Source organism: Cyclospora cayetanensis, unplaced genomic scaffold (assembly GCF_002999335.1).
Source record: "Cyclospora cayetanensis isolate NF1_C8 unplaced genomic scaffold, CcayRef3 CcayRef3_contig_118, whole genome shotgun sequence".
In the NCBI taxonomy this organism is placed as follows: Eukaryota; Apicomplexa; class Conoidasida; order Eucoccidiorida; family Eimeriidae; genus Cyclospora; species Cyclospora cayetanensis.
Window position 1 is genome coordinate 1 of NW_020312057.1, and position 54,781 is coordinate 54,781.

The following is a 54,781-nucleotide window of genomic DNA, read 5'->3' on the forward strand; positions in this document are numbered from 1 at the left end:
TTCTGATGTAGTCTTGTTCTCTTCATGCTTGCCACTGACAGTCATTCTGTGTACGCTCCAGTTCACTCCCTTACGTTTGATCTCAGCGGCTCTGTACACCTCTCTCTCTCTCTCTCTCTCTCTCTCTCTCTCTCTCTCTCTCTCTCTCTCTCTCTCTCTCTCTCTCTCTCTCTCTCTCTCTCTCTCTCTCTCTCTCTCTCTGCGCAAACAGCTCTAGAGTAAGACTTCAGGCATTATGCCCATACAAGAAGGCAAAAAAGGAACTGCAAAGCTTTCTAAAGAGCTGTATGGAGAAAGGTCATATATGCCTATGCCATTGCTCGTGCAGGTTTCAATTCCCCTCGCCCCTTAACTTCCCCGAAAACCTGGTTTCCTGAGCACACATGTGGTGATGCATTATTTCATGATCTTTCTCTTTTGGAGTAGCGCTCCCAGGCGCAGCTATTGAATAGCAAGCTAATGTGGTGATCATCAAGCAAATAACACACGGCAGCACTTACCGCCACCGATAGCATCCATCTATAAGCTTCGTCGGACCACACACAGGCAGGACGGGGGGGAAGAATTAACTATGGGCTAACCAATGGTGACCCTTGAGACTCGAGACAGGTTATGGATCGGACACGCAAAAACATGAGTCTTTAAAGCTACTAGTAGAGGGTTCAGTCTAGGGTCAGGCTTACCCGTTGGGCCTATTGTACAACAAGTCGGTGTTGTGTAGTTGTTACACACGCACACACACTCCCACCGTGTTTTTGATTTGACGTAGCCATCCAGCAGGGAGGTCCTCCAGCTCGTGTTGCCAGCCGCGTTTCGTAAGGCAGAAATCCTTAGCACTGAAGCAGATGGTGAGCAGCGCGAGTTCACATGAAGCCCCATAACCATATAAGGTATCAATTACCTGAATGTCTTTATGACGCACTCCTCTTTGAAAAGAGTTGAGCTTCAGTAGCAAATCAATCAAGTTACCGTGGACGACGAAAACGGACGAGGCCAGTTCCGTGGAGCTGCCCTTTAATGTAGGGTGGACAAATGTAATGCATCAGTTCCCTTGGGTTGATAACATAATAGCAAGCAGGCTTCGAGTCAGTGTTTTAGGAGCACCAACGTTGAAAATTGACTTCGTAGGCCACCTGCGAAAAGTGCGTCTGCCGGGAATCGAACCCGGGTCACCTCGATGGCAACGAGGTATTCTACCACTAGACCACAAACGCTCGCCTTACTGGTCCACTTTGATACTTGACTATCACCATTTAAGGGATTCTTCTTCGAGGAACTTGAATGCAGAACATTGCCTGGCTGCTCCATTGGAACTCAGCAATGAGCAATAGAAGTCTCTCTCTGTCTACTGGCCAGTGCTATCCCCCCGGCTGGTGTTCAATGGCAACCTTTTGTTAGAGGCCAGACGTTCTAACCATCTGGGCTACAGGATGTACACAGCTTGCTCCAAGCTCATCCGGAACATATGCATGATGTTTCCATAATTGCATCACTTTTGTTATTGAAAGCATAGCAAGGAGCATGAATCGCTCGAAGGTTAGAAGCTTTGTGCCTCATAACGCCACTTGAAATTTTCAGGCATTTTCCGCATTATTTTTCCTTTAGTGTGTGGAGGATTCTTTGAGGGAGTAAAGAATTACTGTTAGCGGACGAGCAGGCAAGTAACTGGTGTTGTTCCTTGGTTTGCTATGGAACTGCTGATGCCCATCGGTCTGGTAACATTTAGGAATGCATCCTTTATAAGTTCTGTAAAATGTTAACATCGCGCAGTGTAATAGTATAGCTGTTATGCCACGGTAGACAACCTGAACCTGCTAGGCAAGATAGCCCATTGCCAAGTGCGGGAACCCTTCGTAGCATTTCAGGAGGAGTTGTTTCTGTATCTACAGCGACGTCATGCCCGTACGACATGAGATACCTATATTATGTTACTGGCCTTGAAACTGAGATCTATGGAAATGAAAGAAAGAGAATCCTCGTAACGATGCGGCTCGAATGCCTCAAAGCTGGTTGAAAAGAAGCAAAGTCGCGGAGTTGCGATTGACTGCGTTATGTGCAGAGTGCCTCGTTATTTAAATATGGAGGACTCCTGCTCAGAGGAAGTGTACTACTGACATCATGAGTCATTGCTTCAGTGCCCACTAATAGCAATAACCTTTGTGTTTGTGTAATCGTCGAGGGCAAAGACAGAGCCCTCCCTTCCAAAGCCGGATGATTTGCACCCCCCAAAAGGCACTTCACATGAGGATATCATCCCCGTGTTGACCCCGACCATGCCACACTTTAAGCGTCTAGCAAAGCGATGCGCCCGCGCGACATTCTGTGTGTAGAAGTACGCAGCCAACCCTGCCTCCGTGTCATTGCACAGAGCTGCCACCTCATCTTCTGAATCAAAGGCATACAGACAGACGACCGGCGCGAACAGCTCCTCGTGTCTCACTCTTGCGTGTGGCGCGACGTTGCAGCAGTCCATAACCGTTATCTCAAAGAAATGGCCATATTGAAGATCCCCCAGGTTCTTTGCGCGCCCTCCCCCAAGCAAAAGGCGGGCTCCATTGTCGACAGCGTCGTAGATAATGCTCTCCACCCTTTCCACTGCATCATTACTGATCAAAGGCCCCACAGATACCCCATGCTTCCTGCCGCTGCCGACCTCTTGCTCCGAAAAGAGCTTTGTTACGTGTTTCGCAAACTGCCCAAAGATGCTGCGGTGTACATACACCCGGTTGGCACTAACACACGCTTGCCCCGCGCACCTTAGCTTAGCGGCCAGGAGGCCCAATACTGCATCCTTGATGTTTGCATCTTCAAAGACAACAAAAGGGGCGTTGCCTCCTAACTCCAAAAGGATCCGTTTCACAGTCCCTGCACACTGCCTGTACAGCTGTCGGCCCACGATTGTTGAGCCGGTGAAGGAGAGCAGATCGACGGAACTGCTCGCAGCTATTTCCTGCCCAAAAATGATGCCGCCTTTTCTGCATGACGGAACCACATTGAACAGACCAGCAGGGAGGCCGGCCTCCCTAGCACTTGCAGCCAGTGCCAGTCCCGAGAGGGGAGCTGCTTCAGACGGCCTGGCAGTGCAGGCATTGCCTGCTGCCAGCGCCGCTGCTGCCTTCCTTGCGAGCATCGCTAAGGGGAAGTTGAATGGGGTGATGAGCGCACAGACTCCTATGGGCTCTTTCACAGTGTACTGCAGCTTGCTGCCATCCGCTGAGGGAATCGTCAAGCCGTTGAGCCGCCGGGCCTCCTCTGCACACCAGCGGATGTAAGAAGCAGCATACATTACCTCCTGACGACTCTCTGGTATCGGCTTTCCCGTTTCCGCAGTGATGAGGGCGGCCAGCAATTCTTTCTGCTCCTCTATAACTGCATTCCAGCGCAGTAACAAGTTGCTCCGCGCAAGGACTGATGCAGATCCCCAAGAAGGTTGAGCCTGAGCCGCATACGCTATCGAAGCACGCACCCACGGAGCTCCCAGGTTGGGTGTGCGGCCGATAGGCTGTCCTGTGCTTGGGTCAGTCACGATGAGGTAAGGCTCCTGGCTGCCGCAAGGGTCGCTGTTGTAGGTGCTACTGCTGTTGTCGGTGTCAGTGCCGTTTGGCTCTACTTCCGGTAGCTGCTCATAGGGATCCCGCACGAAAAGTGGCCCTATAGCCGCCGGAGTTACCTCCGGGGGACTCGTACTCGGAGATATCCCAGTCGTAGGGAGAAAGCGTCTGCTTGTATAGCAAGAAGGTAGAATGGTGGGGGGTGCGACTAGGCCACTGGCTGCAACAGGCAAGTGCCTTTTCATAAGTGGAAGGGTAGGGCAATGAGGTGAGAGCACCTCATAGCTCTTAAGAGGCCTTATTAAGGCAAGCAGGGTTCCGCGTGCCATTGGGACCCTACAGCAGGTGCTCACGAGTACAAGGTGTAACCCCTAAGAACATTTCTGAATGGCTGTCAATAACAGCACTTCAAATGTGCAGCAAATTCGAACGAAGCAGAGAACGGAAAGGCAGAGTGTAACTGGGTCGAACTAAGAGATGCAATCGGGCATGCGTAGAAGCTACCGACACATTGAACGCTTACAGATTTGTCTTCGTTGAAATCTGCGATTAGCCGTCGTTTTAAGCGTCAACTTGGTGCATATGCATTCTATTTAGTCTTCAAAGCGAGGTGGCTACAGTGTCAGGTTCCTCTACGCTAAGATGGTGCCCAGGAAGCTAGAGTAATAGGGAAAAAGGCGCTGGTGGAGGGGCAGGGGCACTGCCACATACTGTGGCAGATCTGGCTGTCCGGTTGAAGTCAAGGGTCTTCCGCGTGATAATACGGCAACGATTTTTTGCTTAAAAGTGTGGCAGGGGACTGATTAAAACACCAGAGACCCAGAGTACCCAGAGACCTGGACGGGGAGAACCGTCGCAACAGCATTGTCGGGTCGCCGTAAGAACACCCGAATCCTGAGAACCACTACATCTCTTCGAATAAGAGTAAACTTGCGCTCCTAGAAGTTAACCAGGCATCGTGGTAAAGGGGTTAGGGGACGCGGGGGGGGATAGAGCTGGGACGGTATCTCCTAATTGCAAGAGGCAGACCCGCAGAGGGATGCAGAGAGGCACACCCCTCCTGTAGCCCAGGTTGTTGCAAGTAGTCATCAGTCTCAGAAGATCGCGCTCTAAAGCCCCGTTTCAGAGATTTATGCACACCTCAAAAGATTCACTCCGTGAAAAACAAACTCATCTAGACACTCAATCAAATCCAAACAAAACTAGGCCAGTATTAGTTGCACTTTACTGGTGGCCTCACTGTAAGAATCCATCTGACTAAAACATAGTCGGGCAGAAGAGAACAAGCTGTCAATTGCGAGGTTCGGAAGTGCATTACAACATTCAACGTAGCGAGCTAAGCTGTATTTACATACCTTTTACTGCACCAGTTATGTCCAACCAGCATTTAGCATATAATCCACTAATCGCTGTGTGTGCTTGTGTAGCTTATTTGTTGCAGAGCACTGATAGACAGTCGAAGAAGACTCAAATGCTGCGTGCGTTTTTGCGCTAGCTGCCATGAATGCACGGTGTGCTCAGAGCGTGCCCTTACGCCACCCTAACTCTCTTTCTCCCCTCTTGATTGAAGCTCTGAGGTTCTTGACTATGCAAAAGAGATTTCCAATAAGCTACACGCAAACACTTCCTATTAAAATTTTCATCCGGTTTGGGGGTAAGTGTCTCCATACGGAGCCAGATGCGGCACCTCACAATGCATCAACAGCCAGTCATACACAGCATATCGCTCACGCGCACTCAATATTGCGCCTTCTAGTTCCGAACAAACGATTGTCAGTAGTAAATAAGATGTACTATGAGGCATACCAATAGTCTTTTGTTTACTGATTCTTTGTTAAACATACTTAGTGTAGTAGAAAAAGTGAAAGTAAAGCTTAGCCCGCCATATTTTCCCCTTAGTTCACAACGCGTACCCTCGCGCACCCTACCCGCGCTCCGAGATTGTCTGCAGGCATGACAACGAAAGAGTTTTCTCCCTATCGCCAATCCTCAGGCAGGCAGAAACGCGCCGACTGTCCAACTGGAAAGTACAAAGTAGGTATCAGAGCTAAACAAAATCGACGTGAAAAAAGACATGCACTAGGCAGCAGCACCTGCAGCGCTGCTGGATGCAACCCCAGGCACGCTGTCAACTGGCGCTACGGCAACAATGCCTTCGGTATTGCTCATGCTGTCGCTCACACTATACTAACTGCTGAAGGAGTGAGGGTCATGAAAATGTCTCCACGCAGAAGGCAAAGGGGTGCAACAATGATACAAGCGGCATGCGGCCCTACGGTAGCTGCAGCAGAGACAACATTACACGGAAGAGATAATGCATCGGTTCAAGTGGCTAGTGCCCTCTGTCAACAAATGCACAACGAGTGAACCGGCAGGCTGCACTTCTGCACCGTCTCCTTGAATGACAGAATGGCTTTAAATTCAGTACCGTGTAGCGCTAGCAATTCGTGACCATCTTTGTGTACTTGAAGCAGCACGGAATTGACCCATAGTGGGTCCCGAATTGCGCTCCTCTCTTCTATAGCCTAAGCACTGCGCCTTAGCCTGCATGGGGGCTATTTTGTTTCTCTTGCGCGACTTCGCTCGCTCGCCAAGCAGCCTGCTTCCGGTGAAACTGTTTCCATTCAAGCTTTGTTTCGCTTTTTGCGTAAGCTTGAAGTTTTGGGTTGTGTAACCCAGTCTCTCACAAGGGAAGCAGGTGCCTTGTTGAGGGGCTTTTGGGGCGGTTCAGGATTGTGAGTTTCTTCTTACTTCGCCTCTCTCGTTCAATTTAGACTGCAAGGTAGGGCCGCTTGAGACAGCCCTAACGATTCGACCCTTCCTTCAAAGCGAAGACGCATGAATTGCGGTCGGCGACTCCTAAAAGCCTCAAGTAGTCGATATTCGCGGACTTTTTCCAGTCGGCGGTTGAAACATCGAGTCGCTACACATCCTACAACCGCCTGACGTGACACTCCAGGCGGACCTAGGGAAACCACTTCTAGAGCAACTTTTTTTCCGTTGTGATTTTGGTGAGCTGAAATTATGTTCTTGATATATCAATCTACTGATACATTTTACTGCCTTGATTTACTTACTCTCTCAAAGCTTGCTGCTGAGCTGAATTCGGTATAAGCCTATCAGTCAGGATTTACAAAACGGCTGGAACTGTGGTAGTACCTGCAGGCCAAAGACTTTCCCTTTATGATAGGGCCTATTTAAAAGTTCTTCTTTCTCACATTAACATGCCCCAAGTAGAACCTGTTTCCCGATTGCTGGGAGATGCGGAACGAGGTACATTTCCAGCCAGCTGATGAACTCTTCGAGTACTTGCCCACCCCGATAGCCGTCGGATTTTCTGGTCTGTATAGCCTCATCTGTGCGTGTGATTTTACCAGCTGTGAAGCTACTGTGCTTGCATCGGTGTGCAGGCCGGCCCTGCTGCCCCAGCAGGCAACGGTGGAAGCGTCAACAGTTGTCGCGACACGGCTTCTTCTCTGGACTCTAGTCTTAGAATGTAAATTTTATTGGCTCACCAAATGAATTGGAGAAGCCAAATGAAATGTTGTGGGGTTTCTTATCCCACTGCATTCACAGCCAGTGGATGAGCGGGATCAGATGCATCACGCCATGCGGTGCTACTAACTGCAATGCTCTATCTGAGATATCCGTATGGGGATACTTAACTTTAGATTTTAGTCACACTTAATAAAAGGTTATTAGGTCCTCTACACGGATTCCGCCTCTCCTTGCTCGCACCTCTCAGAGTCCCTGACGTGCAAGGAGAAGGACGCTAGGGCACGCGTTGCTGCATGTTTGAGCACTCGGAGCATTTACTGCTAGTTGCACATAGCATTTAGCGTGCACACACATGGCATTGCGCCTCCTTTTTCGAGACAGCAGTGCTCTGCAATAAGTGAGGTATGCAAATGGGCAAATGGATTGCTCATTACCTTCCTAATTCGCCATCACACATGACTAGCATACGGAAAGTGCAGCTAAACCCGCTCCGTCCTCCAGGGGCAGCAGTTGACGCACCTCAGGGAGGATTCTGCAATCGGTGCGAATTTCCGAATTGGTTCCTGCTGATTACGGTAGAAGAGGACATCTGAAAATGAGCCCATCGTGAGCCGCGCCCTCAAGAAATGGTTTCTCTTTCGGCTCGAGAAGAGCAGGCTTCTGCTGGCTTCTTACAGGTCAAAGCAGTGTCTTCTAACGGAACCCTTCCATTTAAATCGAGTCTGCAGGTGTGTTCAGATGAGGCAATTTTTACGCTTCATTCGCGAAGTCGGCGAGAATGCTTGACGCAAACATCGTGCAAAGCTTGGAAACGTACCGTATGACTTGGGGCTTTCGGCTCGAAGATTGCGAGGGCCAAAGCTCTGAGTAAAAGCACTTCAAGTTTCGGCATGCCAGCGTCCGGAACAATTGACAGGAAGATTATTTAAGGAATGCGCCCAAATCCGTCATGGCTTAGTATTTATATTTCTTGCTACTGAGATGCCTATTCGCACGAATATTGCTCTTAGAATAGCCACAAACGCTTTCACGTTCCCGATTCGATGATGCGTCCGACCTTGTGCAAACAGTCATTAACTTCTGTTTGGCTCTACCTCCTGTTACAAATCCAAGCAGTTGCAAGAGCGCGCTTGTAGGCTGGCCGCTACCACGTTAGTTCCCACGTTGTACGAGTTGCAGCATGCAAAAGCTGGTCAGGCGTCTTTAATGCCGCCTGCCAAGTCATGACAGTCAGAAAGCATACGGAAGTGCTCAAACCCCATGCTCTTTTGGGTGTAAGGCCCTTAACCATAATACTGGTTAAGCAGTGAAGTCAGTGATATCCACTACCAAGACAGAGTCAGCAGGCTTTGGCGCCGCTGAAGAAAAATCACCAATAGGATTACGGCCTTTCAGGGCATCAGCCAAAGGGCAAAAAGAGGTCGGTTCTCACCTGCCACTAGCTCTAGTTGAGAAGAGAATTTTCCCGTAGAGATATAAGGTTTTTGCTTAAGCGAATAAGTGATGTGACATCCTACGCAAGTTGCGAAGCGGTGGTACGGCATATTCTTCATGGGTGAGCACGCAAGGAGCGCAGTCAACGTTTCAAGTGGTTCAAGTCGGTCACCCTTTGAAGCGAAGCACTTCATGAGCAGTGATTCTGAATAGATATATCACCATGCAGTGCATTCAGCTTGAGAGGTCTATCAGGAAGTGGCTTTGCCGTGGTACGTGAGTGTTGCTCAGACATGGACGATCAGGGTAATAACACCCTGTAAAAACAAATAGAAGCTCTTAGTACACGGGATTTCCTACCAAAAGCCTTTCGTGGCCGCATTGCAGCCTCCCTTGCCTGGAAGAGCCAGCGTCCAGTGCACTGATGGACAGCGAGTTTTTTTCAAGCTACGGGGGGCCCCACCCCAAACACGGAGGTGGGCAGCTCGCAGGCTATCGAACCATGGATCCACGCTCTAAACCGTGGCGTTTTCCGGAGAGGAATCCATCCCCCGTACCCCTTCCCCGCGAATCTGCTCCTAGTAAAGCACTCTCGTAAACCCGGCTGCAGTACAAAAGGTCTGTGGCGTAATGAGGTGAAGTCCACAAGACGCCGACGCTTCCAGCACCCCAAAATGAAACAAGACATGGCAGCCGCCAGTCCGGAAAAGTGTGTAAAAGTGGGAACTTTAGCAGCACCCTTGCCCGCTGTACAACGAACTAAAGGCATCCAAAGGAAAAAAAGCCGCACGCTGCAAAGCAGGAGCTGCAGCAACAGCTGCTCACGCAGTTTCTGCAAACGAATTGCATTTGCTGTTTCTATCGTGTCAGCTGAGAGGTGTCTGCCGCTGCACCCTTTGGTTCTGCAGCTCATAAAAAAGGCCGCCACGGCCGCTACAGAAGGCGCATGGCGCTCTTAAAATCGCTGCTATGAGTGAATGGCAGGGTGTGTTGCTCTGTGCCAGCTAAAGACATGCCGTAACACCTGTAGCATCTAGGAAGCTACAGGCACCTTCGCAAGCTGTGCATACAGCTCAGAGCGGATAGCCGAACTTAAAACGCTATCACTGGCCCTTACTGCCAGTCGGCCTCGTCCCTGCTGCCTGCCGACACCCAACTCCAGCCTGCAAAAGCAGAGCAATAGCAGCAATGCCACGTGAAACGCACTGCGCACGGGAGTGCAGAGCCGCTTCACTTCGACGCGAAATAACGGCACAAAACAATGCTACACGACCCTCCGGCGCCGTCTAGGCAGGCAACGCACCGAGCGAGGACGATCAGCTGCTGGTCGCAGCTGCTGGGGCACTGTTGCTGCTGCACTGGTTCCTGCTGTTGGATTCTCTGAGCCGAAGCTCGCGGCAAGCTCCCTGCCACGGAGACTGCCTGCGCCTGGCCCTCCCCCGCCGTCGTGCACAGAGACAAGGCCCCACCCTGAACAACGGGGAAAAGAATGTCGCCAGGTGAATCGGAATTTCGCCATGTGGTAATTGATTTCAAGCCAGCAACACGTTCTGACTGCTGCGCCAACTTCGTGCCTGTCTGTACGTGTTTGTGTATGAATGTATGTGTAGTGCGTGTATATGTATATGTACATATTTATATATATATATATATTCTATGTATGTGTGTCCTATGTATGTATGTTATGTATGTATGTATGTTATGTATGTATGTATGTATGTATGTGTGTGTGTGTGTGTGTGTGTGTGTGTGTGTTTGGGTGGCTATCAGTTGCCAAGTGCATCTTTAGTGGCGGAGTCAACAGCACGACGCCATCACCAAATGTCGCAGCAGGGGGCCGCTCACGAGCTGCAGACGCCGCACGAGTGCAAGCATTGAGCCTTGGAGTACGGGGTGTATGCTGAGCACGCAAGCCGCTGTACAGAGGCAGGCACAAAACAGAGCAAGGTGCGACCAGGCAAATATATATATATATATATAGATATATTTACATGCGAATGGTGGTGGTGAGGCCAACGTAGATGTTATTTAGCATGGTAAGCAAATAGGGGAAGCACTGCGGGCTCAAAAGGGGCGTTGCTCCTTTGAATGGGGTACGGGTTCAGCCGGGAGGGGCAGAAAGCCTTCAGTGCTTCTTGCTGTTTTTATTCGCACTCTCGTTCAGCGCAAATTCCTGCAGATTCCAGGTGTCAAAGAAGTCGTCTGCTGGCATGGGGTAGCCCTCAACGAAGCGTGAGAGGGAGACAGGGAGGGCCACCTCTCGGTACCAAGGCGTTGCATCTGGCATTCTGCACAGTCGCACAAGAACGCCATCCTTGAAAGCAGCGCGCACTGCACACGGGAGGGGCGAGAAAATGAGTGTCATTCCCCGAACGCCTGCTGCGGCCTTTACGACGAATTATCATTCGCATGCATGCACAACCTGCCGATGCTGCAAGCAAGGGCAGCGCTTTAGATGCGTTCTTCGTCTCATGCGTTCAGCCTACGGTGCAGACAGACCAGCACGGCACTTGGGGCCCTAAAGCCGCATGCATGCGCCTCGACTCACAGAAAGGAGATGCGCATCATAGGGCAGTAGTCAAAGGGTTCGACGCACTGCAGCAACAAGTGCTGCATCCGCAAATGCAGTCACAGCACACACGGCTGTACGCTGACGAAAGGCGGCATCTGCGTTCACCAGTGAGCTAGGCAGCCCTCCCCCCTTTGTTCCTCGCAAGCTGCACTTTAACCAGTAGACACGCACATAAGCCACCTGCTCCCTTCCCTTCAAGTGCTGCAACTGCTGCGGTTGGTCCTCAGGGCGCAGCAGCAGCCCCCCTTCGCGTGGCAGCAGCAGTTCGCACGAGAACTGTTGCAGCATGCTGCTCCGCTTGTTCCCGAAGTAGAGGCTCATGCGACCCGAGAGGCCTTTTACTGTGCATTGAACACCAATCTGCAGGTGCAACACCGCATGCGGCGCAGCGCAGTTTCTGCAGGAGAAAGCAGCAGCAGGGGAAGCTCTTGAGACTGCCAGCACCAGCACCTGCTGCTGCCGCTTTACCTGCAGCGTCTCGTCTTCTAGCAAGACGCCACTATCCATGAGCAAGAGCGGCAAGAACCCTGTGTCCATGCATCTAGCGGCAGCGACGTGCGGCTTAACGTGTAGGGGGTCGGTTCCTGCTGCTGGTGCAGCAGCCGCCATCAACGTTGATTCTGCTGAGTCTACCGCCAAACCGCTTTGCTGCAGCAGCAGAGCACCCAGCGACAGAACCGCATCGAGTGTACGTACGGCCGCGAAAGCGGCCTCAACAATTCAGCACGGCGCTGTCACTGAAAAGGCAGGCACCCGTCTGAGCGTTCGGCAGCCGCAGCAAAAACGCAAGCCTACAGCTAAATGCCAGAGGGGAGCGTCTCCCGCAGGAAGCGGCTCATCGAGCGTGTCTGTCACAGACTCGATGCAAGCATTGCTGCTCAGCGCCGCATCGGCTGGCTGGTGTTGCTGCTGCTGCTGATGCCGCTGCAGCAGTTTGCAGCTGCTACTACGGCCTCCTCGCTGCAACTCCCCACCCAAGACTACAGGGAGGGAGCTGGCAGTGCTACAGCGACCAGGAGACAAGGCCCTGTCTCCTGAGGCTGCACCCGTCTGTCTCTGCAGTTTCGCGCTGCTTTTGCTGTCTCGTAAATCCGCAAATCCAGCTGCCGCTGCTGCCTGCACTGCGGCAGGCGTGGTAAACAGGAGGCGCTGCAGGCCGTGGAGCTCCTGCTGCAGACGCCGCTGCTCTACTGAGCTGTTAAGAATCGTCTCCTCGTGAAGCGCGATGGTCCTCTCGGCAACTGCAGCAGCAGACACGCAGCATGCGGGAAGCTGCAGCATAGGACGAAAGACGGCACAGAAGCAGCCGTACAGCCCGCCGCACTTCTCCCTGTCTCCTCAGGTTGCGAAGTGCGCACCACAGGAAGAGCAGCAGCAGCCACAAGCAGCGCCGCTCCACGTAAAGGCCTTACTGTCTAGATCGTCGGCGAGTTTCGAAGCTCGTTCGCTCTCCTTCAGCCACATTTCCTTCGCCCGTTCTGCTGTCTGAGCGCGCTGCTGCAGTAACAGCTGAGAATGCTCGAGAGCTTCCTCTGCCGCCTTATGAGCTGCCTTTGCTGCCTTGAGCTCCTCCTGCAGCTGGTTGACGTGGTGCTGCTGCGTCTCCAGTTGCTGCCGCAACACTTCCTGCTGCTGCTCGCTCGCAGCAAGACACGCCAAAGTCTCTGTCGCGTCAGCCTGCGCTGCAGCGAGCTGCTGCTGCAGCTGCCGCCGCTGGTGCCGCAACAACGTAACCTGGTCCGTGAGCCTTGCAGTCGCCTTGTGCTGCTCGTCCTCACTGCTGAGGCTCTCAGTACTGCCCTTCTGCACGGAGGCAGTCCAGTCGGCAGCGCCAAGCTGCTGCCCCTGCTGCTTCTGCTGCTGCAGAGCGCTGCCACGCCGCGCAGAAGCTGCAACGACGCTGTCTGTCACTCCTGGCAAGACGTCGGAGAAAGACACCTTCTAGGGGCACAGAGCACAGACACGCAAAACACGCAGTAGCAGCTTAACAACCCCCAAACACACGTTTTTTCTACAGCGGGAGCACCAACCGGAAGCCCAGAACGATCACCCCAAGGAACCAAAGACACATACCTTCTCAAATGCGGAGTCTGCTGCCTTGGCGGCTTGTGGAGGCTCCACCTCTGGCGCTTGCTGCCCGTCACGCGGCACTGCCTGCTGATCGTATGGCTGCTCTTGGTGCCCCTCTTGCTGCTGGAGTCTCTGCACCGCTTCAAACGCATCGCTCCATGGCTCTCTTGTCTCCAGAGCTTGACCTCCTTGCCATGCGGCTGACGACAAGGGCCGTTGGAGCCTCTCAGAAGATTCCTCCTTGCTGCTGCGTCTCTCCAGGGGATGCAGCGGCAACAGCAGCCTCGGCGCGTGCTCCTGCTGAGCATGCGGATACTGCAGCTGCCGTAGTATCTGCAGCTGCTGAAGACAGCGCGGCGATCCTTCTGAACCGCTATCCGAAAGTGCCGATGAGAACGCCCCGAAATCCTCGAACGCAGTATCCTCTACAGTGTGTCGCTTGCTGCTGCTGCGAGGCTGCTGCTGCTTCTGCTGCTGCTTCTGCTGCTGCTGCTTCTGCTGCTGCTGCTTCTGCTGCTGCTTCTGCTGCTGCTGCGTTTTCTCCTGCTCCTCTCTAGAGAGGCCTCCAAGATCTGTCGAGCGTCTGCCATCCCCAGAAGCTGCCCCCTCCTGCTGCGCACTTGGAGACTCAGCGCTCGCCCTTGAGAATTCCTCCTTTTCAACCTCAGTCTTGAAACCGCGAAGCGGAGGAGCGTCAGAGGCTGACTCAGCTGCTGCTGCTGCTGCTGCAGTGGCTGTGGCTGTGGCTGCTGCTGCTGGAGGCGAATGAGGAGCCGGTGTAGGCGGAGGAAAGCTTTCCAATACTGCCATTTCTGGAGGGCTCACTGAGACGCTGTTGCTGCTCGGCACGCTGGTGGCTGCTGTCTCCGACACACCGGCTGAGGCTCCAAGGATCGCTCTCGAGAAGCTGCTGTCTGCGGCGGTCCCCAGATCTGCTTCCTCCGCAGGCTTGAATTCTCGGGAGTGGTTTCTGCTGCTGCTGTGCCGACCCTTTCTGCTGCTACTGCTGCGGTTGTTGCGTCTGCTCTTCGAGCTCGAACTGCCAACGCTGCTGGAAGGGAGCGCCGGGGCAGACGCTGCAGCGGCAGGTTCGGCTGCTGCTGGTTCTTGCTGCTGGCGAGGCACTGGCGCAGTCGGCTCGTCAGTCAACGAAAAAAGCATAAATTCATCTGCTGCTGAAGGCGGAGCAGCAAGAGGAGCACTGGCGGCACCCGGCGACAACAAATGGGGTGTACAGACAGTTGGTTTGCTGCTGGACTCCGTCGACCGCGTCGTGCATGCTAGGGAGGCCTCTTGCATCCCCTCTGGTGTTAAGGCTGCGATGCCTGACACTGCAGCGGCAGGAAGACTGCTTTCTTCTGCTTCGCCCTGAGTTCGTCCCCCCCCACTCTGCATTTGTTCCCCCCCATGCTGCTCCTGTTGCTGCGCCTGTTGTTGCTGCTGCTGTTCAAGTTGAGCCCGTACAGAATCGAATTGCTGCAGTGTAGTCGCCACAGAATCGAGAACCTGCATAAGACAAACCCCCGCCAACAAGTGCAGCAGCAGAAAAGTGCAGAAACGCCTTCCAACGCACCCCTCGCTTCATCCACAGGCAGAAGAAAACAACCACAAAATCCAGCAGATGCAGATGACACACACAAACAAGCACACACACAAACACACACACACACACACACACACACACAAACACACACACAAACACACACACACACACATACACACACACACACAAACACACACACAAACAAGCACAAACACACACACAAACACACCAACACACACAAACAAGCACAAACACACACACACGAACACACACAAACACACACACATACACACATACACACAACACGGCCATCCTCGCAGCGGCAGCAGATCGAGAAGCAGCAGCAGTGCCTGTAGACATGCATACCTTTGAAACCTCGGCAAATGCGTCCAACCGTCCCTCGTCGACAAGGTTTGCAGCATCGCGCTGCAGGAGTGCCTGTTGCTTCTCCAGCTCTTCTTTGCAAGACTGCAGCATGAGAAGGCTTTCAGGAGACGGTTGTTGCAGCAGTTCGTGCAGCAGCTCGAGGCTGGATAGCACCTCTGTGCAGCATACAAATGGCATGAGCAGGTCGAATGGGTGCTCTAATCGGCTCTTTTTCCGCGCATCTCGAACGACTTTCAGCAGCCTTTCAGCAGCAGAGTTTTGCCAAGAGGGCAGCAACAGGCACCGCGTTAATCCACCTCCGCGGCGTTGCCGAGACAGAGGCACATCGCCCTTCTAGACTCCAGAGGACGCGAGAATGAGAGCACTAACCAAGGATTCTCCCCACTCAAACACAAGCAAGCGTCTTCCCCCTAGGGGAGCACCAAGTGCTCGTTGAACAGCCCACGAACTTCCCGCTTCCATCCCCACACCGCCTTTTTCTCACCTGCAATACGCGTATCCACGCCTCCAGGAGAAGAGGCCAAATCCTGAGAGAGGGCAGATGTCTGCTGCGCTGAGCACGTGGGTGCCGCGAGCTGCTGCTGCAGCGGCAGCAGCTGAGGCTGCAGCAGGATGACTGCTGAAGCTCCGCAAATCAAGCGCACCTCCGCCTCCAGCAGCGGGGGAGCGCTCGCGATGCCTATGGCCTCTAAGACGCCAATGGCATGCTTGAACTCCTGCTGCACGCCTGCACCGTCCGCTGCGGCGGCAGCAGCCGCCGCTGCGGTGTACAGACACCTGGCGGCAATCGCGCCGCAGCAGCTCAGCTCCATGTCGCCCGTCCTCCTGGGGAAGAGCAGGCGGAGCCGCGACTCGGCTGCACGCAGCAGCTGCTGCTGCTGCTGCTGCTGCTTCCGTCGAGGCAGCGGGCGAGGAAACCTCAGCAGCAGCAGCAGCGAGAAGCTCTGCAGCCACTGCACCAACGGCAACGCAGCTGTACGTGCAGCAGACGCCCTCCTGCTGCCGCCACTCCGCGACAGGGCAGACTGCGGCGTGGGCGCTATGGGAAGCACTGCTGCGATGACGCGACAGTAGCTGGAGGCTTCGAGCAGCTGCAGCAGCAGCAGCAGACAGAGCACCTTGCTGTCGGAGCTAGCCCCCTGCTGCAGGAGCCGCTGCTGCAGCAGCTGCTCTACGACGGCGCGGGCGTTGCCGAGAGACTCGCAGGAAAACGCAACTGCCCCTGCTGCAGCAGCGGCAGCAGCCGCAGCAGCAACGCGATCTCGTCCAGCGTCGGCGCCATAGGAACGTGGCGAGGTGGCTGCGAGAGCCTGCAGCACACACATAGATAGACACCAAAAAAGTCTTGGCAGAATAATGTTGTGAACACTAAAGGGGATATGCGATTGGATAGGACGGGAAGAGGGGGAAGGGTGAGTGGGAAGAGAAAGGCACTTCTGCGAGTACTGAGACGGGTAGGAGGAGGCATTACTTGCTGTGCAGCTGTATCAGCATCTACGGTTGCTGGATTGGCGCTCAGCGTCTGGCGGAGCAGCGCTTGCAGTTCCTTCTGCTGCTGTTTCTGAGCAGAGGAACGCCACGAAAAAAAGCCCATTGTGTGCTGCCGCTGTTGCTCCTCCTCAGCCGCTGTACGTAGGGAGGGGGGGAGGGGTGATAGTAGCTGCGGCTAGGGGACTTGTTGGCGCTCTTGCTACCAGCTGTGTCTGCTGCTGCGGTTGCCGTTGCCACTGCTGCGCGGGGCAGTCCACCGAGGAGAACAGCTCCCTAGGGAGCTAGGCTCACTGCACCACACACTGCTCATTGAGGAGCTCTCAGTGCTTGGGAGCACTGAGGGGTGGATTAAACTGCCGTCAGCAGCAGCAGCTGGCGCTTCCGGCGTTCATTCACGCAGACACACCGCGCTGACGCGATGGTTCCCTCTGGATTCTTATGGTGTTGCGGTGTCTGCAGCCTTCTTTCTGCTGTAACTGTCTAATGCTGTGCTGCTGCTGCGGATGGGGGCGTTTAGCGGGTGCTGTGCTGGTACTACGAATGAGGGTGGTGACGGTGGTGCAGCTGTCCACACAAAAGTACGGCTTTTTCAGGCTGCTAAAGTCTCGAAGCAACTGACTCAATAAATACTTTTGAAACGTGGTCACTGCCGTTGCACTGCAGCTGCTGGCGCCGTTCTTGCGGCACTATTGCACATGCCTAAACGGCGAAGATGACGCGCTTCGCCGGCAGCAGCAGGTGTTTCTCTCGCGCAGTCCAATAGGCTGCAAATAGGCCTGTTGCTACCGGTGAGGCAGCTGCCACTGCAGCAGCAACAGATCTCGGCTCCAATCGATGATGAGCGTCCTGCTAGCACCTGCAGCCGCAGCAATCGGCAGCACCTGCTGTTGTTGTTGCTGCCCACGTGTCTGATTCCCAGTCCCTCTCCACTGGACAAAGAAGGACAAAACAATAGACTTGCATTCCCTAGAAAAAAAAGTATCAGACCCTGCTGCTGTCGCTGCGGCTGCCCCTGTGCATATCGGCAGCAGCTGCTGCTGTTGCTGCGCAGCAGCCCCCAGGGAGTAGCAGCAGCAAACACCAGCTGCCTGCAACAGCAGAGCCACCGTAGCAACAGCAACATCGCTTATTTTTTACTCCGCAAAGTCGTTTTTTATCTGCGGAAACCGTGCCGTTTGGACAGATTGCTTGCGTGTAGGTGGAAGACAGAGTACAACGGTACGGCCGCATCGCTCTTCCGCCCGCTGCGCAGTGCCGCTGCTGCCGACGAAGTAGAGGGGCCTGACGGACTGAGCAGCAAACGCGGCAAAGGCGTCTGATCTATCGCGAGAACCTATCCACACCTAAAGAATTCTCTGCCAAAGGCAGATCTTCATGAGTAGCACTGACAGCAAAAGCCGCAATAGCAGCGCTGGCACCACCTCACCGCCGCTGTCGGCACCAAGGATTTGAATGGAATACGCAGTCTTGTACGAGCGTCACAGTGGACAGCACAGAGGGCCTTGGAGTGTGACTGCCCCAAAATGAATCTGCTAGAGCAGCAGCGATGCGTGAACATCTGGAAGCTGGACACCGCGCGCTGCCGTTCATATCAGAGGAGGGTCGCATGACACAGGATGAAGCAAAACGCAGAATTGGTAGGAAAGCATTGAAGAAGCCTGAGTTTCGGGAAAAATCTCGAGATGCGGAGCTTTTGAATTGGAGTACAGCTGCGCGTTGCCAGCAGCACTTTTTTTGTACGTGATATTGAGCCTGTGCAAACTGCAGCTCGAAGGATGACTAAAGCACTTGCGTTTTCGACTTGCCAAGCTCCTAGGCGTGTAGCGGTCGGCAGGGGCACCCTTCACCGAAATACATGCTAATCTCCGGATAAGGGCAGTCTGGAAGAAGAATGCCTATGGAGAAGAGGAGCGCGTGGAGGGTCTTCGCCGAACTGCGTCTCCAAGCCACTACGCGTTCGCGTCCTTCAAAGTTCATCGTCTCCTATGAGGAAGTCAAGCAGCATTCCAACGAGGTAAACGTTGAGACTGTTACCAATCATGAGCCTGTACTGCTGCTTCTCGCCGTGCTGCTGCCTCGGCTGCTCCCTCGCCTCTTCTGCATCCGTGAAAGCGAACCAGGAGGGGAAACCGTGGAGCCTTAGCTGCTCCCTGACGGAGAAAAAGCGGCAGCGCGTTTCGGGTGAAAGCAGATCGTGCAATTCTACAGTGCGTTTTTGCGGATTTTTGTGTGAAGCGTGTTGAGTCTCTCCCTCGCCTTGGCGGTGCATCAGCAGCTCCTGCAGGTCGTCAATCAGAAGGATACTGCCGTACTGCGCAAGGCCGCTCTTCCCGTAGTTGCGCGTGAAGCAGCTGCTGCGAGCGCTTGTGCGTGTCACGAGGTCAACAATGTGCCACGCCTTCTTCTTCTGCTTGAGTTTGAGCTCCAGAGCAGAAAGCTGCTCATGGTTGTGCGCCTGCGGATGAAGGAGTAGTGATACGGCTTCCCCCACAACAGTGGAGGCTTCACGAGATGCAGGGGGCATAGAGGAAGGCGCCTCAAAAGGCGCCTTGTCATGGCTGCCCATGAGTAGCTCACTGCTAGTGCAGTCATTGCTCTTCCCCTTGCAATATATGGGTGCACCAGAGTCGCCCCCACTGGTTGTATCCCCACTAGTCACATTGCAGCGTGGGGGTAAATCATGCTCCAAAAACGCTTCAAGGGGCCATATAGGACAGCAGAAAAACGCCTGAGAGGAATACAACCCCGGTATGCCGTGCAAAACTACCGGCCGGCGCCTTCTTGCATCCAACGCAGCAGCAGCGGGAGATGCATCGCGCGCTTCTCCGGGTGTAGGCGGTTGAATAGACGCACTGGCAGCCTCATTGTAAGGCGCAATCGCCCGCAGCCACTGTGCATAGGCGCTGTCTCTGGGGTGGTGCTTGCGCGCGAGCACGAAGCACCTGCTACGGCAGTTAGGCAGGCCAAAGTGTAGGGGGTTCAACAGCAGCACGAAGACGCACTCGTATCCGTGAAGATCTATGAGCGTCTGCATTAGCAACTCGTAGGCCTCGCTCTTCTCGAACCCCCCCACATTCTCGAGCAGCAAGAAACGTGGCAGTGCCGGAGGCGGCAGCTCCTGCAACACTTTCAGCAACTGCAGGAACGATGCGCATCGCGCATCCCTAAAATCCTGCTTAAGACCCCTGCGCGCGAAGGGTTGACACGGGGGAGCCAACACCCATAGGGAGGCTCCTGCGTTCTCGTAAAAGGAAAGGGGCAGGCGCTCTATGCCCACAGAAAGGCATACGGGGTCCCCCTCTGCTCTGCTATGCAAGCCCTTTTTACGCGCTTTCTGTTGCAGGCGGTCGTTGTGTGGCTGCTGCTCCGCCTGCTGCCGGCAAAAATTGCGGCGATACACGGCACAGGCCGTGTCGCTTACATCCACAGCCGCCACTACTTCAAAGGGAATGTTCTTGCATCTGTGGCTCTCCACGGCGCGTGCAGAGGCGGCTGCGCACTGCCCCTCAGTTGGTGATGCGTCTGCTTGTGCTTCTGCTGCTGTAGTATGTGGCCGCGAATCCAACAGCGGATGCACACAGTACGAGCTGCCGTCAAGGGGGATGTTGTCGGCCGTAAGGGCCTCAAAAGCCTGAGCTGCAGCTCCATCGACAACTATTGCAGGTGCCTCCGCCGCTACAGAATCCTCGGGCTTTCGTCGTGCAACGCGAGGGGGGGTTGTGAGACCGCACATGCAGGTGCAACGGTCTGCTGCGGCGACCTCCACCTCTGCACTCTGCCCAGGCACGGAGCTCTTGATAAGAGGCCTCGGAATGCCCCCGCAGCAGCACCGGTCAAGTGTAAGGCCCCTCTGCCTGCGGAAGGCCCTTAACTTCTGGGCGTGCAGGAGGGCGCAGTGCATGCCGCCAATCCCGCTGTACAACTCCAGCACGCGCAGGGGTTCTCTTGCCATCATGAATTGCGTCGAAGGCAAGCAGGAATGAAAAATGCACATCTAAGCAGAGTACATGCACAAGCACGACGCGTAGTTGGGGTGTCAAATTTTAGCCTATACACCCAAGTGGCCCCTGGTTCTACGCCACCGCTCCATGACCTGCAGGAGCACCCACATAATTAACTGTGGACATATTTGGCTGTGCAGCTGCAAGCAGCAGGGAAGTGCGAGCACAGCGAAAACCCCGCGTTTAGAGGAAGTAAGAATGACCTTCCAAGGCCAGCCACCTGATGTCCCCTTAAACACCCAACAAGAAATCCACAAAGGGTCAGGGGTTCCACCAACCCCCCCAGTGAAAGTATACCTACAAATACCTACAGAAGAACTTAAAACGGGAACAAACCCGTGAGAAGACTGGGGGCTTCCAAAGCCGTAAGCGCGTCACAGGGGGCCCTGGGCGTAGGGCCTCCTGCTTCCCCACATGACCACCATCGACGATCCAGCACCCTCCCAGGTTTAGAGGAACCTCCAGGCTGAAACTGGTATCAAGAATCCGCTTAATTTATCTTTACCATGCAAAAACATAACTTGTCTAGAAAAAACGACGCATGGGTAAAGAAAACGAGTAGGAAAAAGGAACTCCGAGACCGGGAATTGAACCCGGGTCTTCCGCGTGACAGGCGGAAATACTAGCCACTATACTATCCCGGACTGACAGCATAGGTGACACGCAAGGAAGGTTGCCGCTTACGTACCGTGTAGAGGCAAAAAATATGCCGTGCTGAGGATAGCAAATAAACGTTGCTACCAAGACGGCGAGCAGGCATATTCTCGATAGCCTCTGTAAAAAGTCTCGCCGAAGTTGCCTCTTTTGGGGTGCGTCCACTCGGGTCTCTCGACAACAGGAAGACGCTAAATAATACAAGCTGTTGCAGTGGACTCAAGCTTCACCTCTTTTTCTGTTCATGTGCTCATACTCATTGTAAGCCTCTAAGCAGAACTTTGCCTGATAGGGGTAGCTTATGGATCCTGTCTATGCGGCATCGCCCCAAATGGCAGATACCCTGACGCACAGTCATGCAATTCCTGCCCGGTTTATCCGTACATTCACCTGAGTTTCAGCAGGCTCCACACGTCAGTGTCCTAGGGCGGCTAGCAGCCTCGGAGTTGTGTTTGCCACTGCCGGGACCACTGGTGTAGACTGCGGATGAGGCACGCCTCCACCAAGCTACGCTCGATTACTTCCGACTGTCGTGTTCTCGTTTCCAACTGGCGTGTTCATCATTAATCGTGTGAAGATAGCATGCCTATCAACTCGCACTTTGTACCAGGTCTGCCTATGGGATGTTGACTCTGTGAAACAAGCTCAGCATGGCAAAAAAGATGCCGAAGTAGCTGAGGCCGAGAGCTTATGTAAGATCAGAATTCCGTATCCAGGAGGATGAAGCATGTACGCCCACAGTGCTGGCAGTGAGAAATCTGATTTGTGCCAACCAGTTGATGGCCGTAATGCTGTGCCTCACCTATCGAATTCGCGCAGTCTCGTCAAAATTGCATGCGCTCAATCATAAACATTGTGTTGAACTGACGGCTGTAGTCTTTTGAATGCACGGGGGGTCCTTAGTCGTAGGACTGCTAGGTTTTAACTAAAAATGAAAGGTGATGGGAGTTCGAGCGGCTGGGGAACTGCTTGTATCAGAAGGTCCCTTAGCTTTGAGAACCGTGTAAGAAGTTTGCGCAGACCGCGAGTTGCACCTACATGGGCTCTGCCACAGAACATTCTAGGCTTCACGAGGGTGCTATATGGGTCGGCTGGTAGCCGGTTGCTTGGAGGAAACGTCTGGCTGTTGAGAATCCGAAAATTTTCAATATACTGGTAGAAAAGGTTTACAGAGCCTAATGAACTTCATAGACAGGCCTTTGCATAGGTTATTTGTCACCGCAGGTTTCTACGATACCACATGTGTTTGAAGAAAGTGTGCTGGTCCTCATAACTCATTAAAGTACTGCTGGATTTGCGTTGCCAGGTGGAGGGCACGCAACCCGTAAATAACCAAAAGACAGGAATGTCGTTTTTTTGCATTGTGGCACTAATCTATAACGGCAAGATAGCATCGGAGGTTTGTCGCTTCATTCTCCCATTGGTAATTCTCGATTGTGACGGCACGTGTTACTTGTTTGCTATGCACATCGAGGTTGCCATCAATGGAGAACTCGATGGCATAGCACATCACTATTCTCTAGGGATTGTCTTATTCACCGCGCACTGGGAAACAACTGGCCGCGTTACACTTTGGGGCAGCATATGCGTGGAGGAAACAGCTTCATGGATGTGTCACCTTTAAGCGAATTCGCCTCCATGGTAACTCCCGCAGCCCGCCTTGCTCCACAACTTCGAGTTGCAAGTGCGAAAAGGGAGTGCAACACCTCTCGTTCTGATCCCCTTCGCCCACACAGCACACAATTAAAACGGAAAATGGAGAATCCTTAAGTATTCAGAGACGAAATTGGCCTTTTCACCACTTGTATATGTGGGCAGACACCGCTGGACTCGATGGGCGTGCATTTCGTCAACTCATGGAGCTTGTAAGTCCTGGACACAGCCTGAGGGCCTTGCCGAGCCACACACTCCGCATGCACATTGCTCAGCTGAAAAAGATAGACGCGATATTTTCGACCTGCATGCAAGTTGGGCGCTCCCTGTCACAGACCGTGAGGATAGGAAGGCCCAACGCAAGTGTGCGAAGTGTCGGAGGCGCGTGAGCCCGCAAGCCGCATGCCAGCCATATGTGAAATAGCGAAGGGCAGTTGAGTCTGCCTGAAGAACAGGAAGCGTTGGGAGAGCGACGATGCATGTGCAGACTTTCCTGCAACCCTTACGTGGCTGCTGGCTGTGTAAGCGCTTTGTGAGGGTGCGCGCTTAATTCCCCGTATGGGCAGATCCGCAGCAGACGTATCCCTGTGCGCTCTAGATAGGCCCCTATAAAACTCTTTGACCAAGGCCTAAAGCCCGCAGATCCGAGTGCGGAGAGGCTATATCGAGTGTTGACGCTGCTAGAGCAGCTGCTACCGGTGCTCTCCCCCGGCCCTAGCCTGTTGATCTCGAGTGCCCCTACCGGACTAGGCAGTAGCACTGCACAAGTGCCTCTTCCAATCATGATGACCTCGCGAAAGTTCAGAATTTCAGGATGCATGGGGAGCTGCTTTTGCAAACGATACTAACGCACAAATCCCGCAGTCCTACGCACAGGGACGCTAAACTACCTCTATTCCCTGCAGGGAAGCAGCAATCGTTATCCGAAGAATGAGCATTAGAAGCAGCTACAGTAGCAGCAGAGGTGCCACCAGCACCCAACATCCGAATGACGTGAAGATTTAACGTGGACTCTTGATCCCCCTAAGGAATCAAACGGGAAAAGCTCTAACACCCTAGGGTGCGTGCCCGTGAAAGCAGTTTGGGACGTTTCTACGTCCAGTCCCACTTGTGTTTACTTTGATCTGAAGTGCTGACAAACACACAGCCAAGAGTCTCCCCCTCTCTTAACATGTTGCGCCGCTGCCGCTGCTGCTGCTGCTGCTGCTGCTGCTGCCTCCAGCAGTGCCTTTGCGGACGGGGGTCATAAAATACTTGGAAAGCAGTGCTTGCACCCCTCCGCGGCTGCTGGCAGGCGTCCCACCTTGCAGTTCCTGTTGGCTTACCTGTCGTGCCAGTTGCTGCTGCTGCTGCTCCCGCGGTGAGCTGCTTCCTGCATGCAGACTTGGTGATGCAGGTACCACAGTCCTTGAAGGGTTCGCTTGCTGAGCGTCGGACTGCCGCTGTTTCTCTGGTTGCCGATTCCTTTGCTGCTGCTGTCTCCCTGCCGCGTAAAGCGGGGTGCCCATTATCTCTCTGCCAGCGGCTGCACTGCTGCTTCTGTCGTTGCTACTCCCGCGACTGGTGTTGGGAGCTCGACGGCTGCCAGTTCGTGCACGGGAGTTCTGAGGCGAAATCTCAGTGCAGCTGTCGCTGTCCGCACTGCTGCTGCTGCTGTCCGCACTGCTGCTGCTGCTGCTGCTGCTGCTGCTGCTGCTGCTTGTACTGCTGCTGCTGCTGCTCGTGCGGACAATGAAGCCATCCAGATCTGAGGAATCATCACTGCAACTCTCCACGCCGCTTGATGTTCTTCGTCGTAGCCTTCTTGCAGGCCTCCCCCGAAGTAGCCTTCTGCCAATGCTGCTGCCAACAGTCGTATTCGTGGCATCAGGTGCGACCGGACTCAGCCTTGCACTGCCAGTGTACTCGAATACCCCAAAATTAACTCGACTGCTGCTGCTGCTGCTGCTGCTGCTGCTGCTGCTGTTGCTGCTGCTACCACAAGTAGAACTGCTGCTGCTGATACTGCTGTTGGCAGGGGGCGTGGTTTCGGCTACCTTTTTGAGTCGCTTGTGCGCTTTAGGCTGAAGAGCAGCTGCAGAGGCTGAGCTCCTGGTGCTGCTGGTGGTACATCGCCGTCTCCTACGCTGCGGTCGGCCTTGTTGCCGCCTCTGTTGCCGTCCCTGCCGCCTTTGTGGACGGTGCTGCTGCAGCGTGCCTCTGTGCTGCTGGCACCTGCTGCAGCGCCAGTCCCCTGCAGGAATAGCCGCCAGGGGCGGTGCAAGGCAATAGATGTGGAAGGCATCATCGCAGTCATCACAGAGGAGCAGACGCCCCCAGTCATCGTCTCTGCCGCAGATTTCACAGCCTCCAAAGGACCGCTGCTCCGATTCGGAGTCTGAGTTCAGTCGGCGTGGCTGCTGCTGAGGGAGAGGCACTTCCTCCATGAGCTGCAAGCCTATAAGGCAGGGGTGTTCTGAGCCTGCAGGTGTTTCTGCAGAGTCTCCTGGAGCTCGCCTCGCGTCGCGTACGCCCTCAACCTTGCAAGGAGAAATATGCGCCTGTTGCTGCTGAGCTTGCTCCTGCTGTTCGATCGCTTCCGCCTTTGCGACTTCCGGGGAACCCTTGAAAGGTGGTCCCTTGCCACCGCTGCTGCTGCTGCTGCTGCTGTCAGAAGCAGCAGCTGCAGCAGCAGTAGGAGCTGCAGCAGCAGTAGGAGCTGCAACAGAAGCAGCAGCTGCAGCAGCAGTAGGAGCGCTGACTCGCCGTCTGACAATGGTCGTGAACGAGGCTGCACAGAGGGGGCACCTGCTGCTGATGGACGCCCACCTGTGAAAGCGCAGCAACAGCAGCAGTAGCATGCACAAACCGCGGACGCTATTAGGCACTTGGCGAATACACGCACTCTACAAGACAGCAGGCAAGAGAGGGAGAAAGGGGGGAAGGAGGGAAAGGGGCGAGGCGCAGCGTAGCGCAGCGAGTGCAGCCGCAGAAGTGCCCAAGGGCCGTGGGAACTGACTTGTATAGGCATGCAAAGCAAAAGAGGTGAGAGCAGGTAGGAAGAGACGCTATTTCCTGCTGCAACAACAGCAACTCGCTGCAAATAACGCAGACTTCATCTCGCAAGTCCACCCGCAGCACTGCAGCGGCTGCAGATCCCCAGCCAGCCAACTTCCTGCTGCTGCTGCTACCAGCACCGCTGCCGCTGCTTCTCCTTTTCTGCTCGCGCTTGAGAGCGATCTCCGCAGTCTTTTCTGCTGCACTTGACTCAGCTGCTGCAGCGGAGTCGAGGCTCCCAGAAGCCACTGCATCCTGCAAACAAACACCAACCCTCCGTCACAATGAATGCACAGACTTTTGAGATGCAACCGCAACAAAAGCCAAGCCTCCCACACACCAAAACAACAACAACAGTAACACACGTACCACCGCACTAGCAGCATCCAGAAGATCTAGGATATCCTCCCCCCACTCCACACGCAACCATGAAAAGTCTTGGTGCTGTTCTTGTGGTTGCTGGTGTTGCAATAATCTGTCGGCAGGAGAACCTGCAGAGAGGCGTTGCGGTGTCGATGGCATCCGAGGCACAAGTTGCGGTTGCTGTTGCTGCTGTTGCTGCTGTTGCTGCTGTTGCTGCTGTTGCTGCTGTTGCTGTTGCTGCTGTTGCTGCTGAACGTGAATCCCCCATTGGCGTAGCGATTGCTGGCACTGCATTTGCTGCTGTGGATATTTCGTCTGTCGGCTTTGTTGCAGAAACCTCCGATGAGGGGCGGGAGGCGTTGAGGGATTTGCACAACGCAACGATCCACAGAGGGGTTGTTTGCTCTGTCCAGGAACGAGGCTGCTGCTGCTGCTGCTGCTGCTGCTGCTGCTGCTGCTGCTGCTGCTGCTGCTGCTGCTACAGCCTTGTGGCAAGAGGATTTCCCATGCTCTTCGAGGCCGCGTCCAGGGGAGTTGCGCCGCTGCAGGTGGCTGCTGCTCAGGATGCCACCATTGCCACCGTCGTTGCACTTGCTGCTGTTGCATTTGTTGCACTTGTTGCACTTGTTGGTGTTGTTGGTGCATGTGCTGCTGTTGCTGCTGCGGAGGCTTCCCCTGCTGTTTATGCGGCAGCAGGTGTTGCTGCTGAGGCTGCAAATTCTCGCGCTGCAGGTCCCCGTGCTGCTGCTGCTGCTGCTGTTGATGATGCTGCCGTTGTTGCAGTGGCAGCCTCTGCGGTGTCCCTGTTAGCTGCTGCTGCTGCTGTTGCTGCTGTTGCTGCTGCTGCTGTTGCTGTTGCTGTTGCTGTTGATGATGCTGCCGTTGTTGCAGTGGCAGCCTCTGCGGCGTCCCTGTTAGCTGCTGCTGTTGTTGTTGCTGCTGTTGCTGCTGTTGCTGTTGCTGCTGTTGTTGCTGTTGATGATGCTGCCGTTGTTGCAGTGGCAGCCTCTGCGGTGTCCCTGTTAGCTGCTGCTGCTGCTGTTGCTGCTGTTGCTGCTGCAGCTGCTGCTGTTGCTGCTGTTGCTGCTGCAGCACAAAGGATGATCTCAAAGCTCCATCGTGGTCGCGCCTAGGGCCACACCAGAAGTTGCTGTTTTTGTTGTTGTGATGGCGAGCGACAGCATCCAACAGTGCAAGGGGAGGTTCTTTATCTCTGGCAGCGGCATAGAACTGCTGCTGCTGCTGCTGGATATGAGACGGCACACCACACTGTGCTGCCCCCGCTGCATCTTTAGGGCTCTGCTGGAGGCCTTGTTGTTGTTGTTGCTGCTGCTGCTGTTGCTGCTGCTGTTGCTGCTCCTGAGTTGTATTGGCTGCTGCTTCTTTGGGAAGCAAACCCATAGCAGCAGCCGCTTCAGTGCAGCGCAACATCCGCGAGGCTACCGTGCTTGCTGCGCTGCTGCTGCTGACAATACAGCTGTTCTGCAGTGGTGTTCGCCTGAGGGTGTATATCGAAGCGAGAGACTTCGGGGAAGCCTGCTGCTGCAGCGCCATGAGGAGCTGCGCATCAGAGCTGCTGCTGCCGTCAGTCATGGATCATGAGACGCTGCTGCTTTTGCTGCTACTGCCGTTGCTGCTGCTGAGCGCCTCATGAAGCGAGCAGCAGTGTACACCCGAGAAGGCACAGCAGCGACGTCCTACTGGTCCTGGTGTATTGCAGCGCTGCAACAGCAGCAGCGCCATCGGCACTGCCGTTGCAGTTGCAGCAGTGCTGCAGAAGGGGCCTGATGCTTTTTCCACTAACTCTGCTACTCCCCCCGATTGCACTGTTGCTCCATAATACACCCCCCCCGCCTTATCTCTTCAGCAGTCGTGTCTTGTGCTTTCCCACTCCTCAGACTGCACTGGAGCTCTGCGTGGGTATTTGGCCTGCAGCTGTCGACGCTTGACGCGGCTTCTCACAGCCTCCTGCCTCCGCAAAAAGACTGCTGCTCAGGCGGAAATCGAAGAACAGGCGGGTGACAAGGCTTCAGGAAAAAACGCCCTTTCAGCTGCTAATCCCCACATGCAAATCGATGAAGGCTCCAGGATCTTCAAAAATTAGCAGCTGAAAATCAGCCCGTTTCTTGAGAAGGAAAACCGCATTGGGAGTCGCCATGCCAGACGTCTGGGTGGTGTTGAGGTTGCTGCGGTAGCTGAGATGCATGCATGCATGTATGTATGCATCTCAGCTGTAGCCATGGCTGGAAGGAGAGGCCTTCCGCCATTAGGAAAAGGCATTTCGTTGACATATGTACGATATGCTGCTGGCTCACTGCCTAATCATTCATTGGAGCCTGAGAGGGAATTGCGTTCATTGCAGCTGTTCCTTCAGCAGCTGATGTGTGGCGTTGCATGCATCGGTGTCGTAGCCTCTGGCTTTCAGTGGCACCCCAGGATCAAGACAACAGTGTCCTACGCATTCCTGCTGTCCAGACACTCCTCCACTCCATCTCCCGCTCAGTGCTGCCGCAGCTGGTGTCTGAAGTGCTGCATCCTGTATAGCGGTAGGCTAGTAGCAGCAGCGAGCGAGCAACGAGGACGTTCGCCTTCATAAGGCGGACAGAGTGAAAAGCTTTAACTGCTCCTGCTGCTGTTTAGGGTCATCTCCTGACGCTGGTGAACCGAGGCAACAACACCTCCAGCGTCTTTACTGCCTTCCTCTGTCCACCTAACTCCCAAGATAAGCGCAGGATCCTGTTGTTGCTCCTTCTGCGTCTCGTTTGCTGTTGCAAGCGCAATGTCGGAAACGAGGGGTGAGCGAGCACTATCTCCAGTAGTAGTAGCAGCAGCAACAACAACCACCTCTTGAACCTTGGTCCTTCAGCAGCATATGCAGTATAGCGAAGGATCAGGCTGCGCATCCCGTAGAAACTGCATTAGCCGCATTTATTCGTGGGATTCGCAGCACCTGCGCTTCGGGGCAAACCACGCGTGTGCGTACGTGGCTTATTCAGGCGGCTTCTCCCCTTTGACGGGGATGAGGCCTCTCGCTGCTGGCAGCACCGAGCGTTGCAGCAGTACCAGCCATGGCAACAGCAAGAAGAAGAGTCATCACCATCACAAGAAGCGGCATCGAAGCAGCAAGCATGGCTACCGCAGCAGCAGCAGTAGCAGTAGCAGCAGCAGTAGCAGCAGCAGCAGCGAAGGCGAGCAGGGAGAGGAGCTGCCCTTCTTCATGATGGACGCCACTATTCGTGCGGCAGTTGCCGAGAGAAAAAAGCAGCAGAAGCAGCAGAAGAAGGAAGCAAAGCGACAGCAAAAGGCAGCCAAGAAAGCAGCCAAGAAAGAGGCCAAGCGGAAGAAGAAACTCCGGAAGAAGCGAACACGAGAGGAAGCCTCATCAGACGATGCAGCCAGCAGCAATCCTAAGAAACACAAGAAAAATCGGAAGGCAGGAGACACAAGCGGAGTCGACAGCGATGCAACTCGCAGGAGTTGAGAGCCTGCTTTCTTCTTCCCCTTCCCCTCCCCATTCCCCCCGCGGATTTGTAAACATGCCTGTGGGGTAGTAGTGTTATTTATGGCTCTTGCTTTGGCATGCAAGCTATGGGGCTGCATGCATGCTGTGCGGAGGCTGTTGAATGTACTGGCAGTAGGCATTTTTTGGAGCACTGGGAACGAAGCCAGCAACCAGACTGCCGCGCAACGGCCACTACCTCCTGGAAGCTGCAGTAGAGGCGGCTGCCTGGCTAGTCAGTAAGTTAGATAGCTAGCTAGTTAACTAACTTGCCAGCCTCGGCTCTACGTTGCTGCCAAGGGCTGCACGGCAGTTGCTGCTCCACATGCGCACGAGAGGCGCCTTGCGCGGCTTCGCTGCATGCGATCGCTGCGGCATCGGCTGCGGCGACAGTTGCTGTTGCTGCTGCACATCTACTAATAGCTGTTCCTATAAAATACTGCATGGCCGTTGGCTACGCCATTACTGAGTGTTCGCTCGAGTTGCAGGGGTTCGCTGCTGCAAGGGCAAGCCAGCTGCTGCAGCACACGCCCATGCTCACCGGGTAGCCGCAGCGCTAGCTGCGGCTGCCGCCACTCGAGCCGAGCGTAGTGGGCGGAGAGAGTTCCATAGAGACATGGGAATCCATGCATGCATGTTTCGCATGCAGTAGCGGAGAGCGAAGAAGGGGCCGCCTGCCCGCCGACTTTGCGCACAACGAGCAGCGGCTGTGGCGGCGGCAGAAGACACCCGCATGCAAGAGAGCGTTCGCGGGGTGAAGGGGAGGAAGTTCGCAGATTGAGATTTGCGTAGTTGTATATTCTTCGGTTTGCCGGCAGGCGTGTGATGCTCAGGAGGTCGTTGACCTTTATGAGGGGTGCTGCAGCTACATTTCTCGAAGGGCGCTTGGCACTTTCCTGGGATTTTTACCTCGTCCTCTTGGCTGCTTTGCACCCTATGGAGCTGCCGCAAAGGCGGTTGCTTCTGCATGCGTTGCTGTTCTCTCGCGCAAACCCTTCAAAGCCAGCAAACAGCCCCATTGCTCCTGCGGCAAGTTGCCTCTGGTTGCTGTAGAACCGAAGCGACAGCAGCGTATGTACAGCACACAGGGGGAGTTTTATCGATTCCTCCGACCAGCAGGCAGCTGGCGTGTGGGACGGAGGAAACAAGCAACAGTGCTTGCTTGCATACATGCATGCAAGCCACACACGCACACTAGTGAACCTTCAGGTCCCTCGAGTGTAGGACGCCGGTGCAGAGCACGGCAACCACAGGCAGTAGAGGCAGTGGGGTGATTTATTTCGTACGGAAAAGGCACGTTGGGGGCAAATCATAGACAGTCAAGCATACATATACATGTATACATAGATGTATGTACTCGCTTTTTCCACACGGAAGCTGTGGCGAATGCAATGCGATGAAAGGCACACACTAAGCACACAGCGTAGAATGCATTCCCACGCAAACATCTCCGCATGCGACGAGAGAGGAGGAGGCTGCAAATCTTCGTGTACCGCGTGTAGACAGGCATACGTATGTATGGCAAGAACGCCCCATAAGTGCGACCGAGGGGCGTGATATCTTCCACGGACGTGCAGCTAGGTATGCGCGCGTACAATACAGATGACTACACGCATTTCTGCTATGCAGGGTGCTACTGCAGACCCTACAGAGAGGTGACTGGAGGAAAGAAAGCCACGGCATGGTGCTTTCGGGATGCAGGACATATTTCCATTGAAGGTCATGCCATCCACAGCTCGAGGCATCCGCTATCATGCTGCATGGTAGACGTGTACACATGCAGGTGTATGTACAGCAATATATGTAAGCCATTGCACAAATGCATGTCCAGAAAGCCTTGCAGACGCAGGGCTACACATTTTGGCGTCCCGCGAGCAGAAGAATGCGCCTGCTTGCCTTGTGGCGCATGCAGCATGTGTATGCATTTGTGTGCATGCATTTGTGGGTGTGCATTTGTGTGCATGCATTTGTGGGTATGCATTTGTGTTGTGTGAGTGGAAGGCGCAGGGAAGAAAGAGCTGGGAAGAAGCAAGGGAGAGGTGGGGGGCGGGAAGAAGAATTCTGAGTCTGTAGGTATTAGAAGTGGAGCGTCTTTCTTTCGGGCAGCTTTAGGCGTGTAGCGTGATGCGTGTGCAGCTGTTGCTGCTGGTGGCAGTGCCGGTGCTGCTGCTGCTGTCTCTTGAGGCCTTAATAAGTGGACCCCTTAAGCAGCTAGGGCGTGCCACTCTCCCCTTACGAAACGTCTGATGAGCGTCATGGGGTCGAGGAGCATTAAAAAGAGGGACATGGGAGAGGTGCCTGCGTTATTTGAGTCCTTGTTGTTGCTGCTGTTGCCAGTGCTGCTGCTGCTGCTGCTCAGCTCTCCTGTAAGGGGGGGGCGACGTGCAGACATGTATGCGGAGTCCTCTGTCATGTTTTCAGAGGCGTAGTTTGGGGGTGTAGCTGCTGGCCAGGGGTCCTCGTGAGCGTCGCTCGAATAAGGGGTGGGGGGCGAGGCAGGGAGATAGCCGTATCCGTTTGCTCCTGAGTACACGCCAGTTGCAAGGCTGTCGGCTGCCGCGGACGGGGCAGCGTTTGCTGCTGCTGATGCTCCTGCAGCACTTCCGATCACGGAAGCTGGGGAGGGAATAGCCGCAGCAAGGCCGCCTAGCGATGGCACGCTACTGCTCGCAGAGCCGCCGGTTTGACTAAGAACGCGCTGCTGGTGATCTTCGTATTGCTGCCTCTGCCAAGCGGCAAAGGCCTGAACGAGGGGAGAATCAATGCCTAAGTCCTTCTGGTTCAGCGCCTGCACCAACTCTACTGCCGCCTTCGCATTCACTATCCCCCCCCCCGCCACTAGCTTCTCCAAAGATGCCAACGGTGTCGCAGTCGCTAAGAGGACCTCTCGCACTTCGGCAGCCGTCATCGAGGGGCGTTCCGCCCATATGAGGGCTGCAATGCCTGTGCATGCCAACCACGTACATGCATGCACACATGTGCTTTGAGCATATATATATATATACATATATATATATGCTCAAAGCACAGACATGTAGACAGACAGACAGGTAGACAGACAGGCAGGTAGACAGACATGCACACACAGACATACACCACACACAGACACATACATACATGCATACATACATATATACATATATACATAACACACACACACATACATACATAATACGCATACATACATACACACATAACACACATACACACATACACACATACACACATACATAATACACATACATAAATCCATCCATCCATCCATACTTACATACATAATACACACATCCATACATCCATACATCCATACATATATCCACAGCGAGCAGCGAAACGAAGGCCAAGCGCAACGCAGGCGACTTGAAGAAGACTGAAAGAAACTCTAATACATGCCATCACCGTTGGTGGTGGTGCTGCTAAGATCTTCCATGCAGAAAGCAGCGCAGAAGGACACGCCCGTCGAGGGCTGCATGCAGGAATACGGCGAGCCAAAGCCTAGGACTGCAACAGATGCTATACATATATATGTATTCATACACACCCATGCATAGATATAAGGATGAAAACGTAAAACATGCATGCCCAGGAGCTGCAGAGGAGCTTTCTCACCCGACACGAGCGGTGTAGCCATAGACGTGCCGCTTTTGTAACCGTATTTATCTCCGAATTGTCGGCCTGGAAGGGTGGAGATAATATCCGTTCCAGGAGCCGCGAGATCGACGTTGTACTGTCCTGCGTTCATGTACCACCCACAGCAGCCTAACCCGCACAGAGGGAACCGCCTCAATAATAGCCAAACACGCACTGCACTGCATGCAGGCAGTGCCTGCAGTGCTTGGTCTGAGGGGCCGTATTATGTAGGCATGTCGCCGGGCAGCAAGCAAGCGAAGAGGAGGAGGAGAAAAAAAGGTGGTTCAGAATGCTGCTGCTGCCGCTGCCGCTGCCGCTGCTGCCGCTTTTGCCCGCTTGCCGCCACTCTCCTACGGCGTTTGTCTCAGGGCAGGCAGGCAGAGCAAACCAGGGGTGTCTACAAGCTCCCTAAATGTTCACACCGCGATGAAGCACCCATATTCTTCCCCCCCCTCCCCTTCCCCCCCTACAAACTCTGTACGCAGCAGGAAGCGCAGAACGAGGAACAGTAGCCTCCTCGGACGGACCGTAGTTAGAAGAAGTCGATAGTCTTCCAGTAGGTGCCAGATTTGCAACCCGCAACATATTTCTAAAGCCTGCGCCTGTCCGCCAGTCATAACCCCAATTAGGAGGAAAATCTTTTGCCCTGAGCGAAGTGCACCAGCAGAAAACGCACAACTGAAGACAACGCACAACTGAAGAAAACGCACAACTGAAGACAACGCAACTGCAACAAAAAGCCTTTTCACCCCTGCATCTGCGTCTGCCCCTCATGACGCCGCTCCGCTTCCCTCCCCTTTCTCCCCTCCTTCTTCCCTTCGCCCTCCCTCTTCAGCAAAGCCTGGCGGAGCAGTGCCCCTAGAGACTTCGCAGCAGCAGCGTCGGCGAGAGTGCGATGGGCTCAGCCAAAAGGCCGCTCACGAGCTGTTGTCAGCACCAGCGTTGTCTACGGCTGCGACAAAGAGCTGCCCTTTAGCCTCAGCCTGCTCCAGAGCCAAGCGGAGCGCCTCCGAACGGAAGGAAAAACCCCAAGAATTGGTGCTTACACGGGCACCCATCTGGAGAGAGTACGCGATGGCTTCCACAGCCGCGCTGCTTCGCTTTTCAAACTTCAGCGGCATCAGCTTCACACGCCAGTTCGCCCCTCCATGGCAACAGCGCAAACAACCACACCAAACAAACCCAGTGCCAGCGGCAGCAGCGGCAGCGGCAGCAGCACCACAGCCTTATTACGCTGGGTGCATCTGGCAAATGCAGAGGAGGAGAAGAAGAAGCAACAACAGCAGTAGCAGAGGAAGAAACAGCAACAAGAGCAGCTACAGCAAGAGCAGCAGCGACAAGAGCAGCAACAACAGCGGCAGCAACAAGAGCAGCAGCAACAAGAGCAGCAGCGACAAGAGCAGCAGCAACAAGAGCAACAACAGCAGTAACGGAGGAAGAAACAGCTACAGCAGCAGCAACAAGAGCAACAAGAGCAACAAGCGCAACAACAGCAGCAGCAGAGGAAGAAACAGCTACAGCAGCAGCAACAAGAGCAGCAGCAACAAGAGCAACAAGAGCAACAAGAGCAGCAAGAGCAGCAAGAGCAACAAGAGCAGCAAGAGCAACAAGAGCAGCAGCAACACGATCAGAAGCCACTAAAGAAAGCCAGAACAGAATATCCCCAAGGCGGAGCTGTGCCGCAGGCACACAGTGCAAACGCAGCACTGCAGAGCTTCCACAGGGAGCTCAGTCACCCCCAACAACAGCAGCAACACCACTGGAAGTGGGGAGGCCACTGCAGGAGACAAGCGATCAGTGCCTTACCGACAACGCCAATACCATTGTTTGCCGAAGCTGCGACAATGCCGCTCACGTGAGTGCCGTGCCCATGTTCATCCATGGGATCTGCACTGCCCTTCTCGAAGTCATAGCCGTGATAGTCATCTACATATCCATTTTCTACACAGATATACACATACACATGCACACATACATATATATATATATAGATGTACACATAAAGATGTACATACACCTATATACACACACATGTATATACATGTGTACACATAAAGATGTACATACACCTATATACACACACACATGTATACAGATGTACACATAAAGATGTACATACACCTATATACACACACACATGTACACAGATGTGCACATAAAGATGTACATACACATACCAACTCACATATATATACAGACGTACACATAAAGATGTACATACACATACAGACTCACATATATACATACAGATGTACACATAAAGATGTACATACACATACCAACTCACATATATATACAGACGTACACATAAAGATGTACATACACATACAGACTCACATATATACATACAGATGTACACATAAAGATGTTCCTACACATACACACACATATGTACACGTACATACACATACCTATACAGATTCACACATACCTATACAGATGCACATAAAGACACACATATATACATGTATAGACACATATCTATACAGATACACACATACACAGAGCGAAATCTCTTTGTGCAGACGAACCACCTCGTGCACACCGAGGGCAACTCTATGCAGAACTGCACAAAACACTGCACAGAAAGTATTCGGCAAAGGCGGCTGGCATAGGCGCGATGCGGTGTCATCATTCTTGAGGACCACCTAGGGGATATTGGAGCCTTAGCCGTAGGCAACAACGCCACAACAGGCGTGTTGGCAAGGCTAGTGCCTGCCTGCCTGTATGTGCCTGTGTGTGTGTGCCTGTGTGTGTGTGCCTGTGTGCGTGTGCCTGTGCGTGTGTATGTACACTCAACAGGAGCGGCAGCAAAGCTGCCCAGAGGAGCAGGCGGTTGCTGACCATCATCGTCTATGCCGTTATTGGGAATCTCCCTGTAGTTCTTCCAGAGGCGTCCCTTGAGATCCTCGTGGGTGTAGTCAACCCCTGTGTCTATCACTGCAACAATAATGTTTTCAGCTTTCTTTTTCGAAGCTGCTAGTCCAGCAGCAACGGCTTCCCGCTGCTGCTGCCTGCTCCTATACACGAGCCGCCACGCATCCGTCATATTGCAGCCGAGGCTGGGGTGTGTAAGGGCCCACTGCCGACTAAAAAACAGGTCGTTTGGAGTTGCATGCGCATCGCTCAGAAACGCCTCGCGCTGCTCGAGTGTGTGTTCATCTTCCGCTTCTTCTTCCTCCCCCAAAGCTGCGGCAATCGCAGCTTCTCTGGATGCAGTGTCTGCAGCGGCAATCGCAGCTTCTGTGGATGCAGTGTCTGCAGCGGCAATCGCAGCTCCTCTGGATGCGGTGTCTGCAGCGGCAATCGCAGCTTCTTTGGATGCAGTGTCTGCTGCGGCAATTGTAGCTTCTTTGGATGCAGTGTCTGCTGTGGCTGCCCTTTGCTTCGCGTCTGCCGGCACTTTTCTGGAAAGAGAAAGAGACGCTTGCCTCTTCCCAGAAGACCCCCCCGCCTCCGCCATCAGCAGCCCTTTTTCTAAGGAGCGCAAATCCCCAGATGATGCGATTTTCGCATCACTACTGGCCTCAAGACGTCGCTCAATGTTGCCTCCATATTCCATTTCTTCCGGTGTCGCAACTAGTGTCTTGGGAAGCTGTAGTTGCTTCGTGTACACCTCCGCCAGAGGCTCAGGGCCTAGCTGCGAAGCAGGTAATTGCTGCTGCGTTGCTGTGGAAGAAGCGTCCGCATCGATTTGCAGCTCTCCCTTCGTCTTGGATCCTTTCTGTTGCCGGGATGCATTCTTGCGCTGTGCCTGTTGCTTTTCGTGTGTCGGCTTCTCGGAGTGTTGCTGCGCCTTCACTTTGTGGTTCTTCGAAGATGCCGCCTCTCGCGGCTCTCGGCTTGGCTTACTCTTCTGGGGTCGCTCGTAATCCTTGCCGCCGCTGTTGACACTTGCTTCCTTTTTCGTGTGCGCCTTCTTTTCTGCCTGGAGCGACTTGACCTCGAGCTGCTTCTGCTTCCTTGCCGCAGCCTTCTCTGCCCGTTGCTGCTGCTGCTTGGCTTTGGAGCTGCTGCTAGCAGTGCCCGTTGTCGCGCTGCTCCGACTGCTTGCGCTTAGGCCTGGAAGGCTGTCGTCTTCCTCCATCAGCCGTCTATGAGCTGCAGCGTCAAACCGAAAAGGCTCTCTGGATACTGCCACTTCCACGTCGTTCTCCATCCTTGCGTCTCCCACCACTGCCGCTGCACTCGCCGCTGCAGCCACAAACGGTCTTGGACTGCCGTCTCTTATTTGCACTTCTGAGTCGGCCTCAATGAGCCACGCCGCGGGGGATCGCATCCATATGCTTTTGACTGTCTCTCTTATCTGCGCCTCCGAGGAATCTGGACTGAAATCGATGACCACCAGTCCTACCTCTGGCAACACCTTGATGTTTCCCACCAGCTGCTGCCGCTGCAGCTCATCCCCGTGGATGGCTGCCTTGCCCATCGCTTCAGCCTCTGCCCGCGTGCTGATGCGATGGCCTTCTGGGCTATTTCTGTCTTTGCTGTTTGCGCTGCTCTCGGAGCGGCGCTGCAGCAGCTGTTCGAAGTCTCTGTCCGAAGAATGCAAATCCGTAACTCCAATGAGAATGCGACCATTCGGATAACCTGGGGACCGAGAGGCCTCCACAGACCTGCAACAACGACAAAAAGCCAAGCGTGCGAGGTGGAGACGCGAGAAAAACACGTGACACGCTGGAGTTGTAGCAGCAGCATGCAAGAATGACGAAAACACACGACCGAGGATCTGCAGCATCAGGACCACTTTGGCCGAAACAGAGAGAAAGAGAGACAGGAAGAGAGAGAAGAGAGGAAGCATGGGAACACAGAACAAAAGAATGAACGATACTGAGCTTCAAGAGGGGGCTGCACCCCTCGAACATCCAGTTTAGAAACTTTGGAAGCTTTCGGATCATCAGCAAGAACGAATGCGGCCTCGTCGTACCGAGCAATAGCCGCGCTTTGTCGATCTATCTGCTCGGGGTCGAGGGAAAAAAGCTGATCGATTTGCCTTTCAAGTTCTTCCTCAGTCATTCCATGATCCGTCCTCCTATCTAGGAAAGACTGCGGCACCTTCAAGTACCCACCCCGTTTCTGACTGTATGGACGCCGCATCAGGTAAGGCGCCGACAAAATTTCTGCTTCTGATTCGTCTCTTGCTTCCAATGATGCGTTTTCCAGGGAACCTGATTCGGGGCCAGCCGGGTGTGTGTGACCTCTGAACGCTGTTGATGAGCCTTCTGATGCTGTTGATGAGCCTGCTGATGCTGGTGATGAGCCTGCTGATGCTGTCGATGAGCCTGCTGATGCTGTTGATGAGCCTGCTGATGCTGTTGATGAGCCTGCTGATGCTGTTGATGAGCCTGCTGATGCTGTTGATGAACCTGCCTGTGTGGTTGGTGAACCTGCCGCTGCACTGCTTTTCTGTGCATGGGAGTCAGCCTTCGGCGCTTCCCTTGTATCTGATGTGACTGTACCTGGTGAATGGGTATTGAGTGGACTTTCCGTCTCGAGGCGCTCAGCAGATTCACCATGAGCGTCCGCAGCCGACCCTGGTGCTTCTTGAGTCGGCGAGATACCTGGCGTATTTGTGTTCGCGGGAGGCGCTGCTGAGGAGCTGCTCTCATTGCTCTCGCTGCCTCCAGCCTCAGTCTGGCCGTCCTGCCCAGGGAACCTGTTGTCTGCATAGCCACCAAGGAGGTGGGGGTAGACGGCTTTCGCAGGGTTGCGGGTGCGTGGCTGCAGGTCCATCACGCTCAGTAGGAGCGCAGCTGCTACCACAGCACGTAGTAGTGGTAGCAGCACATGCTGCTGCCTCCGCCGGGTGTACAGCATCTGCTGCCGGCTGATTCGGTGAAGCTGTGATGCTGCTGCTGGTGCTGCTGCGGCAGAGTACCTCGAACGGAAGCCTTGCGCGCGGATGGACTGCAAATGAGCACATCCATAGAGACCCTTTGGGCTATGGAAAAAAGGGGCGGAAGCCCTGGCTGCAACAAGAACTGCGATGTGGCGAGGCTCACTGCCTATCCCAGCTACGCTACCTACTGCTCGTTCAGGTGTTCTTGCTTCCGCCGGAGCAGTTTTCGCTAAAAACCCTTTAGAAATAACCGGACAACCCCACTCAGCGAATTCATCGCAGGAGGGGGAAACGGAAAGGTTCTGGGGTTGTGTCGAGACCGCTCTGCTGCGTCCACTCAGGGTCACCTGCTCAGGCGGAGTTGCAGCATTAGCCGCTGCCGCAGCTGCTGTTGCTGGTATTGGAGCGCCTATGGATGCTTGTCTTTTAGAAATAATGAGTGAAAATTGCACAGCTCAGTAATTAGGAAGAAATTCGAATCGTTACGCCGACACAATTTATCATTTCTTCGGTATTTCATTGCTAGCGCGTTGTCTGCAGGAGCTGGCGACCGCACTTCGCCTTTCGCGCCCGGACGCTGAGACCTTCATGTGTGTTTATTAAAGTCATTGCTGCCTGAAGTCGTTTGGCAGCGTGAATGCTGGCTCAGCCTTTTTGTGACGTCACCGCGTATACAGCGACAATTGTTTCCGACTGGCGTCGCGTGCAGGGAAAAGCTTTGTCGGGCAGTAGCGGGGCGAGGTTGGTGGCTGGACCGGCAGAAGACCACCACCAACCAAGCCCTCCGGCAGCAAAGCTTACAGAATTAGGGGGATACGGCATGCAGGAGACTGCAAGCTAGCTTTGAGCAACCCTAGGGCCAAGAAGGGAGTCCCAAGCAAGCGACAGAAAGCTGCAAGGCTCTTAGTGAAAACCCCCGGGTTCAACCTTGGACCCAAAGACATTTCAGCACGAAGGCTTTCCGTTTTTATGGGGCTTTCTCGTGGGGGCTCGCAGCATGCAGGGGTAGCCCGCCTCTCAAACCACCACAGCCACCGGCAGCGCACAAGGGCCGTGTTACATAGATGTTCTGAAGTTCCAAGCCAGAAAGAACTAGGCTGATGCAATGCGGGTGGCATCAAATGCCCTTGCTGTGTGGCCTCAGGTGTCCGTCATTTTAGCGCAACATCTAGTGTTCATGCTGCAGTTGCCTTTAGAAGCACGATGCTGGGCCGCCAAGTAGGACTGCAGCTCTCTTGATGGAAAGTGGCACTCCAGTTCGGGCTGCAGCCATCCCTGCACCATTGCACTTCTCTTCTCCATTTTATCGGGAGTGTACGCCCTACTGCTTTCATACATGCGCTCCGCACCCCGCTGCGCCCTGCTGCGCACTGAGTTTCCCGAGGCCTCTGAACGCCAGTTGGCGTGCTGCATTCACTGTGGGGTGGCTTACAAAACAAAGGGATTTCGGTTGTTCGGGGTAACCAGTGTTCGGTAGTCTGTTCGGTCACCACTAAAGCCCCTACTAGGTGCGCGGGTGCGCAGATTGACCCCCTGAACTCTTGGGAGCTCTTACTCGCGCTGCTCTAGCAGCGGGGCAAAAGCCGTCGACAAACTGTTTTGCGCATGCCCGCTGCATCAATCTTGAAGCCGCCGTCACCTGAAGATATCCAGCCTCATGGAGTAAGGGCCTTGGAGTCCAGGGCTTGACCCATCGCGTGCAGGCCGTTGTCTACGTACAGCGTCGTTCCTGTGACGCCGCGCGCCAGAGGGGAGAGCAGAAAGAGGGCGGCTCGGCCCACATCGTCGCTGTCCAAGTCCTAAGAGGTCAGAACCCATGAACAAGATAGACAGCAGACGGTGGTCTACGGCTGGCGCAAGCTACTGGGCACACCGACGCCTGCGCGTCTGGTGCGGCAGTGTCAACAGTGCAACAAGCCTCCGCGAACAACCAGGGGTGCAGGACCTCTTGAGAGCCCCTTTGGAAGGCACTTACTCGCTCCAAGGGTGCATTCGCCTTCGAGTAATCGATCGCGAGATCAATGAACGTCTTGTCTCCCGACTTGCCAATAGCCGAGGCTGCGCGACTCTTGAGAGGCCCCGCACTGATGCAGTTCACCCGCACGCCTCCGGCCCTTCCCGCTTCGTAGGCCAGCGTGCGGCAGTCCGACTCTAATGCAGCTTTTGCACTACTCATGCCCCCACCATACCCTGTAGCGTAGCACCACCACACCCGCAGCAGAGCTGTGAGTGCTCTGATACATCGCCACGCAAGAAAGCCGAGCCTTACGCCGCTCTGCATACCATGGCGCACCTGGAATAACCCGCTCGGAGGCGATATAGGAGAGGGCCAAAGCGCTGCTGCCCTTCTTCATAAGGGGCAGAAAGTGCTGCAGCATGGAAACGAACGAGTAGCTGCTGCTGCTAACTGCCGCAAGATACCCTTTTCGCGAGGTTTGCAGAAGAGGCCTCGTCACCTGCGTGCAATAATATCAACACATAGAGGCCCACACAGACACACACACAAACACATAGATGCCCACAGACACACACACATACATGTATATAGATATGGCCACACAAACACATATGCCCACATATATATATATATATATCGTACACGCCAGACTTAAAGACCGGTCCCCCTGGGGAGGGACGCGTTGGGAAACAAGGCTGCCCTCAGCCTCAGCCTAAAGAAAGCAGACAGTTTCTAAAGCGCAGCTTCTAGAGTTCTCGCCTCGGGGCCGTTTGCAAGGGAGTGCACGAGGATGTCGATTTGCTCTCCATCGGCCTTCACGGCGGCGGCCACTTCGGAAATGGAGTATCCCCCCACACCAGCGTATCGCTTATTGTTCGCGATCTGATCCCTCAGGCACAGCAGACACGCAACATTCCAGCGATTTTAACGAAGAAAGCAGATGACCAGCAACCAGGAGTGGTATCGACCTCCTGGAACGCTGCAGGCTGCCGAGGAGTCGGAGTCGGCAGACGCGCAACACGGAGCGCCCACGTCGAATCCGAAACGTGGAAGAGGGAAGAGACGAGGAGCTATTGAGCGCGAATGCAGAGAGGCGGTAGCAGTCGCGCCGTTGGGGGAAGAGGGCAGGCAAGGTCACCTCTGGGGGCACGTCGTCTGGTGTATCGAAGACTGCGTCTAACGGGTAAACCTTGGCAAACTGCATATCGACCATCTTTTCGGCCGCCTCGCGCGTCTCAGCGTCGCCCTCTGGCTCCTGGGAGTAGGTGCTATCGGCGTGGAAGCGACTGCCCTCGAGACCTTTCATGAAGATGGAGTAGACGGGAGGCCATGTGCCGACTAGCACGCGCGCGCCTGCAGCTCTGAGCAGCTTGCAGATCGCCCAGCCATAGCCGTTGCTGTCTGCCACCCCTGAGAGCGCAGCAGAGGAAAGGGAGGACTGGCAGTCTAGCAGCGCATTCCTTGCCCAGCCACAGCCGTTGCTGTCTGCCACCCCTGAGTGCAGCAGAGGAAGGGAGGCCTACAAGTCTAGCAGCAGCACATTCCTCATGAACGAGCAGCAAGGGTAGCTTCAAACGACAAAGCCTGCTCTTGGCTAGCCCATGCGGTCAGCTTACCGGCTACGAAGGCTGTCTTTCCCCGTAGATCGACGGGCAGCGGTCCGCCCAGCAGCTCTTCTCCACCTGCTAAGCCTGCTGATAGCGATCCAGCTTGTGCAGAGGCGAGACTGCCAGCTGTCTTAGGAGGCAGTGTGGACGATGGCGCGAACGCGCGTTGCGACTCGTGGTGAGGCTGCTGCAGACTCGCGAGAGGGGGTGCCGCGGGGGAGGGCAGCCCCTGCTGCAGGTCAGTTCCTCGAGCATGAGCACCACTGCTGCCCATGCGGAAGCCGGCGGTCTGCTGCAGGTGAAGCAGTAAAGGCACGACCAGCAGCAGAAAGGAGCGACTCGCTAGGGGAGACATTTTGAATGTGGGATCGATCGACGCCTGGCAAGCCGAGAGAGAGACAAAGAGAGGGAGAGACGGCAGCCGGAAAACCTTGCACTCAAGGAAAGACACACACGCACACACCCTCGCACGCACACCGATTGCTGCAGCCGCTGCGACTGCTGCAGCTGTTGCCGCCGTGTCTTGCACTTCGAACCGCAAATGATTCTATGGAGCGAACTGGCTCTTAAGAGGCATGCATTGGCAACCACCAAAATAGCCTAAGGAACGCGTTGGAACCCCTCCTCCTCCCTGCCCCCCCTAGCCCTCTCTCAGCATCTCTTGTCGCTGGCGCAGCAGCAGCAGGAGCAGTGCAGCAGCACCAACAGGGATGGCGGAAAGATCGGCATTAGATATTCGGCTGTACTTCCCCGGCAGCACGCAGGAAAGTACTATGCATTACTTCTCTATTCCACATATATTTAGCCTCCTATTTGATATACAGGCCAGCACAGCAACAAACACAGAGACCAGCATCGACGGGCAGCAGCAGCACCAGCAGCCGCCGCAGCCGCAATTTGCAGCAGCAGCAGCAGCTCCATCATCATGAGCGATGATGAAGCAGCAGCGGCATGCACGGCATGGAAGTCTTTCCGCCTTTGCGCCCATTCTTTTCCCCTAGAGCCTTTTTTTTCTTGCCACACCCTCTGTCAATATATTTCATCTCACCGGAGTCGCTTGTAGATAGGGAGTGGCCACGGCTGCAAGCACCTCCCGCCGTACTGAGTTTGTGCAAAGAGCGGCTGCTGCATCGCTGCAGCGCCTCCCCGTGTCTGGTCTCTTGAGATGTCAGGGTGTGCCTCCTGAGCGTATGGACTGCGGAAGCCTCAGTCCGTGAAGCAGCAACAAGTGCAGCCGGTTAGAGTTGCGTGCTAAGAATGCCGCAGCCAGAGGGGAAAGGCGGCGATGGAAGAAAATCGCCAGTCCTGGCTGCCCTTCCACCGGAAGCAGCGCCAGCCAGAGGCGTAGAAGGTGCTCTGAGGCTGTCGGAAATGCTAGCTGGTGAGAGTTGGGTCGTCACCTCATTGTGTGCAGAGGGCAAGAGCGTGGAGGGGAGGGAAGCGAGTAGCGGCCGTTGCAACAAACAGGGGAAAGGCTGCGATGGGAGTCTGCCGAATGCTTGTGGCGTGCCTTCAACTGTAACGTCTGTTCCGCTGCCGCGAACGGCGGCTGTTGCGCTTGCAGGTGCAGCCGCTGCTGGTGTTACGGCTGACTCTCGAGTTTGTTGTGCAGTCCTAGATGGCTGTGATGCAGTACAGCTGCCTTCTGCGTCCACTGCGGCTGTAGAAGGAGCAACAGCAGTGGCAACTGCAGAAGGAAGAACAACAGCAGCAGCAAGTGCAGAAGGAAGAACAACAGCAGCAGCAAGTGCAGAAGGAAGAGCAGTGATGGAGAGACGTGTAGACGTCGAGAGTAAAGGGCTTCCCATGCCCGAAGAAGTATTGGGGGAGTTGCCAGTGGAGGCGTTGGCTCCTCCCAAGCGTGGATCTGCGAGTTCTTTACGCGACGGTGTGACCCTTGCGAATTTTATGAGGCAAAGTCGAAACACAGCAGCTGCAGCCGCTGCTCGTCGGCGAAAACATCCAGAAGCAGCGGCAACAGGGTGGGAGCCTGTAGCCTCGCCAGCCGAGGTGCGTGCTGCACTCAGCAACAGCAGCGATAGCAGCAATGCCGTTGCACTGGCCGTTGCAACTGCAAGCCATGAGGCGCCCATTCTTGCGCCTGGCTGCGTAGCAGCAGCTGCACGCCTTCATGCTGCAGCAGCGTCGGAGGAAGCAGCTGCAGCGGACTCATTGCATCCTGGTCAGCTGTCTCTCCTTCCCAATGCCTCGGAGAAGTCGCTTCTGCCGTCTTGCGCTGCAGCAAGGGTGCAGCGGATCAAGCGAAAGAGACAGCGAGACAGGAGGACTGTTCTTGACGAGGAAACTTGGGAACGTTCCTTGTCTGCAACCATCGAGAAGGCTTACTTCCCGGATCTGCCGCTGCTGCGGCTGCTGCGGCAGCTGATGGCTGCAGAAGGAGCCAACGACGCTGCTGCAGTGCAGGCTGTTTCCAAGAAAATTGCCTCCCTCGCGGCAGCAACCCCGTTCCACATGCAAGCGGCAGAGCGGCGGCAGCAGCAGCAGGAATTGGACGACTCCGCTGTTAACCCTCGGAGGGAGCCGAGGCAGCTAGAGGAGAAGATGGAGGATGCCATGCAGCAGCAGCAGCAGCAGCAGCTGCAGGCTTCGCAAGAGAGCGAGGCGTGCGAGGTGCTACTGCTCAAGCAGGTCAAACAGGAAGATCGCATGCTGTTGCAGCACGATGTCATCGATGTAGACGCATGCAGCAACAGCAGCAGCACAAGCAGCGAGGCAGAAGAGGACGAGAGTGGAGCAGGGGACCAGTTAGGTGCAAGGGAGCTGGGCAGGCGTCATCGAGAGACTGAACTTCAGCAGCAGCAAAAGCATAAGCAACAGGGAAGCCTGCAGCAGGCACCCGAGCATGAGATGCAGCAGCAGCAGCAGCAGCAGGAGCTGCTGACGTTGCTGCAGGAGGAGAACGGGGGACTGCCAGAGCGGCAGCCACCCCTGCCCATGTCTGTGGATGCTTTTTTCGAGGCATTCGTGTCGGAGGATCAGCACAGTGTGCAGCAGCTCTTGCAGAGGCGTGAGCAGCGTCTGCGAGAAAAGCATGAGACTCTCTGGGAGCAGCAGCAGCAACACAATTGCAAGCAGTTGCTGCTGCAGCAGCACACCGTGGCGGGCCGAACAGTGCCAGAAGGGCCTGCTGTAGGCTTTCATCCGGGAGCGACACGGCTGTTTTTCAAAGGCGCAGAAACAGACGACGATCCTCGAAATATGATGCCAAGGTGTGTCTGCAGGCAGCAGGAGAGACTTACGTATTCGTCAGCGAACGTTGTCATATGCAGCTTTTCTGCGGCGTCTGCTTGCTGTTGCGAAGCTATAGATGTGGAGGCATGTGTATATGTCTGTTTGTCTGTGTGAGGATTCTCTGTGGATGTATATATATATATATGTGTGTGTGTGAGGATTCTGTGTGCATGTGTGTGTATATGTCTGTGTGTGTATGTGAGGACTCTCTGTGGATGTATGTTTTTTATATGTCTGTATGTGTATGTGTGTTTGTACGTGCCGTGTCATTGTAGGGGAGAAGTTCGGTCTGAGTGCACCCGCTTTACTACCCTTCAGCGGCAGTTGCAGCATGAGCAGCTGAAGCAACAGCTGCAACGTCGCCGGCAGCAGCATGTGAACGCAGATCAGAGCAATATGCACCAGCTTGTGCAGCAAGGAGAGTTTAGGCCTCTTCCAAAAAAGCCGACAGAGACACATGTGCATCTTCCAGGAGGGCAGCCGATCGGTTATTCTTTTGTCCAGTCACCCGTTGCCATCCCCGTGAAGTCTCCTCAGGATCCTGCCTCGAATGAAATCACTTGGGGTATGACGGTGGGATCGATCGCTCCCGCACTGCTGCTGGTTGTCTTTGCGCGTGGTGGTTTGTGCGTGTGTTTTGTTGCTCCTCGCTGCCGTCTGTTGCGGGTGCTGTAGCCACCGCTGAGTGTGCAGTAGAGGGGCTTGATGATGTTTGTGGCAGTGGTGGTGGGTGGTACTGGTAATGGTGATGGTGATGGTTTATAGTAGTGGTGATGGTTCATAGAAATGGTGGTGGTTTGTAGTAATGGTGGTGGTTCATAGCAATGGTGGTGGTTCATAGCAATGGTGGTGATCATAGCAATGGTGGTGGTTCATAGCAATGGTGGTGGTTCATAGCAATGGTGGTGGTTCATAGCAATGGTGGTGGTTCATAGCAATGGTGGTGGTTCATAGCAATGATGGTGGTTCATAGCAATGGTGGTGTTTCATAGCAATGGTGGTGGTTCATAGCAATGGTGGTGGTTCATAGCAATGGTGGTGATCATAGCAATGGTGGTGGTTCATAGCAATGGTGGGGTTGGTTCATAGCAATGGTGGTGGTAAGGGTACTACCACTTCCACTCCTACTACGACTTCTGCTGCTGCTGCTGCTTGTTGTTGTTGTATTTATGTCGGACTTCTTTCGCTCTGGCTGTCTTGCGCAGGCTCTTTGTTGAGCACACCAGTGTTGGTGCAGATCGGAGCAACTACGCCTTGCATATCCTCCGCTGTGCTGGGAGATTCAGCCTCCTTAAAGAGCGAAGTCGTAGGATTCAAGATGCCTGAGCCTGTGGGCAGAGAGGCCGCTGCTGTGCGGCTGCAGCAGAAGGCAGCAGAGAAGCAGCGGCGGAAGCAGCTTCACAGGTGTTCGTTGCTAAGCGAAGCTACCTCGAACGTGGCGGGCAGCAGAACCGCCGACTGTGCCTCTTCGTTGGCAGCAGGCAGCGTCAGCAGTGGCAAGAGAAGCGCCAACGTTTCACTTGCTGCAGCAGCTATCCGTAGATTGGTAAAGGCTCGCAGTACTTCTGGAGGAGGAGCGAGCAGCAGCAGCAGCAGCAGCAATCAGAGGCTTGCCGCACTTATGCAGTCTCCGCTGCTGCAGGCTCTCTCCGGCAGGTTTACCCCTGAGGGCGGGTTAGATCTTCAGCTGCGAGCGGCCTATGCGCCGAAACGAAGGGGTGAGTCAGGGTGTATCCGCTGTGGCTGGCGTTGTGGGAGCTAGTCGAGCACCAGCAGCAGAGAGGAGGTTCGTACGGGGTGTGGATGTCAGTGCAGAGACGGAGAGAGGACGAACGTGTTACGCTTGCTTGCTTGCTGTACTTTCCTTCAGGCATTGGACGTCTAAAAGGCAGCAGCAGCTGCAGCAGCGTGAGAAGCGTGGCTACTATCGATGCGCCTGCAACTCCGCAGCAGCAACCTGGTAGCAGCAGCAGCAGCAGGACTGCTCGCTGAGGCATGTGCCGTGCTGCTGCAGGAGCCGCGGATATAATCTTTGCTGTCGCTGCGTTTGTTTGTGTGTGTCTAAGACTCTCTTGGGAGTTGTTTGTTTCAGTCCTCTGAGCAGCCATGAGGCACTACCCACTTGCGTAGAGAGGGGTATGGTAGGACGGAGAGGCGAAGTGGTGAGAGGGTCCACTGCCAGTCGCTTCAGCGCCTTGCTGCTGCCGAGTCTGCATATATATATATAGATATATATATATATACATATGTATAGGCAGTAGATGTGTGTTTATATGTAATATACCCACGATGGTGTTGCCTTTTGTGACAAGCGATTTGAGCGGAGTGAGTAACGCTGCAGCTGTACAGAGGTGCAGGTGCAGGTGTCGGTGGCCCCCCAGTGCCGAATTACCACCAAATTTTTTAGTGAGACTTTTAAATGGGACCAGTGGTACGGGCGGAAAAGGCGGTTATCAGGAGAAGGCAACCGAATTATTTAACCATAACGATTGCAGCAGTTGGGTGTGGTGCGGTGGTTGCATAAAAAAAACAAAGCCAGAAATAGCAAGCCCTCTGGCGTGCAGTGCAGCCTCGCCGGCCTTCCCTGCTGCTGAGCACGCAGATCGCTGCAAGCAGGCAGGTTGGTCGTTGTAGTCCCTTAGAGGGCGGCAGTGCAACCTAGAGAAAATAAAACCTGTTGAGGACAGGAGGCAGAACAGATTCAGAGTCTAGGATGCAATGCGACACAGGCGAAACTTTAAAAGGTGGAACTAGAGACCAGACAAAAATGCGCATAGCAACGCGAGAACGCATGCCTGCAGCAGCTGCAGAGTAGAGACCCCGTAAGCTTGCTTCTGAGGATGCCACACCTTTGGCATCCTCAGGTGGACGCACCTCGCAGATGTGCTTGTTGTACTAGGGGGGCTTTGCTCAAGCGTTTGGCGAGAGTTGCTTTGCGAAGGGTTGTTGCAGTCTCTTGCGCGCGGTGCTGGTGGGCCCTACGCTAGTGCGCTCTCTGCGTGTATCTATGACGTCAACAACACGTACACACAGCTGAGTGCACTCTGATGAATGTGGCAGTGACGCTGCGGGGGGAATACTACGTCATGGGCTCGCTGAGGCGACAGTAACGGAGCGTTTTCCTTTTAGCCGCTGCGGCTTGTGGGTAAACTCGGAACGTCTCAGCAGGCTGCTAGCACTCCTGGCCTCTTGAGGCGCTACGTTCCATGAGGCACAGGATACCAGGAGGAAATGCAGGGGTGGGTTTGGGGTCTGTCTGTCTGCTTTTTTTACAGTAGCTCGTCTAGCTTTAGCTTAAGGCTCTGAGCCGCACCAACAACCACCAAGCACTCCTGGCCTCTTGAGGCGCTACGTTTCATGAGGTACAGGATACCAGGAGGAAATGCAGGGGTGGGTTTGGGGTCTGTCTGTCTGCTTTTTTTACAGTAGCTCGTCTAGCTTTAGCTTAAGGCTCTGAGCCGCACCAACAACCACCTCCGTGTCTGCGAGGAGGGTCAGTTTGGCCGAAGGATGCAGGAGATCAGAGCCGCCCCCAGAAACTCCTCCCCCTGAAGCTGCAACCCGAGCAGCAGCCGCAGCCGCTGCCGCCGGAATACTACGAGCCTCCCTAGTTTTGTGAACGAGCCATCCCGCAGTGTGCAGCCAGGTGAGTCCCCCGCCAGCAGCAGCTGCTCGCTGCTGCAGCAGCAGCGCGGGTGTATGGACAGCCACCAGACCCAGTCGGAGGAGGCAGCTGACATGCTGCAGGAGAGAAGGACACTCCAATACCAGAGGCTGGCGCTGCAGCATCTCGGCTAAGCACAGCCAGCGCATCAGCGAAAACGTCTTGGGCAATGCCTTTGGCACGCACACCCCTCCATGAAGCACAACAAAGGCCCCTTCAGGGGCCTTCCGCGGCTTGATGCGTCTTCTCAGCATCAAGCCGCTGCCAAATGCATCCTCCAAGTGCCTCTTGTCGTCTTTCCGGTGGGTGTATGCCGCGAGGAATGCAGCGACCAGCAGGAGACGCGCCAGCCGCGGCAACTGCAACAGCCGTGCAGCACTGTCTGCTGCGGCCAAGTGCCCTCCCCAGAAGCTGGCTGCTGCTGCGCTGCTGACTCTGCAGTCCACGAGATCTGGCAGCAAGCGAGAAAACGGCTCGGCAGCGGCAGCAGCACAGCTGCTGCGCAGCTGCTCATGCAGCAAATCGAGGGAGCCCAGCTGGTGCGTCCTCAGCAGCAGCTGCAGCGCCTGGCTCCAAAGCTCTCTACACAAAAATCGCAGCTGCCAGAAATCACTCGCTGCATGCTGATAAAGGCAGCGGCAAACATCCCCGCAGAATTTCCGCCATATGGCCAACACGTCTGCTTTTCCAGACTGCGCAGAAACCAACCACACTCCGCTCTCCTCTTCGACTGCCGCCTCTGCCGCTGCACCGCCTTGCGCCAGTTGATCAGCGGGGTCGGGGAGGCACCACTGCATCCGCAGAGAAAACGGGAAGTTGGGGGGAGCAGATTCAAGAGCTACCTGCAGCAGAGGCAGCGCCAGCTGCTGGAAGCTGCGCTGCAGTACAAAGGAAGCGGCATCTCGATCGTACGCTCGAAACAGCACATGGGGGGGCGGAGGAAGACCATCCAAAGCCTCTGGAGCCAGAGGCCTTCGGCATATCAGAATCACACAGACACCTCGGCAGCTCCTGGTGCCGCTTTCCCCCCCTGATGCTGCAGTAGCGCCTCCATACAAAAGCTCAGGAAGCCTCAGAAAGGCTTGCAGCAGCTCTGGCATCAGCTGGCGCAGAGGCTGCATCCCATCCACCAGTAGCACTGCACTCCTTGATGCCCTGCTTCGAGCTTCATGCTGCGCCGCATCTGCGCCTTCCCATCCGCATGCCGCGACCCCTGCACTTGCCGCAGCAGCGAGAACTGCCGCTGAAGCTGCAAGTTGCCTCCCCAGAGACTCCACGAAGCCGTCCGGGGTAGTTACTCCCGTCTTCGCTGCTCTGCTGCACTCCTGCTGCAACAGCTTGAGCTGCTGCTTCAGCGCGGCGAAGTGCTGCTGCATCTCCGACGAGGCGGCGGCGTCTCCCGCGGCCCCTGCCTCTCCCCTGCTCTGCTGCTCCTGCTGCTGCGCCAATAACAGAGGCGCACAGCACGCTTCCGCTTCCTCCTTCAGAGAGACTGCGAGACTCCGCAGAAGGTCCAAGTACAGCAGATGACGGCCTGCCGATCCATCCACTGCTGCGGCTGTCGCAGCATCTGCATATCCGTGGGCAACACTGCACTCGCTCATCAGCAGCCGACTCAGAAAGCTCTTGCCGCTGCCTGCAGGCCCCACAATCTGCAACAAAGGGAGAGGCGCTCTGAGATCTCCTAGCAAGCCGAAGAGCTGCGACAGCTGTGGCAGCCTGAGGAGGCCAGCTGCTCCAGCCACGCGCCTAAAGCCCTTCCGAAAGGGGAGAGGGACAGCTTCTAGCGCGCAGACTTCCGCGGCTGCACTGTCGCAACTCGCTGCTCCAGCAGGCAGCCTCCTTCGAGCGGAGGCAAGGGGCGTTGCCGGCTGGCCTAGCAGGCTTCCTTCGAGCTGCTGATGGATGCGACGTGGCGGTGCAGGTGACCCCATGGGAAGAAAGGCATTTGCGTTTTGTGCTTCTGCTGCTGAGGACGCTTCTCCAGCATTTTCCCTCCGAGCTCCAAGAGGCACACAAACAGGCGAGGCTGCGCCTGGGGATGCGGCAGGGGGGCAGGAGGCGGGTGTTTCCTGGTGCTGCTCAGACAGCGCAGGCCGACGCGGCTGTGATGAAGAGTCTTGCGTGGAGGCGAGACGTTTGGAAGGCGCGACTTCCGCAGTCCTTAGGGCAGCGAGGGCAGCCCTCTTGACAGTCGATACGGAGGCTGTCTCGACGGCCGCTGCATTTGTTGCAGCTCCCTCTGCTGTCGCTGCGGAAGGTGAGGCACTTCTGGAGGCGCTGCTCGGAGCAGCAGCGGCTGTAGCGTCTCCAGTAGTGGGTGGCGGCTTCGACGCCGCAGACATATCGGCTGGGGCCGTGTTGCTGCTGCTGTACAAGACTGGGAGGAGCGCTGGTTCCGCTTAGTCCAAGCAGACAGGGAGGATCTGAGGTTGAAACGCGTCCTGCTGCTTCTGTTGCGAGTGGATATGGGGGGTCGCATCCACGTGCCTGGTATCCATACGCAAGGGTGGCCGCGTGGAAGGCGTGCAGCTGCGCCCTTCTCTCACCGTCCGTCAGGAGCGAGCATCGTGGAGAGCCTGAAGGGTGATCAGAGAAAGCATATTTCTGAGATCAGTAATCACAGGGTTGAGTAGCGGGGCACCGAGGTTCGCGATGCAACCGTTGTCTTAGGATGGGGTGTTACTTGGAAGGGGTTGTGGTGGGCCAAACTGCATGCACGGTCTGCCGCCACTGTACACTCTAGTAGAGGAAGGGGGAACCTAGCGTCCATTAGTACGCCCTGTGGCGCCTTCGCCCTTTTCAAAATATAAAGTCCATGTTTTAGCTCGTAATGCAAACTCTGAACCCGCAGCCTAGGGAGGGAGTCAGCACCAAGGGCCAGGAGGCTTCAAGCAGGGGCCGCAGGCTGTATGCAGGCAGGCACTAAGCTACTGGCTTTTTGGGTGCCCACAAAAGGACAAATCGGTATGCTTTTCGTCTGATATTCTATGTGGGGTGGCCACTACGCACAGGGAAGGCAGCTCCTTAGGCGGGCAAAGCGGCTTCCTGGGAACCTGTGTACAAGGAGATCCCACTATGTCTTCCGCACGCGGCACACTCAATGCGCGTATTGTGTATGATTGATGGGAACAACAAGATCTCTTGCTACCAGTGCTCGCGCGTCCAGCTCGCGCCAGCCATGGCCGTCGCCCCAGGCACCGTCCTGGCTATGCCTCCGGCTTTGGGCTTGAACTCCATCGAAATGTATCGATCGTAAATTTAAGCTTCTCAAGACCGACTGAGTGGCAGTTCAACTCATCGTAGCTGGGCTTCTGCCTTGTATCGTGCATAATCAACGTGGCCAACTTCGTACCTACTTAAGCTCTCGTGAAGGTAGTGGACTACGGTGCACTTTGACACCTTTTACTACTGTTATTATGTCGACTGAAAAATCTTAGGGGGCTGACTGATTGGTTTGTTTGGTTATGCACCATAATATGACACAGCACTGCCTATTCGTTCCAAGAAGATGCAGTGCTGTGCGCGTGTACGCTAGATGTTATGGGGAACCAGCTGCGAGAGTTCGGGATGATTTGAGCATGCAGCTACGCTCACCTTAAGTATCCCTCTTTCCTCATGCAAGAGCTCTGAGTGGCATGGGCAAGATGAGAGTGAAGATCTCTTCCTTAAAATATTGAATAACTCTGAAGTTCGTCGTGAGTTTGGAATTATGCTCTCAAGGTGACCTTAGATAAAGCAGCACAGATGGCAGCATCGCTTGGTTCGGTTAGTATGTTCCCCGCCCATTCAGTGACTGTATATGCATTGTGAAGCCATGTTTGCCCAGAATGATTGCCTCGTATTGTTCAAGATATTTAGTAATTAAGCATTCTTGTGTTCTTTAGCAACCGGCGGGAAAATTTAGACTCTGGCGATGGAAGCAGACGGTGGCACTGCCCCTATTAAGGCGGAACAGGCCGGCCTACACGCCGACGCAAACATAATAGCTCCATAGATTGTAGAAAGGCGCAATTTCAAGCCGGTGAAGTGCTTATGGATACGCTGATGAGGTTATGCCGACCGGAAAAGTGAGGAATTTTCATCAGCCGGTCCAAGATGTGCCTTCCTTCTCGTTAAAGGCTTATTACTACAAACTTAGTTCAAACTTAACAGGAAGATTTTAAGCTGTTTTTGAGATTAGTCTCCCCACTCCTGCGTCCCTCAGAGTTCCTACATAAGGAAAGAGGGATAGCTAGGATGCGCGTAGCTGCATATTTGAAGCATTCCGAGAATTCACATCTTCCCCATATCATCGAGCGCACCAGCACACAGTACCGCGTCTTCTCAAGTCGAGCTGGCAGTGCTGTGCAATAAATAAGGTGCATAAAGAAATAAAGCACTCAGTCAATTATGTTCAAAATTGTAGCTAGAGATAACTAATGCTGTAGAAACTAATTTAGTGGATTAGCCTGCTGCATCTTACTTCTACCACCCCAAGGCCATATTCCGTTAGTGTGGGTCGAGGCCAATTTCATGCAGGACAGCATCAACCGCTAAATAGCAATCGACCAGAATAAAGAAACATGCACTTGCCAACTTGGAACGTTGGATCACACGGACGTGGCCCCCGTGAAGCTGTTGCTTGCAATTCTGAAAGCGGTGAAATGTGAGCCGTGCAGTACGAAAAAGAGAAAGCAAGTAAAATGGGTAAAGGTGATCAAGGTACACACTGGTTCTGCTGCATTTCCATGCCTCATGTAGCAATTTCGATATGTGTATATGGCCGGTGCATACAGCACAGCCAATTTTTGCAAGCTTCAAAAGAGGCCTATGGAAGAATGCAAACAAAACATACTTGACAGTGCTTCTACACAAAACTGCGTGTACAGAACACCTCAGCAATGAGAGCAGGAAGCTACTTAAATATACCGTAGATTAGGCGGCTATTTAGTGCAGAGCATGCGTTGTGCAGGGAGTATTTCCTAGGGACGTAAGGAATCCCGTCCATGGCGACTAGCGATAATCAACCAGACCCATAAATTTTCCTGCAGGTGGCTGAGCCAGCATGAGCTCCTACGTCAATTAGGTGAGATTGGAG

At 54.6% G+C, this 54,781-nt stretch overlaps 8 protein-coding genes and 2 non-coding genes across 10 annotated transcripts; 1 reads left to right on the forward strand and 9 right to left on the reverse strand.

Moving 5' to 3' along the window:
- Positions 1-1,143: 1,143 nt before the first annotated feature.
- On the reverse strand, positions 1,144-1,214 carry Trnag-gcc. The gene has a single exon. It is a non-coding gene; the product is annotated as a tRNA-Gly (tRNA).
- Positions 1,215-2,131: 917 nt separating this feature from the next.
- On the reverse strand, positions 2,132-12,519 carry LOC34619499 (aldehyde dehydrogenase family 9 member A1-A). The gene is made up of 10 exons (XM_026336070.1): positions 12,468-12,519; positions 11,851-12,095; positions 11,524-11,703; positions 11,227-11,415; positions 11,032-11,093; positions 10,638-10,771; positions 10,329-10,399; positions 9,853-10,061; positions 9,554-9,646; positions 2,132-3,719 (listed from the first exon to the last, which is right to left on the reverse strand). The coding sequence occupies exons 1-10, from the start codon at positions 12,517-12,519 to the stop codon at positions 2,132-2,134; spliced, it is 2,823 nt and encodes a 940-aa protein (XP_026191855.1).
- A 927-nt stretch (positions 12,520-13,446) lies between these two features.
- Positions 13,447-17,776, reverse strand: LOC113147011 (AF4/FMR2 family member 4-like; the record flags this gene model as incomplete). Its single annotated transcript, XM_026336079.1, has 4 exons — positions 17,684-17,776; positions 17,428-17,475; positions 14,251-14,568; positions 13,447-14,064 (listed from the first exon to the last, which is right to left on the reverse strand). Coding segments are annotated over exons 1-4 (1,077 nt in total), but the record flags the coding sequence as incomplete, so codon positions are not given.
- A 736-nt stretch (positions 17,777-18,512) lies between these two features.
- LOC113147016 (tRNA (cytosine-5-)-methyltransferase-like) lies at positions 18,513-20,498 on the reverse strand. The gene has a single exon (XM_026336090.1). It carries the CDS (start codon positions 20,496-20,498, stop codon positions 18,513-18,515), a length of 1,986 nt encoding a protein of 661 aa, XP_026191875.1.
- Positions 20,499-21,119: 621 nt separating this feature from the next.
- Trnad-guc lies at positions 21,120-21,191 on the reverse strand. The gene has a single exon. It is a non-coding gene; the product is annotated as a tRNA-Asp (tRNA).
- A 4,100-nt stretch (positions 21,192-25,291) lies between these two features.
- On the reverse strand, positions 25,292-29,895 carry LOC34619500 (Holliday junction resolvase MOC1, chloroplastic). Its single transcript, XM_026336100.1, has 11 exons — positions 29,794-29,895; positions 28,918-29,097; positions 28,648-28,804; positions 28,414-28,571; positions 27,519-27,590; positions 26,993-27,121; positions 26,486-26,590; positions 26,063-26,145; positions 25,853-26,020; positions 25,512-25,662; positions 25,292-25,327 (listed from the first exon to the last, which is right to left on the reverse strand). The coding sequence occupies exons 1-11, from the start codon at positions 29,893-29,895 to the stop codon at positions 25,292-25,294; spliced, it is 1,341 nt and encodes a 446-aa protein (XP_026191885.1).
- Positions 29,896-30,289: 394 nt separating this feature from the next.
- On the reverse strand, positions 30,290-39,305 carry LOC113147024. Its single transcript, XM_026336109.1, has 10 exons — positions 39,050-39,305; positions 38,623-38,916; positions 38,310-38,508; positions 36,227-37,998; positions 35,189-35,323; positions 34,304-34,526; positions 33,910-34,028; positions 33,362-33,484; positions 32,102-32,695; positions 30,290-30,732 (listed from the first exon to the last, which is right to left on the reverse strand). The coding sequence occupies exons 1-10, from the start codon at positions 39,303-39,305 to the stop codon at positions 30,290-30,292; spliced, it is 4,158 nt and encodes a 1,385-aa protein (XP_026191894.1).
- A 1,571-nt stretch (positions 39,306-40,876) lies between these two features.
- On the reverse strand, positions 40,877-43,059 carry LOC34620055 (enoyl-[acyl-carrier-protein] reductase [NADH] 2, chloroplastic). The gene is made up of 6 exons (XM_026336120.1): positions 42,795-43,059; positions 42,317-42,588; positions 41,938-42,060; positions 41,515-41,677; positions 41,197-41,411; positions 40,877-41,020 (listed from the first exon to the last, which is right to left on the reverse strand). The coding sequence occupies exons 1-6, from the start codon at positions 43,057-43,059 to the stop codon at positions 40,877-40,879; spliced, it is 1,182 nt and encodes a 393-aa protein (XP_026191905.1).
- Positions 43,060-44,042: 983 nt separating this feature from the next.
- On the forward strand, positions 44,043-47,950 carry LOC34620054 (the record flags this gene model as incomplete). The annotated part of the gene is made up of 5 exons (XM_026336130.1): positions 44,043-44,409; positions 44,605-46,015; positions 46,313-46,602; positions 47,243-47,765; positions 47,926-47,950. Coding segments are annotated over exons 1-5 (2,616 nt in total), but the record flags the coding sequence as incomplete, so codon positions are not given.
- A 1,507-nt stretch (positions 47,951-49,457) lies between these two features.
- Positions 49,458-52,046, reverse strand: LOC34623800. The gene is given in 2 exon segments (XM_026336141.1): positions 49,458-51,682; positions 51,719-52,046. Coding segments are annotated over 2 exon segments (2,553 nt in total).
- Positions 52,047-54,781: the final 2,735 nt, after the last annotated feature.

Excerpts from the sequence above, each read along its gene's own strand:
- LOC34619499 (XM_026336070.1), bottom strand. The coding sequence starts at position 12,519 with ATGTGGCTGAAGGAGAGCGAACGAGCTTCGAAACTCGCCGACGATCTA. Across the intron at positions 11,094-11,226 it reads GAAGGGAGCAGGTGGCTTAT|CACTTGTTGCTGCAGTGCGT; the intron begins GTGCGTGTCTAC and ends TTGCGGATGCAG. Across the intron at positions 10,062-10,328 it reads TCGTGCGGCGTCTGCAGCTC|ACAGGCACGAAGTTGGCGCA; the intron begins GTGAGCGGCCCC and ends AAACACGTACAG.
- LOC113147016 (XM_026336090.1), bottom strand. The coding sequence starts at position 20,498 with ATGGCAAGAGAACCCCTGCGCGTGCTGGAGTTGTACAGCGGGATTGGC.
- LOC34619500 (XM_026336100.1), bottom strand. The coding sequence starts at position 29,895 with ATGCCTACTGCCAGTACATTCAACAGCCTCCGCACAGCATGCATGCAG. Across the intron at positions 28,572-28,647 it reads AGGCTACGACACCGATGCAT|GCAGTGAGCCAGCAGCATAT; the intron begins GCAACGCCACAC and ends ATGAATGATTAG. Across the intron at positions 26,146-26,485 it reads CAGCAGCAACAGCAGCAACA|GATGCAGTGGCTTCTGGGAG; the intron begins GCAACAGCAGCA and ends GTTTGTTTGCAG.
- LOC113147024 (XM_026336109.1), bottom strand. The coding sequence starts at position 39,305 with ATGTGCTCATTTGCAGTCCATCCGCGCGCAAGGCTTCCGTTCGAGGTA. Across the intron at positions 33,485-33,909 it reads ATCGACTTCTTCTAACTACG|GACAGTACAACGTCGATCTC; the intron begins GTCCGTCCGAGG and ends ACATGAACGCAG. Across the intron at positions 30,733-32,101 it reads TACAGGAGAGCTGAGCAGCA|AACAGCAACGCATGCAGAAG; the intron begins GCAGCAGCAGCA and ends TTTGCGCGAGAG.
- LOC34620055 (XM_026336120.1), bottom strand. The coding sequence starts at position 43,059 with ATGGGCAGCAGTGGTGCTCATGCTCGAGGAACTGACCTGCAGCAGGGG. Across the intron at positions 41,678-41,937 it reads CCCTTGCAAACGGCCCCGAG|GTGACGAGGCCTCTTCTGCA; the intron begins GCGAGAACTCTA and ends TATTGCACGCAG. Across the intron at positions 41,021-41,196 it reads CGAATGCACCCTTGGAGCGA|GACTTGGACAGCGACGATGT; the intron begins GTAAGTGCCTTC and ends CTGACCTCTTAG.